Source organism: Pholis gunnellus, assembly GCF_910591455.1.
Source record: "Pholis gunnellus genome assembly, chromosome: 1".
Classification (NCBI taxonomy): Eukaryota; Metazoa; Chordata; class Actinopteri; order Perciformes; family Pholidae; genus Pholis; species Pholis gunnellus.
The window spans coordinates 22,860,063-22,915,683 of record NC_136528.1 but is presented as its reverse complement, the minus strand read 5'-3'; the positions used below and the strand labels follow the sequence as shown (position 1 = coordinate 22,915,683).

The window sequence follows — 55,621 nt, the reverse complement described above, 5'->3', positions numbered from 1 at the left end:
TTGTAAAGTAACAGCACTAAGCTGGCATTCAGACTGAAAACAGCCCGTGTTAAAACAATACAAGGAGCTGCGTTAATGAGGAAGTGTTGTTTAAGGCACTGGTGAGACAATAGGATCTGGGAAGTCCAGCTTGAGTAACAGATCTGTGGATTTTAAGGCCTCTCAGATGTCAAAACACAGAAGATGCACAGAGGTTTATAACACTGCGAGACTTTATGGAAAGTTGCCATTGCGGCAACTATTTTATTTTAACTCTTTCACTGTGATGATTACTTAAGCACAGATGTGCTTTGAGCTAAATGCTAACATGAGTACCAATGCTAACATGCTGATGTTTGTTCTTGTCCACATTAGGTGTGTCTGTAAGCAAGCTCACATGAACTAATTAGCATATCCCAATGTGCAGCTGAGGCTGATGAGAGTTTTGCAGTTTTGCAGGTCATAAAGCAAAGCATTGGACAAATTGAAATTTTGACGGCATTAAATGGAAAGTGAATACATCACCAGATGGATTACAATTCATTCTGAAGGGAACAAGAATTTCTGTATCAAAATTTCATGGAAAACCGTCAAATATTTGAGACATTTCACTCAAAAACACAAATGTCAACCTCATGGTGGCGCAAGAGAAAAAGTCAGGAAAAGTCCACAAAGTCCTTAGGATTCATTGCATGAGGGCAACAAATGTCTGTACAAAGTTTCATGGCAATCCATCCAAAAGCTCTTGAGATATTCCATTCTGTACCAAAGAGGTAAACCGACAGAGCTATTAGCATGTCTAATAAAAATCTTATCTCTAACAAAGACGTTATCTTGAGTAGAATATAAGCACACCTGGAGGGCAGACGTTTGGGACACAGACGGGCAGCATCACAGCTGGCTTCTATAGCTCATTTATCTGAATACCACCTGTGTTTTGTGTCTGTAGCTCACTATTGCAGATCATCATTACAAGTTCAAGTTTGTCAGAATGTTAGTAGGGCAAAGACGTACATGCGGTAATGTATGTCAGTGAATTCTGGGCTCAGCTTGTGTGAGATGAATGTGAAGATGTTCTAGACAGAGAGTTCTGACTGGACGTAGTGAAAAGGGTCTTTTGTAAACACTTTATCAGCAGACGTGGGACAGAGACAAGGTGTAATGTAGAGGGGGCTGCCTTCCAAGTTTGAGGCTGGTTTACAGGTTGACCAGCAGGGCATGAGAGCGTCTGTCTCTGACAAAACATCCAGGTGCAATATTCACACCTCTGTTACAGAATGGCTCTGTAGGGAAGGGAAGGCAAAGGTCAGCTACTGGCCTAGCTCTCACACACTAGCAGCCTTTATCCTCCTGCAGAGCTGAGGGTCCATGTCTTTAAACACACCACAGATACACACTGGTGCAAACACACACAAGCTTTTTCTATTCCACCTCATTTACTTTGCACAACCTTTAAGTAAGATTTGCTTCGGTGGTATTTCACAGCCTTTAATTGTGTCTTCGTAATAAAACCAAACATCTTCACAGTCAAACCAGCAGTTAGGGGGAAACCGCTAAAATTACAAACCAGGCTACATGAAAAATGTGTTTAAAATGATGGATCTGAGCTGAAGCACTGGCTTAAATATGTACTGTTCGTACGTAAGATGACACAATGATTGATGATTCAGTAGTACGTCGCCTTCAACAAACACTGCAGTCTCCAGAGAATGAAACGAAAGCTCATCTTGTTGTCTGGTAAACAACTAACTTCACAACTAGTTAACAAAATTCTGTTTCTTTACATGACAGGCGCTCATGTTTACTCTGGTAAAGCAGCAAATCTGTCACTAAATGTTGTTACTTTATCACCTGCAGGCTTGTGCATTCTGCTGTTGTCTTCAAAGCCTGTTCAGTAGCTACTCTCTGTGGCAATTGTTTGAAAAACCCCAAAAAGCTATTCATAAAACATCATTAATAACTTCAAGTGGATGTCCAACGGCACTGCTGGTAGCTGTAGCTTTCTCCATCAGCTTTGACTCAATGATCTGGAGTCTTAGGTGTCAGTTTGTAGGATTGTAACAGCGTAAAAGAGGCCATGTAAAACTAGTGGATGAATAAAAGGTATTGAATGGACACAACTGCAAAGTTGAGGTGTAGGTTTCAGCTATAGTGGTGCTCTCACCCCGTGGCTTTCCTTCAGCTGCTTCCAGACTAAATAAACCTCATATCAACACAGGATGGAAAGGTCTGTCGCCTGCTGCACCCTGAGCAGTGGAGTATTATTGTACTCCAGCTCCAGTAAAACACAATAAAGTACAATTCTGGCACCAAAAAAATAATATTTCTCATTGATTGTTTTAGTGTGTGGAAAATGAAATAAACATTGATCTCCTCTGAACAGTCGGTTCATTGAGGGAGTTCTGACTACCGAGACCATGTTCAGACATCATGAACATGTTGGATTCATTTCTGTGTTGATAGACTGAGCGCTTAAGAGATAACTCATTTTTAAAACTCACGTTCCAACACATGCTCTCTTCTGAATACATGGCAATTTCTTTTTTCTTAAACAGATTATTCTAGAAAAAGTGAACTGCAAAAAACAAAAAAAAGAAAGAAAAGAAACCATTCAGTAAACTTTAAAATGTATAGATTTGACATTAAATTATGCAAAAACAACAAGAACTAACTTTATGTGACTTTATTTTTTTATAATTTTTAATATTAATATATTTATATTTAAATCTGAAACTGCTGTGTTATCCACAGATAAATACATTTGACATTAGGCTGAAACAAAAACGTTAAATTAGAGCAGCTGACCAACTTTCAAACACTATCAACATAACGTTTGAAACGTTGAAATAAAAAAGAATTAGTGAGAGAGATACAGTTTCATAACCATGTTTACCATCATCATCGGTATAATCTAATGTGCAACAATCATAACATTACTTTTTTAACTGTAATACAAATTAAAACATACACAGTATGCAAAAATATACTTACTACTCGCTAACAGTAACAGCAGGATTCTTCAGAAGGTTTCCTTTTTCATAAAAGTTCCCTTGTATCTCGTCCGCTGCAGTTTTCCTCTCACACACGTGCACACATCACTTTCAGCCAGATGTTCATCTCCCTTAGGTTCGCCACATGTAAGCAGGCAACACTGTAACAAGGTGGAGGCTGCCGTCACTTCTAAAACACACTCTGCTGTGCACGTCTGCAAGTACGTGGTGTCAACTTACAAGGTAGACTACTGAAGACACGTTAGAGTGAACAAAAGAACCATCACATCGTTTGTTTGGTTTTAGAAGAAAACTTTATCCCCAGTATTATAAGCAAACTATGAGTCTGATTCTAGGGAAAAAAAAACATTGTCCCAAATTGAAGTTTATTGGTATGTTGTTTTTTTTTTTGCTGATGTCTGTCAACAGCTAACAGGAAGTAAACTTGGTTTACATGGCAACGCAGATCCAATTAAGCGGTCCATAGGAACAATAATTACAAGCAGTAGCCTACATCAAAACACATATGTACTTTTTTTGTTAAACACTCTCTTTGTAATGTGTGATGTCTCTCTCCAGATCTCTGGCTGTGTTTGATGGTGCTTTAATTGTTAAGAGTTTACAGTTTTTTTTAAAGGAACATTATATAGCCTAATCTGAAGTGTAATACTTTTGGCTCACTTTTTAAATATAGGGGTGAGGTGCACCACTTTAAATAGGTTTAAAAGGTTTTGTGTTGCATTATGTTGTTGTTTTTCTACAAAGTCCTACAAAATACACTTTCATTTAACAAATTAAAAATAGAAGGTAGTAATATTTTAATTCCATTAAGTTTCATGTCACGCATTAAACAAATGAGACCAGTAAAACTTTACTTGGGAACTATTTGTTCTTGAGATTGAAGAGTCAAAAGAGGCAATGTCCATCGTTTCACCATTCATCGAAAACAGACTCCTCCAACAGGCTAGAGTGAAAGTAAATCACAATACAAGTTTTCTTTTTATTATTATTATCTAATTACTTGTGTCTATAGTTGTTGTTAATGTGTTTGAATATGTTCACAGAATTTGCTAGATTAGGGAAATAAAATAGGAGCTTAAAAAGCACATCCATTAATCACTTTCAGGAATTACTTTTAATCTGAAGGCCCCTGTTTACCAAACATTCTCTCTTCTGACTGAACTCTCAACAGACCTTTACAAAGAGACAAAAACACACTTGTCACATATAAGAACCCTACTTGTGCCCCCTACAGGCTGTGCAGCTACTTACAGATAAACAAAACAAAAAGTTCCATAAAGTTATGATGTGGAAAGAACTCTGATGGTAGGATCTCTGAAATTATTCTGATGGGGAGGGGATGCAGCAGCATGCATCGTTGACTGCGGCTACATCTCCATTGATGACACTACCATCGGATGGAGCCAAAGAAAGACATTTTCAAATCTTTAACATAGTGGCTTAACATTTCAAGCTCTGCAGACTGTTATATTTATAGTTACTGTGCCAATTAGGCTACACAAATAGGTTACATACTCTGTGCATCTCAAGCCCCAGTGGCATTCTCAGTAATAACTGAAATTAATTGTACCACTATTGATTGCACAGCTGGTTATGCACAGATGCTTTATGTAGAGTCATAACAGCCGAAGTTACAGCTTTCTTTCAGATTCAGAAATATACACACAGTATTGGATCATTTCTGACATTTATCTTAAAAATATGCTTATTTGTAAACTAATGTACTTGAACAGACTGCATTCCTTCCAAATAGAGAGCAACTCACTTTCAAATCGATCTTGTTATAATATCGTATTGAGATAAAATGGCTCATTATCAATATTAAAAAATAATATCTCTTGAGCTATTTCTTGCTCATGAACATTTTGATTATTACTGGGATTATATTACACTTCCACAAAAGGATAGTTTTTTTTGTAGTTTTTTTAATAGCATTGAAAGCAGCACTGTGTGTGTGTGTGTGTGTGTGTGTGTGTGTGTGTGTGTGTGTGTGTGTGTGTGTGTTGTGTAGTCCCATGTGTGGCTGCTGGTTCATTTGCAGCCCTCTCCCCAGGGATTACGCCTTTGTGTCACTACATCTATCAGACCCTCCCCTCTTCCTCCATCAGTGCACTTCACTGCTGCCCTCATGCTTATTTGCACTGGTTAGCATTCATTCATGCTATTGTGGATAGTGTGTGTGTGTGTGTGTGTGTGTGTGTGTGTGTGTACAGAAGCTTCTGAAACAGTGAGTGCTCAACTGGGTGAATCACATCCCGTCTCTGTTACAGAGGCAGTTTGCCTTTGAGCAGGTATGGTTTAGCGGACATACTGATGATGTTTTAAAGACCCGTTAAACCAATTTAATAATGACTCAGAAGCACCTACAGAGTTAATAAATAGTCGCTCAGCATCTGGAACACAGCCTGGACTGTAAAAGGAAGCCAGATAACATAGTCGGGTACACAGTTCACAAGGCTGTAATATAAATACTTTTAATAGCATAGTTATTTGTTGTAGCCAAAGCCTAATAGAGCGCTGTTTCTCTGCACTCATACTGAAAATAGTCCCCAACAAACGTCCCCTAGGCACTCGGAGAGCACAGGCCTCTACCAAGACCAATTGCCACCAACATTGTATGGGTTCTTCCTTGGCCCATGCTACACCCTTTTCCATAAGCCTGTTGACAAAGAAACCAGCAAACCAAATCAAAACTGTTATATTTGACAGTGGTAACCTCTGTTTGACAAATGTTTCTTTTCATTAGATTCCTTAGAATATCCTTTGCCTCATCCATTAATGCAAAAGTTTGACATTTAGGAAATACGCTGAGGAAATAAATGTTACATTTTTTTTACCTTTAGACAGAGCCAGGCTAGCCGCTTCCCCCTGTTTCAGCCTGAGGCTAAGCTGAACAGCTGCTGGCTGCAGCTTCATATGAAACACACAGACATGAGAGTGGTATCAATCTCCTTACCTAACTCTCAGCAAGAAAGTGATTAAGTGTACTTACCAAAATGTCAATTTAAGGAATCAACAGTCTTTGGGTTGTGTGTTTTAAAGCCCTCTATTTTGCTAAACACCACAGTTGTATTTCCAATGAAAACCAATCTTATAACTCGGCCCTGCTTGTTAAATACATGCTGACATGAGTTCTATGTACTTTAACAGGAGGTCTGTCTGGCAGTGAGAAAATGATTAAATTAAAACAATGTCTCAGCTACACGATGTGCATCAGCACACACATGACAGATGGCATCTCAGGTTGCCAAGACAACTGAACCTTAATCCGTCTCCCTCTTCTCCCCTCTGCAATGGTGGCGGTGGTGGTGTTGGGGGTCGATAATTCAGCGCAGGGCACCATGTGCTGTGCACCACTCAAATTGGTCCCCTGGGTCAAGAGGACCCGGGGCCCATCAGATGGGGACACACTTATTAGGGACTCACAAGTGTTTTATCATTCTGTCAGATTAAAGCAGATCTCATTGTGAGTTGGAATGAGCTGCGTTCATGTAATTGATTATTCATTTTCTTGTGGTGATGTTTGCCAGATATGTGCATGCATCCATTCTTATGTTCAGGTTTCAAATACACTGTTGTTGCCTCTTAGAAAAAAGTGTAACCTTATTGTGAACTTATAGCACATGTTGATTTTCACTTTGACAGTTCTTCAACTGGACTTTCAGCACAGATGTGAACATTTTAGAGCATTTTTCATGTGATAGTCCTTGATTTATGCTTATATTTAAACTGGAATTCCACCGGTTTTACAAAGATCGGGTTACTAATCATGGAGGACTACCCAGCCAGTGAAAACAGCTGATAGTATCATCTGTAGTGATCTAGTGATTTTGGAGGTTGACTTTTACTAAGAATTGACCTTTGCTGCATAAAGTTTCACCATTTCTTTTGTGTGTCTTTCAATTCCACCAACTTGGACATGCATTACTGGACTTTCACACTGGGAAGTTAGACTGGATTTCGGTTAACCTTTTTCACTTTATTTAAGTGGAAATCACTTCTATTTGTATCACTGAACAAATCAGAGATGTGGGTGGTGATTTAGTCTGCGAACTAGACTTTTCCTTTACATGGCACTTATCTCATGAAACCACGTTGACTCTTTTCAACAAAAACATTCACATTTTTGTAAATTATTTGCAAAACCGTCAGTAACAGTCTTTCAAGAAATGCATTTTAAATGCATTCAAAGCTGGAAATAGAGTTCCTTGAAATTTCGCTGTACTTTGTATCTTATCAAATATTCTCCCATCATCATATTATGGAGTGTGAGGAAATACTCCACCCTTCCTATTTTCATCTCAAAGGAATTTATTGTGATTTATATCATGCCATCACATTGTCTTAATTACCACTGGTTATCCCTATAGAGCATCAGAAACCTTTCTCTCTGTCCGCCTGTCGGTGGGTGTGTGGCTGTGAGGCATTCATATAAATGACTAATAAATAATTATGTCAGCCAGTCGTGCACATGACAAATGCATACTGGTTACCTCGACTGAGGCTGGCAGACCAGGGGGTCAGTAGCTGCAGGGCAGACCTTTACTTTAATTAAACTACCTGTCACACTGAGCGTCTGGATGTGGAGCCAGTCTGGAATCAGGTCCAGGAAATGACTGTACTTTACCTTCAAGTCTACAGCAGCAATGTGGGAATAAATACACATACAAACTGATGTATTTATGCAAATGTTTTGTATTTTAGCAGTTCTCTACACTATATAAAACACAAGAACATGCACTATCCTGATACAGCTAAATGGTTTCTAGGGAGTGTAAAGAAATGGCCACCAGAGGGCAGCATGGCAACTCAATCAAAAGCCCTTGATGCTCGACTAAAAAGGAAAAAAAGGGGAGCCATCTTTACTTTTAATGGAGTGGGGAGCATCCATTGTGTAGTGTTATCATGTATCTGCTTTTAAGTTTAAAAAAAAGAGGAAGAAGGAAAAATCAATCCAACATTATTCAGGTCTTTCACTTCATCCTAAGACTGCAAACAGCAAATGGAAAGATCTTTGATGGGAACCAAAGAGGGATACCTGCAATTAAAAGTGCATTTCAGTACCTGATTTCAGTACCTGTATGCCTATGCAGCTCCATGGTTACTCGACAAAAGCTTAATGCACTTTAAAACCTTCTGTCAGACGTGGAGAGGGTTCGGCTCCACGACTGCAGCCTCGCTGTCATCCGTCTCCCTGTCACTGCGATTCCAATCACCGGGATTTTAACAAGATTACTGGGAGCGAGTGGAAGCAATGGAGTACCAGTGTAATGTAATTATCAAGTGATGGAGTGCCTGAAACAGCTGTATTATCACTGGCCAGTCGCTTAACCCCTGTCAACACGTGAAGGATCACACCCTCACTCCCTGTGTGGTTATGAACAAAGGTTTATCAGCATATTTAAGGATACTTGTGGGTTAATGTTTTCATTCATTTGCAACACGAACAACAGAAGGATGGTGGGTGAAAGTCTGTCTTTGTGTCTATATCTCTGTGTGAAAAAAATAATGAAAAAAGAAGAAATATGAATGTACTGCACTGTGGAGAGAACCTTAACCTTGAGACACACACACACACTCACTCACACGTACACACACACGTATGCACCGCTACGCACACACACTCTTCAGACTCACTCTTTCAGCATCAAACTCATCGAACAAGAGTGTGTGGGGTTGCGTCTGTCTAACACCCGCGTGTGTGACGCGCCTGACCTCATGTTCCCCACATTTCTCTCTTTTGCCACTTCCTTTTTACACAAGTATCCCAGTCTCCATAGCAACTCATCTCAGTTTTAGAAACATGGACAAAAGACACAGTGGGAGAAAAAAAAGAAAAAAAATAGGCAAGGACATACACAAATACATGTTGACGCACATTAATGAACACAACTGCACACACTGATGCAGAGGCACACACATATTACTACCACACCTTTCACCACTGAGAAAGGATTGAAAACACAGGAATAATGTCTTAGATTTGAAGTTTCATTGAATGTTATGATTTCATTAATTTAATTTCCTTTGTCACAGATGGATCTAATACCAACATCACAGAGCCACTCCAGCCTGAAAACCCCTTAATGAAATGACTGCTTCCGTATCTATCATCAGACGTCATGCTTGTGGACAAAATGAACTTCTACGATCTCTTCCCCCTTCTGCCTATGGCTCTATTTATTCAGGTATACTTGCAGACAGTGGTGGGGAAAGTATTGAGATAATTTACTCAACCAATTAAGCATTGCACTCCTGTTAGACATTTGCGAGTCTGCAGCATAGCAAGAGATATTGTCTTTTTTATTCCGCACAATCTTCTTCCATGTCCAAACCTGGCAAGAGATTTGGTTGTGTCATGCTAGAAGCGGCTAATGTAGCCTCAAGCAGAGTTGAGCGGGACAGAGGTCTGATAAGCTCACTTCTTTCTAACTACTACTAGCTTCATTTTACAACTTGTAGTCTTCAGCCCTAAATGACGCTGACTCAAGTGACCTCACTTTATCAGAATTCGCGCAGCTCCGTCTGGAGTCGCCAAAGGCTCTATACAACTCCTTATCACATGTGCAGTAGTACTGTAGATGTGATTACAGACTTTAATGTGTAAAGTCTGCCGCCTATAAGAGGAGACACCAAATGCAGAATCACTTCATCACAAGTAAAAGCCCTGTGGTTACTCAAGTAAAAGTTTAGAAGTACTGGCAACAATACAGTACATACTTAAAGTATCAAAGGTTACGGTCTGTGTTTGTCTTCATGGCATCATGTGGTTCTGGAGAGAAGAAGACAAGAACTCAAGATTATAGTGTTAAACCATTTATTCCATGTTTATTCACTGCATGTAAGCGCTAATTGGGGGGGCTTCAAGTAAAATGTTCCCCTCTAGTGTTGAAGTTTAAGTTGATTGCTCATTTTGCCTGCTTTATAAACTGTTGGATAGACCACCCAAGTATTTTAATTCATACAAAAATCCCTCTGAAATGAGTCAAGAAGTAGTATATAGTAGCGTCAAATGTAAATACTCAAAGTTCCTCAAAGCTGTACAGTGCTTGAGTAAATGTAGCTTGTGTGAGTTGTTGTGCTTGACCGACTTGTTGAAGCCCCTGAAACAAAGACTTTGCATGTGTTTACGTTTGTTTGTGTGTGTGCGTGTGTGTGTGTGTGTGTGTGTGTGTGTGTGTGTGTGTGTGTGTAAGTGGTTTAAAACTCTCCGTTTGAGCAGAAGGGAGAAAGACTGACAGATGGACAGAGAGAGCGAGGGAATGAAGAAAAACCTTGGCCCTCTGCGGAGCAGTGGATTGACAGATGTACTGTGTGTGTACACGTTTATTGTGCAGCAGTGGTCAGGGCGGTGTGAAGGGAACACCATTAGAATCAGCTTGTTTGTTAAGTCAGGAGGGAAGGTGCAAAGGAGAGTTTGAAAATAAACTGTGTTTGATACGTTGATCATGGCAGCTCACTGACTGGAGAGCCAAATCTGCTAGGGTTTTGAGTGGATATACAGTCTTTTAGAGGTTACAGCGTTGTGCAGCGTCTGTGCACTTGTGTGTGTCGGAAAAAAAACTTTTCAGAGATGGACAGCGGCAGATCGGTTTGTGACTCATCCGATATACCATTCAGTTGTAGCATCTCTGCAGTGTCTGAGTCACCATGCAGCAGTGACAGAGGGAGGAAGAGGGAGGGAGAGAGAGCAAAAAGAAAAGAGCAGATAACAAAGGAAGCTGATATGAAAGAAAGATCATGGCATTATCTGATCCTTTTCATCTGACTCTTTTTTGTAGCCTTCACTTAGCTTCAGTCTGTCAAAGGCGTTATCTAGTCGTACGAGTGATATTGTCTCAATCTAGAGCTTACAGGAGGTGCAGCTTGGTGGTTGTTTTAAAATCTAACAGAATTATCAACATCTGGCTGAAATAATACTGACAATTCTCTAACAATCAATCATATATGACTTTGAAAAATGTGACCATTTAGCATTTCTTTTAAATATTTATAGAAGTCGGAAAATATGTCTGTGTATGTATGATTGTGTGGAGACAGTGAGACAAATAGAGGGTGCATGACAGTTAGATATTGAAGTGTAATGCATATAATGCAAAGGAAAAGAAATTCAACTGGATTTATTGGTTAATTTTGCTGTACTTTGCCACACTAATAAAAGACACTATTAAATAACAATAACATTTATACTGTATGTCTTGATAATTTTACCAGTTATGATATAAAACTAATTCCAAAGCAAATGTCAGAGACATGTGTCCCCTGTGTGTTTTATGCTATTTGTTTATTGTCTGTCCACTCTCTCACACACACTCATCCCAAGGTGTCTTCTCTCTCAGGCTCGGCTCTTAAAGGCACCGCACATCAATATTGTATAACCGCAATGACACCAAACAAATTCCATTTGCTCAATGCAAACATTAAGTTCTCATTTAAAATGGCTGTTAAAAGAGTTAAAAGGGTTAAATGAGCGACTGCTTGAATTCAGCTTCTTTTATTTTCAATCGAGGTGCTTTAGTGTGTGTTTGATGTGTTTGGTAATTGCTTGCAATTGCACAGCAATTTCCAACCCTAATGGGTAAATTGCAAGGTGTAAAAAGGGGCTTGTTATTGTGCCATTCACATTGGAAATTACGGCAAATGGTTTAACATAAACATGACAAAAGGACTGTTTTTAAGATTGTTTAACGTGTTTTTTTTTGTCAAGGTTGCTTTTATCTAACATAAGTGAGTCCAAGTTTTCGAAGTTTGATTCATCTTGTTCAGCTCTGGCAGGGAGGAGTGTGTGCTGAGCCGTCTCTCTAAATGCAGAACAAAGGGGCAGACGGTGATAGCATCCTCCTCGTGTTATCCCTCCGCTTTGAGAACTCTATCAGATGTGTCACATCACTGTACCTAATGAAATCAGATGGAAACGTATTGTCCATCAAATCAATAAAGCATCAAAGGATTAGAAATGCTGCAACAATGTCGTCAAAAAGCCACACAAAAGCAATAACTAAAGGTTAATGTAATGATGACTGTGTTATTTTAGATGCTCATAAAAGACAACATTGCTTGCATCAAGTTGGATGTTTCCTCCAGTTCAATTAGACATGAAAGCCCTCCCCCAATCTCTCACTTTTTAATGAGATTTGGAGTGTGTGTGTCACCCCACTGTGAAGCCATCGGTGACAGGCAAGAGGACAAAAGGAGGCCTGATGCTTGGGTTTAGGGAAATACCCCCCTCCTAACCAGACACACACACACACACACACACACACACACACACACACCGCTAGCTCCCATCTGGTGATGGGCATAAAGAGGTGAGCCTGAATAAGGAGCTATTGGCATACACAAATGCATGTCCATGCACACAGACACACACACGTACACACACTTCAATCCAGGTGCCTTAGCTGCATTAAATGCCTCCCTCCCCTTCCTCCCCATGTTCCTAATGTTCTTATCATCAATCTAGCATCAACATGTGCTGCAAAACTCTGCTTTATGGTTTTTGTCTTCATCCAAATATCTAACTATCAAACAGACATTTTTGCTCCAGAAGAGAAAATAAAGCAAAAGTAATTTGTGTTTGTGTACAAACCAAAAATAATCCAATAAATACATGAAAAGGTCAATTTATAACAGGTTGTTTTTTTCTTAGAGCTTCACTGAAAGACAGACCTGTGAATGTACCAAGAAAGTGCCTCATTAGCACAATTCTTCCCTGCACCCCTCCAAGATATCAAATAGATGTTTTACTCTGAATAATGGAGGAATTTGTGTTCAAATCCTTGATGTATTTCGGGACAGTGTGCTGGAGATTCATCCTCTTCAAGGAAAACTGTTATTTGTATTTCTTTTTCTGTCTATTTCCTCTTGGAATCGCTCCATTTTAAAACTGGTACAGCATTGAAGGTGGAAAAAAAGAGAAGACAAAGAAGAAAGATTATTATTGTGTCTGCATGTGAACTGTACAAATTTCTATGTCTATCTTAGCTCAAGTCACACAATCTTGCATCATACAGAGAAGTGTCTTTCTGTGCATGTGTGTGTGATCTTGAAGAAGGCCTGATGAAGGAGAGTTTCTGACTTTGTAATATTGGAGTGCCTCGCCCCAGAGGCTCCCCCTCGACAAGTCGATGACGCACTTCCTGACAAGGTGGTAGGAGGATGCGTATGAGGAGCGTGGGGGGGGGGGGGGGCTGATGGCGAGGACCAGCTAAATATATACCAGCTGTGGTGATGGTGCTAAAGGCTTCCAATCATGCTTCCGGACTCGTACAGGAGGAGGATCCTGCTGCTGTATCCTGAGCCAACCGGCGCCGATCCAGAGCCTGTTGTGGGTGGGGTGGGGGGGGGGGGGTCGTTACCCAGCATTCTTGTAGAAGTGCGACGTATAGATCAGGTTCATTTAAGGTCTTGAATGCCATGATACCATGCTGTATTCTGCATATCTATGTACGGCACGGTGAACACGCCCACGGCTCGTGGGACGCCGTGATCCTTCATTAGAGCACCATGTACAGCTCACGTGTGGATGTATGTGACTGCAGAAAGCAGGAGAGGCTGCATGAAGTTACCCAAAACAAATGTATTTCTCTGTTTGCAGTTATTTTAATGAAGCAACTCCCCGAAATGCTAATGCGTGACTCAGAAAATGTTCAATAATGTATGCGGTTTGGAAAAAGACAGAGTGATGCAGCAGTAAATGCTTTATTTATGATACTATGAGGAGAACAATTCCTATCATTAATTCAGTCATAACTGATGTTACGTCTCCTGCTTGATCTTAAGTCGATGTCCTATCTAAAGATATATACTTTCTCATTATCCTGTGAATCGCACAGAGGTGCTGGAGGCACATTGTGCAAATCAGGATCTTATTTACGAGCAGCATAGGCTCTCTGGGGCCCGAGCACAACATGAGCATAGCCCCCGAGTCATTAAAGAGTGATTTTGGCATCCACTTCCACTCCTCTCACACACACCCCCCCCCCCGCTCCCTTGAGACTGTAGCAGCACCTGCCCCCCTCCCACATTTGAACAGCCATTTAAGATGCTGAACATATGCACACGCATTCTCTCAATTTAGCATCCATGCTGTCAGATGCACACGCCCACATGCTATATTTATATACATGATGCAAATGAAAGGTTTAGAACATTTAAAGAGTTGCCGGATGACGTGTTTCTGCACATAGACTTGCATCAATTACGCAGATACAGAGGCTGATGTTACCTTGACTTTTAATTTTTTTATTTACCTTTTCTGTGGGGAAGTGGCAGGTTTTGTGAAATAGGCGCATTGATTGTCACAAAGGGTTATGGGTCACCTCCCTCACTTGCACCGGGACGGGATGACGGTTCTGGCTGGTTGACTGTGAGAAAATACCATTTAGGGGTGACTGGTGACGCGTTTATTGAGCCTGTCAAATTAACAAAAGCAATGGACTGAGCCGGGACAAGAGTCACAATAACACACACACACACACACACACACACACACACACAAACACATGGACAGAGAGCATGCTTTTAATATCCCCTGATCCAGAAGTTGTGCATCAATCACACGCTGATCTCTGTGTCACCTTGGGCTTTTCAGAGCTCCTGCGGAGTTGTTTGACGTCAGTGATGTTAGGAGACAGAATGTGGTCTGAATTTCACTTCACTAATATGGCTCTTCACAGTGCAGGAACCCATACAAAATGACTTTAAAACTAGGCATGGAGGTTAAACTACATAGGAAGGAGATGATCAGGTACACAGGTACTCTTCATAAACTTTAAAGGGGATAGTTTAGCAGGGTTGGACTATTTCTCGTGTTGTATGTGGCTGTCATTAATCTATTTATTTCATCTTTCTTCATCATTCATTTTGTATAACTATTAACATTTGATTAATTGGTCTTTAAAATGTTTCATGTTTATGTTTATGTAAAGAATATATATTTCTCAGGTTTTACATATTTCTCTTGTCCCAATAAACATATGTATAGCAATGCATGTGACTTCAGTGGAGAACTCATTGACCTAAAAGTAACACACAAATGATGTATCTCTACTCAGGCTCAGGTGTACTGTTTTGCTTTGTTGTACAGTAATTCCTCTGAAGCTCATCTGTGACAACTGTGTGCTGAAGTTTTGTTGGAGGATGTGGGGATCAACTCCTAAATCAAAATAACACCTCCAAATAGCTCGATAAGTGCTCCTCCTCCCTCTCGTCTCCATTAAGAGGTTAGAACAGTCGATAGGTGCAGCAGAACACTGGGGACCGACCCCATTGATTTCACCGACGGGGAAGGAGGGCAGCCATTAACTGAGGACTCCATGTGGCCTTAGTGGAGCAGCTACACGACTGAAAACACGACTGTCAGGGTTTCACCCACCGAAGATCATTCCTTCAACATCGGTATATTAATGTTACTGTGTCTTGCAGTGAGTAAGAAAAAAATGTTTATGGTATGTTGTGAATGTCTGTCTTGTTACAGTATATAAAATTGTCACAATGTCTGCCTCAGTTGTGTTTATTCTTGCCCATTCTGCCTCTCCGTCCCTGCTTTCAGCCACATTTCCACATTCTCAGGTCCGCTTCATTGCATATTAATCTGCTTGTCCACGAGATCAGGCTTTTCCACCCTCCCCAGTCACCTGACCACATCCAGTCACTTCCTCCCGTAGTAATCCCCGCCCACCTGCTCACCTGCTCCCCATTTACCGCGTTAGTCTGGCAGTATATATACCGGCCCTTTTTTTGCCTAGTTTGTGTCCACTCTCGTTTTTCCCAGCCTTTGTTTCCACCTGATCCACAATCTGACCTGTCTCACTGAAACCTCACAGAGCCTTTCCTCAACATTAAATCCCTTATATATAAACAGATTACATCCACTGTGGTTTTGAACACTGTTTGACTGGTGGGGCTCTGTAGATGTTGAGATATCCTCATGAAAGACACTGAACTTCCTCCTTCTTCTTCTTCTGGGGAAGTCCATAAACCAACAGAGATGACTGCGTTAGTTTGACTGTAGACTAATTCATGTTCGGCCAAGTATCTCAATATCTGCTGTAAAGAGAGACAGCTTTCAGGTTTTCATTTTACCACAATGATGGCAGTTGGATCCCCCGTTCCTAGTCTTTGCATGACCAAGTGTCCTTGAGCGAGACACTGACCCCAGGTAGCTCCCGCAGCGGTTCAGTCCCACTGCTCCTACTGCATTGGATGGCTTAAATGCAAAGGTCAAATGCCAGTCATGTGTCGTTTAAATATTATCAGCATCCATAAATATTGATTATGTCTTTTTCCGTTATTGTGCATTGGTTGTTGCAATTTTAACAACTTGAGTTATGAGCAACATGTGAATACGTAATGGAAAGTGTAGCAATGGTCAAGCTAAGAAATAGCATAATTGCCTTTTATATGTTCTTCAACACCGTCTGACTTTTTTTCATTACTTATTCTCCCTTGTTGCCAACACAAATACTCCGGACACACACAGTTTTGTTTTGTTTGTTTTTTATCAAAAATGATATAGAGTATTTCAGTTCGACACCAACAAACCTCTCAATTTACACAGCAACAGAAGGCATAGAATCACACTGTAACTTCAGAGGCACAGAAAAGGGAAACTTTTAACTACTTCAGGTTGCACATTTGTCATTTTTGAAAATGTACAATCGCCTGTTTAGATTTCATCCATAATGTCGATGAATTTTGTGACAATGAAATCAGCTGGAGAGAGGAGGTGCACATGGTTAAGTTGGGCAACGAGGGTCCAGCCACTGGATGAAGAACATTAATCAAACTAAAAAGTGAGGAGAGAGAGGGGTAGGGGCGTAGGGGGGGGGGGGGGGGGGGGGGGGGACCACAGCACACACCAAAACAAAAACAGAAACATGAAGAAGAAGAGCGTCCGCCTCTCAGACGGAGCTCTTTTTATCATTCTCATCTGGTGAGCAGCCCTGTCACAAACTCTTCTTTGTTGTAAAAGACGTTTGTGTTGGACTCTATAACTATATTTTTCATACATATATTTCTGTTTTTTTCTGTTTATTTATTTATTTTCTACATTTGTTATCACAAAAAAACACGACTCTTTAACAAATGCATAAAAAACGGTTACATAATGACTGTTCATGACGTTTTGACCAGAACTGTTACTATGGATTTATTGCTTTGTACACTGAGTAATGTTTTGGTGCCACCTGCACGCTGTGGGTCCAAATGCCGGAACGTCGCTGCTGATGGTCTGTACTCCCTTAAAAAATATTTGACTTCCAGCTAAAACCCAGCTCTGCTCTTCACCTTTGGTTGATCGTGCAAAGAAATTGAAGCATCAGTAACAGTTTCTGAGACAAATACAAATAAGTTTGAAAGAAAAGGAAACATAAAAAAGGACACACCACAAATTGCACTTTGTTCCATGCATAAATACACATCCACACACATCTATATTGTGAAGTGCTGACTTAGGGTCTCCACAGACAAATGAAACAAAAGTTTCCCCCATCAGACTTTTTCAGTGTAAGTGCAGAATGAGGACAAAACACATTCTGGAGTGTGTTTTGCTCTTCAGGAGCCTAAAACACTTTTCATTACCAGACTCCCATAAGACACATCATTATTACATTATTCATCTCACACCTATTCTGTTATAGAAATCTTCTGTTTTGGTGAAGTTTATGCAAAGTATACATGTATGTAAACATTGAAATACTTGTTTAGGAATGTTTACTTCTATAATGTCATTTGACATTTCAAACTCGTCTCCCTTTAGCTTTAAAGTGAAATGAAAACATATTTTCTTCTCACTTTGAAGGATGTGATCCTACATGAACATTCAGTCTTTTTGCTTAAGTTAGGACAGTTTTAATTATTTCACATCATAGATTCATTTTGATTGTTGCTTTTTACTTATAATATTTGATGGCATGGATAAATACTTGGTTTTAACATTAAAATGACTCTTTTATCCATTTGATCATATAAATATATTCCATATAATTTTAATTATTCATTTTTGTCTTCTTCTCATTAAACATTATTAGGTTTGCTGCTCTAATAAAGTAAGACTCTCATACTGATATTGATTCATCTGTACTTTCCTAAACTCTTTGCATTGCACAAACCCTTCATACGGTTGCATATGACTGTTAATCTATAAATGTAATCTATTAATTTCTATACATCTTTACTCTGTAGTTATCTCTGTTATACAGTATATGTTTTAGTTAAGACAAATCGTTCAACAATGCATCGGTGCAACTAGACTTTTAACAGTTATGGTAAGTATAGTAATGACAATGGCTTTACTCCTGCACTACACTGCTGAGATGTGACGGATTAAAATTGCTAAAATCAAAATGCTCATCTGCAGAGATGATTCATCACATGTAGCAAACATTAGACAGACGTTTTTTTTTTTTTAACCTTATATGAAAGTGCAACCAAACGGTCATCACAAGTCATTATGCCACTCAAATCTCTACACAAGCTCACTTACATGTTAAGGACTTTTACACACAGAAGCCGGTGATAAGAAAACAAAAATCATCATTTAGTGCCCAAAAAAGACACACTACTACTCTGAGTGCAGAGAGATACAATACAATCTATATCAACAGAGGGTCTAGTTTCTGTTCACCACGCTGTGGAGTGACATATCTACACACTGTAATGGCTGGCTTGTAGGACATTGTACTGTCACAGTTAAGTTGATAAATAAGGAGTCGGCACTCTGATGGGCAGCTCCTATTTAACTCTACTGGCTTCAGTGTGGTCAGGAGGCCTCGGCTGATGTTCACATTTACACACAATTGCACTCCGAATGAATATATCTATTATCAATATGCATAATAATACATTTACAGACTGCCAATTTGATATGTGATACACATCTATTGATCCAATATCTTTGAATTTTGTACACACTTTAGCAATTTTTAAATTAAGTTGATATATTTGGGGGATTTTGGGGGATTTTTTAACGTGTGCAATCGATACAACAACGGATTTTTTTTTGGACTAAACTGATGCACACTCAGGAAAATAAGTCTACTCATGTGTCGGTGAATGTGTGTTTGGGTCTAGGAGTAGCCCTCATCCTGCCTGTATCCGTAGCCTCCCGCCTGCGCTTCTTCCTGGACATACTCCTCTGTCTTCTCCCAGCCTGAGGCCCAGCCTCCGTTCACCTGCGTGGTTGCACCGTACGATTTAGCCGGACCCCCTAAGGCCCCGTAACTTTGAGTGATGTCGCCCGTCTCTTCTGCCAGCTCGTCCTCGTCTATGAAGCCACACTTCTCCTCGCTGGTCAGTTCTGGGTCGGCCCACGGCTGTTTTTCTCCCGATGCAAAGATCCCATAGAAGATCACACCCCCATAATGCACCATGGAGGCGATCAGGAACACAGACTGCCACTCCTCTCGAGTCTGAAGAGGGAAGCAAACCCCAAAACATTTTTTATGTACATCCTATTGTGAAAATAACTAAAGCCAACAATGAAAAGATCTCACTTACAAGTATTGTCTGTGTGTGCAAGAGACATTGTTGTCTGATATTAAAAACACATTGTTCCTTACCACCAACATGGTACACACCACCCTGCTGCTGCAAGTTCTCATTAGCTCTCAAATGTGTGTTAATTTGCAGCTGAAATAGTCCTCAACAAATGTACAATTTAATTATTTTTGAGAAATGTGTGTTTTCTGAATCTGTAATATTTCCATTTAATAAGCTGGTGCAGTCATGAATAAAACATCGAGTCTTGGGTTTCTATACATGTCCCCATGTGACCATCATGTAATGTACATAAACCTACTTTCATATATTTACTGTCCAGGTACCACTAATCAAGGATTATTAGAGGAGCGGGGCTCTCACTCAAGTAACACATCTGTCCTATTAATTGAATCATAATGTTTTCTGTGTACTATCAGTATACCATGTCACAAAATCATTACGTCTGCATTTGATAGCAATGATGTCTTATCTTATGAAGACATGTTTTAAATAGAGTCTCTACAGTATTAATTTCATTACAACTGTGTTTTACTATACCGGCATTCATATTCTGTTTATACTTCAGCCAGCTTTTATGGAAGCTTCACAGGAAGAGTTATACTTGTATATACTACATTGATAAACATTTAGACGCGCTTACAGCTGCATTATAGTTTGTTACAGACAATTCATTAATTACTGTATTTACTGAAACACTAAATAGGGGGACTTTAAGTGTTGCTGACTTACCTACAGTAGGTCTTTAAGACCGTTGACTTATTGCACACATATAATGAGTGGATCTTTATTAGTGCCATTTTTGGTGACTATAAATGGAGAAGCTCTTACCTTGTTCTTTGTCATAGTACCAACAATTATTGGGCACACCATCCCAGACAGGGTACCCACACCATTAGAGATTCCCATTAGGATACTGGCGTAGCGCGGTGCGATGTCCAGGTGATTGACATTAAACCCTGATGCAGCAAAAAAAAAGCAACACATTACATTTTAATATTGTTGGTATATTTTACCTTTTTTCAATTATGACAAGGCCAGACAACCAGATTAAAATACCAAATTTAGGCAAACCACTGTGACAGTACGTATCAAAACAGAAGCTGGACACAGTTTTAGATGAAAGTAGCCCAAATGGTGACCATCTTCTTGCAGAAATAGGCAGTAACTCGCCACACATTCTCCTCCTCCCCCACAGTGACTGGCTGAATGAGTAAGTGTCCTCGCGATCTGCCTCACACTGCCTGCCTGGCAAATCCCCCGAGACAGCTAGCACTGAATTATTAAACACTCCAGGAGAGAGCTCGAGAACAACTGGCAAGAAACTGATTTTGCACACAGTCACAGACCTGCGCATCAACATGAAAAGATCTGTTGAATGAGTGGTTGAAGAATACTGAAATAATGTCTGTAATCTGATGACTTGGGGAAGTCTGTAGCTACACAGCTTGTATTGATGAAGCTCAGTGCTGGTGTTGTTGGTGTGTTTAAAAGAGAACACTCAATTCTACTGCATTTTCAACATCATATTGTCAAATCACAGCAAACATACCGATGCTTGGGATGGTAACACAATTGTTTTGTATTTCAAATACATTTCAACAATGTTTGTTTTACTCTTTTATAATCCCTACACTCATACTTCAGCTGCATGTGAAAGAGTCTGGAAAGGACCAACTATCTTACCGTCGAAGTAACTCTAATTTAGGTATAATGTTCCGCACTTCTACATGCTCTCAGTTGGCTAACCCTAACCTCTTCAAATGTGACTTCCAGCCTCATTGACCCTTCTTTTGTGAAAGCTACACACATTAGACCCAGTAAAACACCACACACTTTTTATATGTAGTATGTCATACACTAAATTCTACCTAAATTACATTCTGATTGTGCAGAAAGTATGTTTTACTTGTACTAACCTGATATAGCAAATCCACTGAAGCCAACTGCCAGTACCAGGAAGGAGATGGCCATCCCTTTGCTGTGGGAATATCCCACCACCAGCAGCAATGTAGCCTCCATGCCAAATCCTAACAGAGATAGACAGCAGGTCACACACACACACACACACACACGCACGCACACACACACAGAAACACACAAAGCCCACGGGCTGTTGGGCATGGTGGTGCCAATTGAATTAATCATGATACATGGTCTGCACTCAATTACCCAAGCGACAGATATAAAAATCAATGCACAGTCACAATCAGCGAGTATTGAACAAAAAAAATATATAAACACAACCATCTCTCTGGCAGTGAAGAGCAACAAAAATAAGAGCAGTATGGATCTAACACCGTTAAGTAACACCCTGTATCTGAGCAGAGAGAGGTGTGGAAAATGATATTTCATCCTCAGTTCAGACTTCTCACCTCCACAGTTCATGATTTTCCTGACAGTGGTAGTCGTTAGGATGTTCCTGCTGCGTAGGTAGTCGGCCAGCTGGCCGCCGATGGGCACGATGATGGTCATCACCAAATGTGGCAGTGCGGACAGCATGCCGACCTACAACCACAAGCAGAAAATCAACCAATACAGGCAGCATGATACATTCATGATGCCTTTTTGAAGGAATACAACATAGTTCAGCTTCAACAGGGACATTCACCACACATGTCCACCACACATGACAGACAGAATATGGTCCCAAATAATTATGGCTCATGAGCTTTTTTTAAATAAAAAAACAAAACATTGTTTTTTTACTTCTGTAAATCGTGGCAAATAGCGTCGTGGGATTGTTGCCATGGACACTACTTTTTTGTTTCATTGTCTGAATTTTGAGGGCACTATAGTGAATACATTTCACATTAGTGAGATTACAGGTTGTTAATGACTTAATTAACTATAACTAGAGATGTTTTCCCCCAAACTTTAACTTTGATGGTTGCTTTTTTATCATAAATATTTATTGTTATGATGTGAAATTAAGTTTTTAGGGGTTTTAAGAGATCATGTAACCTGATGTTACATTGATTGTTTGTTTCAATATGAATCACTTGTTCTATGGCTACTTATTTATTTATGCTATTGCAGGTGGCCCGTATCGTTTTACCTGTAAAAATCAGCAGCGTCAAATGATTTGTGATAGCAGTTACTTACTATCTTGTTATCCTTTATGAACCACAACTGCCTTGTTATGTAATGTGTCAGTTCATGACATAGGACCACAGGCCACCAGTAGCTGACATTGATTTTGATAATGAATCATTCCAAGAGCAAAGTGTCACATGCTCAGCTCTAAAAAGTTTGGCACTAGTGTTGAGGGATTATTTCCAGTGCATTTGAATCTATAATTTATCGATCACTCAATACATGATCCACGTTTGTCACCATGTCCACTGACTTGTATTGTAAGCTGACCTTGCTTATCTCAAAGCCAAAGACTTCCTCAAAGTATGCAGGCTGGCTGATCAGCAGCAGGTAAAACGTCCAGCTCCTGCAGAAGTTGGCCACAATGATTGCATAGACGGGCATAGAGGTGAAGAACTTCTTCCAGGGGGTCTTGAATTTCTGAAATAGATTATCAAAAAAGGATTGAATTTTACATAAATGCGTTTGATAGCGTCTCCCTGACAAAAAGACAAAAGGTGATGAAAATGGCTGATGGAATTTAAGTATAGTACTTCCAGTACCCTGTACAACAAAAAGGGTTGAGAACAAAGAGGGCTGGGTGGATTAAATGATATTCATTGTCCAGATTGTTACCTCGCCAGCACCCGATAGGTTGACGCTCTCTCCAATGCTCTCCTCTATGTAGCAGCGTTCCTCATGAGTGATGGTAGGATGTTCAGCAGGGCTCTCATAAGACACAAGGACCCAGAACACATACCAAAAGATGCCGAAGCATCCTGCACATGACAGATAGAAAACGTGTCAGAACTTTAGATCATTACAGACAAAGTACTGCAGCCAATTTTGACCTCAGCTGTAGGTACACACACAGAGTAGTTGGCAGTCTGATCTTTCCAGAACGCCTGAGAGAATAAAACCCAGACACGAGAGCTCACTGTATCCAGTCCAGTGAGAAACATGGAGGGGGGGGGTTATATATTGACACACCAAAACATTGGGGGGAGGAAATCAATACGCAGTCTGCCTGGCTAAATCCATTTGACTTTCACTGAGTGTCAAACTCTCAAGGTTTTAACCAGCCTCTGACAACACACGCCTTTATACACATATTTATATTTACTTTATTGTATTAATGAATGAATTTGACATCTCATATTTACTCGTGCAACGATACACACATATCACATGCATCATCGATCCATCTTACCATAGACATAGAACACAGAGGACCAGCCTGAATACTGAACCAGGATCCCAGCCAGAGGCATCGCTATCACAGCACCAGCATAAGAGCCTGACAGACGGCGAGACAAGGGAGTCAAGTCAGACTTCTTCACCACTACGGTAATAACACATCATTTCTTCACCTAATTTATTAATGCCAATAGGAGAAACTGAGAAATTAGTGTTTACCACAGAATGAGAGGGTGGCCAGTCGACTCCTCTCCAGCGGAGGAGCCCACTTACTCCAGATGCCATGACATGCCGGGTAGGTCACTCCCTAAACACACCACACAGAGACAGTCTGTGTTCATTCATGGTAGGAAACAGAAGAATGGAACTCCAGCTGTTCTTCAGCTTATCATGTCAGCACTTCTGATACACACAGTTTATTTTGGAAATGTATGTATTTAATGAGAGTGGTCAATGCGTCATGTCGGCCATTTTTGGCATTTGGTTAAAATAAATATACGGGTTTGTACAATAAACAAATAACAGGAAGCATTCATGTTTGATTGAAGTGGTTTCAAAAGCCTTATATAAATAGAAACACAACCATTTTACCCATCATGTTCAAACATTATCAAGAAATTGTTATGCTTCACAGAAATTGTATTTCTGGATTATTTGAGTTTAGGAATTACTAGCAGTCTAAGAGGCAAAATCCTTTTACATATGAACATGAATCAACAGATTCTGATATAATAACTAATACTAATTAACATTTTCACCCTTGTAATTAACATGAACAAATTGCTACAGCGGACCTGATGAGCTGTTCATGGAGCGAAGCAGCCCTGCAGCTATTAAATGTTCATCAGACGCTAATCTGAACAAACTGAGCTGACGTGAAATGCAATCTGCACTTTCTTAGGAGAGCAGTGCAGTGCGCTACTATTACATTTGTTTTTATTTATTCTCCACAAAACTGTTCAAACCTATAGCCTTCAATAAAGATGTGCTGTAACATGCTTTATGATGCTAGGCTACTGGTGAGATAATTATCCACCATTAAGCATTTGATATCTGTCTAAAAACATTGAAATGATATTAAAAACTCTCATCCAGACATTCCACTGCCCTAAAATATGATCCCATTTCTACAAATGATGACCCCCAACAACATAATTTTTACATTATGTCTGTCATATTTGTGTAACAATTTCAGTATCAGCTTTCTGTGTTTTGCTCTATAACCGATACATTTTATCAACACCAACTACACAGCAGGCAGATATCTGGGTGTCATATTTCACTATACGAGGACCGATGTATTTTTGCCTATCAGCCTTTTCATTTGCATCTCCCAGGACTGCTGTTGTGTTTCCCCGATACAAAGTGTGACAGCAAAACAGGAAGCTGGACTATCCCACAAACACTCGGTATGTAGAGGACTGGATCAATACAGCTCTCACATTTCCTCTGGTTGAATATCCAGTGTTACAGTCTTTCCTTTGCTTTCTCATGGAGTAACATTTGCAGGAAGCCCTTTGTGTACGTGTATTATTGCAAATCCTCAGCTATTGATTAACAGAAACTCCATCACACATGTGTAACCTTTATGTTCTATTATTAGTGAGAATGTTTTCAAGGCTGATTTTTACTTGTGAATCCATTCACGATTTGTATTAAAGGGCAGACATATTAAAAATGTTGTAATACACCTTTAGATGTTAACAAGGTCTTACCTCCACCAGCCCTTGTAATATCCTGACAAAGATGACACACCCATAGTGGACTCGGGCAGCCGAGGGAATGAACATGTTGAGGGTCGAGGTTAGCACAATGGCTGCACCAAATACCCTGAAAATTATAAGATGTATTTTAAATGTAGCATTTCATATGTATCATAATGATTTCAACTGAACTGAATGAATGGCATTGCCATGTTAGCTCTGTGGTGACAAGGAGCAAAGCATTGAAATATCACATGATGAAATATGCCTTTATGTTTTTAAGGAAGCTATTAGCACATTATTCATAATGAATAGCCATGGCAAATGATCAACTAATATATTCTACATGAAAGGTCATTAAAAGTCTCTTTGTCTTCCAGTCATTGTGGAGACAGAAATATCTGTCGCATGTAAAAACCTCTCTAGAGTAAAGCCTAATCATTTATTACGAATCGATGTTCGTTTGTTGTGTCCTCGGTTCGGATTGGCACGCGCTCCTCTGACATCAGAAAAATAAATATTTCAAGGAGCAACGCCCCGTTAACAGTCGCGTAACAGATGCGCACGTGTCGCCTAGCAACCGTGTTCTATTCGGTAGGCCTACGGTTTAAAGAAAAGTGTTTTTCATAAAGAATCGCATTTGATTTTAATTTTACATTGACATAGATGCAAACAGAAGATTTACTGATCACTGATTATTTTATTTTTTTTACAACATTTGCGTATAATGACTCTCTTAATTTTCTGAGAAGATGAGGCTGTCTGTGGTTATTATAAAAGCAGGGAGGGCCAGGCCATCAATAAACACAGAGCTATTTCTCATTTCTGTCACGTTTTACCGCCCCTCTCACCTGCACGCGGGGGGCAAGTCCTAATCCGGTTGAGACTACTGTTGGGCACGAGACCAATTGATTCGATCACATCCTCGTGTCAATCAACAGGACAAGGAACCGACTACCAGGGTGCAGGGAAATACAAATGTAATACAAAAACGAGCGATAGGCCACATTAATATGAAGTTATAGCAGGTAGATTTGTAAGACATACTGGCCCCTTTTTCAGAATTAGTGTCTGTCAATATTAGGCTATTGTTTGCCTTTTAATGTATAGACCCAAACGTTCATAAATATAGCGTGCTCAAGATTTAGGCATCTAAGCAGAACCATTTTGCCTTCATGATGGTTTTACCAAATGGTATAGATTGTGCATATCAACATTCAATTGCTAAAAACGTGCATCTTCGTATTAATATTGTAGCATATAGTGTTTGTAATAAATATGATGACGCATCGGCAGTGCTCATGTGAATTAAGGGCCTTGGGCGACAAGACAGGGTCTGGTCTCCATTCCCTGAGAGAGCGACGGATTAGACCCGGCTCCCCCCAGGGAGCTCATTAACAGGTGGCAGAAAGCCCTGACACCGGGAGCTGCAGGCCTGCCAGCCCGGTGCCTCCCTGCAGCTCCGCATCACTTCAGAGCAGCTGACTGTCTGGCTGCTGCCTTTATGTGGTGAGACTCCGCCTGTAGCTGTGAATTCTTTAACCAATTCATAATTCAGGCAAGACGCCATTTTTTCCCCGTGTCTGGCCTTGGCTGTCTTTTTTTATTATCTGAATTTATTCCAGTCCATGTGTTCATTTTCGTTCCCTCCTTATTTTAGAAATAACAGACAATACAAAAAATGAGAGTGAGACGAAGAGAGAGTCCGACCAACTGTTCAGTCATTTTGATTAATTGGCAAGAAATGGTAATAAAAAAATATATAATCTGAAAAATGACTGTCACTGTGTTGTATTATTGGTATATCCCCAGGAGGACTGCCCTACCTGTTTGCTGCTAGCCTGGAGCATATGTATCCTCCCGGGATTTGTGTAACGATGTAGCCCCAGAAGAATGATCCGTGAATCAGTCCCACCGTCTCTGGATCCCAGTTGAACTTGGCTTTCTGGGAGATAATATGGAAAAACAAAACCAGTGGAAAAAACAACAACAATGACGTTGCATTTTGTTGAATGACCTCTGTTGAAAATGTTTAGTCTCGAAACAAACGAAACACGTTTATTCTCTGAATGGATTGATCTCAAGCCAGGCCTGTTCATTAAAGACCTGCACCGGGTTATTTCAATCAGATTAAATTGACCTGTGCACCAAAACCATGCATGCGTCCTGCACTGTGAAAGAAAACAATTGACAATCTGCGCGGAACTAAAGAGTTGTGTGTGAGATGTAGACAATTCGGTTATTATTTGGCCTAAAAGCCAAAAATACAAAATATTATTCTAAATATCTATAGACTTTGTGTATTCTGTTATTGAGACATATTGTTGTAGATGTATAGCTTATGTGTCTTTTTACTCATTTGCCTTTTATGCAAATAAATGCTGTCGAGAAACTGTGAGTTTAGAATAATGTCAACTGATGTTCCATGATTTCCATACATAGGCCTACAGACTACTTTTAAAATAGTCTTGATACTTTAAAAATTGCATCACATAGTCTGTTTCCCAATATGTATTATGCATACTGTAGGCCTATGTCATATGCTATAAACGCTAGTTGACATTATAAAACACGGGCAGCATCTTTATGGCGAATTAACGATTGGGGCATGCATTCAAATATCTCAAGCCTTTAAAAGGTTTTCTATACCGACAAATACCCACTTAAATTGTGTACAAACTCATCAGCCAATGAATATTGGGGGCTATTTAAGTGATTTTATTGCTGAATAGTCCTATAGGCCCTACATATAGCGTAGCTATATCATGTGTGGAGGAATTCATTTTCCTTTTCCTGTCCTTTATTTTCTTGATTAAATACAAGTCAAGTGTCTTGTGTCTCGAGGCATGCGGTCTACGTTGCCTGTGAGTCAGGAGCGCTCGCTGCCGTTGCCACACCTCTTTGATGATGATTTTGCCGTTCTCGTGGACGGTGCTGTTGTTGACCATGCCCACTATGGCCACGCCCAGGTTACACCGGATACCGAAGGAGATGCAGAAGCCCAGGCCGCTCATGATGGCGATGATGTAGCGGCGGGGCAGACCGAAGCAGCTGCAGTCGCACAGCGGGGGTTTCTTCTCCACGGCCTCCCGGGGCCGCCCATCCTCTGTCAGCTCGATCACCTCCCCGGTTTTCTGTTTCCTCTCGATCACCCTGCAACAGCCAGGTGAGGACAGTTATCAGTGTCCCCTGATCGTACGAGATGATGCACCCCCTACAAAAATCTATCCTGTAATGGGAAATAATTCTGAGGAGGCCCGTTTCTATTTCCACTTGTGAGAATACTTGATAATAGTATATAGTTGGATGGTTTGTGTGCCTATCTGAGAGTTTTTTTTTTGTCATGTCAGGGAAGAAAATTCAGGGGGCAGTTCTTCCTGCATCAACCTGACAAAAGCAGCTGTACGGATGGAGAGGAATCCATAGTGTAGTTCATTCTGTCACACTTTAAGGAGCGTCAAATCTGTGAGCTTCAAGTCAGAGGACAAAGATACGAACAACGAATTAAAATCAAAACATGTCTTCTGTATTTGCACATAGGAAAATATAACGAATGGAAAAAAGAGACTTGGCCCGCAGAGCTGAGACCAGGCGAACATGTCCCTGACTGTACCGCATTGCAGCAGCCCGCTCACTTTCACACTCATTAGCATTCACGGGACCGAGCAGCAGCTCCAGCCTCCAGACACACACGTCTGTGGGCATTCCTCAAAGTCCTTCTTTTTTTTTCTCTCCGTGAAAGTCACATTTATCGGCCACACGTATTTTGTCCAAAAATCAGGACCCAAAAATGATAAAAGCCCAAACATTTAAATGCGTGTGTCTGCAAAAGGATAAAATGCAACAGAAGTAAGCTAATTAATGAAAAGGAATCGAATGAAATGCAAATCGTTGTAGGCTGCGACTTGCAGTGAAATCAAAGGCCTTGGAAAAACATAGAGGAACTGAGCTTTTCTGAAAGGTCATTGAAACCATAATTCTGCAGCACATCAATTTATTTGCATGCAATTTTACTGTATTTCTAACTTAGATTGTAAAGAATGAAGATAAAAGAATACGCCAGCTATGCAGAAACGAGCAAGATGTCTTAAACAAACCCCATTTATCCAGTCGGTTGAAATGGCCAAAGTGTTTCTTTGTTATTATTATTTGAAACACATGCTGCAGGTTTATCATTATGCATGCGTCACTGGTTTTAAAAGATGATAAGAAATGCAATAGAAATTATGAATGAATCCCTCAAAATTCGCGCGTCGCCTGCACTTCGTGTTTAACATGTCTGTCCGCTAATGAGATACACGTACAGGCCCCTGCATCAGGACGAACTGACTGCGTGCACGCTCTCATTCAGTGGCATCTAAGTACACCCAAACCCCCTGCCATCAGCGCACACAGACACACACACACGCACACACACACGCACACACACACACACACACACACACACACACACACACACACACACACACACACACACACACACACATACACACACACACACACACACACACACACACACAAACACACATTTGATTGCATAATTTTCCTCTCACTTCTAGAGGCGTGACTAGAGATCTCTGCAAGTTGTAAAACAATTGTGGGTGACCTGCACACCTACACACCACCCTGACTCGTGTCTGGAGAAAAACAAGCATGCAAATAATCACATTTTAACTCGAGGAAATTGGCGCGCGCCAATCCAGATGAAAAAAAAAACAAAGCCTGTCCTTACCTGTACATTTGACCCAGGGTCTTCCCCGCAAATTCCTTCACCCCCGCCGCCGCTCTCGTCTTCACTGACTCCATATCCAGTTTCTATGTATAGGCCTATTTCTCACTATTATTTTACTGCTTAATCGTCATGTTACGGCGCAGGATGGCCGACTGCTGCGGCTACAAGGAAAACAACAAACGAAGTTGTGATAAATCTGAGTCCAGGGAGGCGACTATCCAAAAGACGAGTCTAATTTTCACAATGAAAGCGCGAAAGCGAGTAAAGAGGAGGAATCAAACGACCTGTGCGCCTTCTTCCACCACCATACCACCTCCTGTCTCGCGTACAGTAGTCGCGCCAAGTGCCATCACGACGGAAAACGAAAAGGAGTGAAATTGTTAGCCAGCGTCGTGGATCTGTTATGGATTTGTCCGGAACAAAAAAAAAAAAGAGAGAGAGAGAGAAAGAGAGAGAATTAACGGAAAAATAAAAGATCTCAAAGTTTAAAAAGCAGAAGTGGGTGTTTGGAGTAGCTTCAATAAATCAAAGAGGGAGTGAGACTGTATCGTGTCTCCTGTGGAGCGCGCAGGTTCATCTGACGTCGTGTTCAGCACCGAGGTCAGCGACAGCAGCTCCGCGTACAACATCTGGCCAGTTGCTCAGTACAAATTAAGGCCAGAATCAAGATATACCATCCTAATGCATATACATTTATATGTATGAGTCTGTTTTATATCAGTCATTTCATAAAACAACGGAGGGGAAGAGGAGAAAATGTTTCCATAGTTCAATCGCTCGCTTCATGTCGCAGCATAAATTATGTGACATGTAATAGGCTACAACTTTAGATATTGAGATTATATATCTTTATTTTGTGTTTTTATGCTTAAATGTATATATATATATATATATATATATATATATATATATATATATATATATATATTTATATAAAAAAAACAAGGACAGTCCACCCCATTTATGAAAGCTGCAGCTCTCCTGGGGGCGGTGCTATGGAAACCAAATGAGTAGGAGTGGATTTCCCCCCAACAAGCTCCTCTGCTCATCGTAGGAATCCATCAATAATTTAAGCCAATTTTCATCCCCCCCGACAACCACATCTTCCCACCGAAACATGCACACAATTTTGGAAGCATTTTTTCTTGTATATAAATTTTATAAGATTTCAAGGATATGTCATCTGATAGTTGCAGACCAAATTACTAGTAATGCACACTACTACTACTACTACTACTACTACTACTAACAATAATAATAATAATGATTACAATCATACACATTATAATACAAACTATAACAATAATTATGATAATAATAAACAAATAATAATTCTAAGATCTTAGATGTGCGATTAGAGGACAAAAGAGAAAGGAGAAAAGCGATCAGTGTCTTTCTTGTCATTTGTTGGTATTGGACACCATCTGGTGGTTACACGTGACACTGCATCTTGCTCTAATACTGTTAATATCCTTTGCTAAATCATATTTTATATATTATTATTTTGTTTTTTATAAAGTCACTCTCCATGCAAAACTATGTTATTGTTGCTTCTCTTGGATGTTTGAGCTTCACTGTGCATAATGACTTGTGTGAAGCAGAGTTTGACTGGAAGTTTGTTTTCGTGTTCACTTGCTGAAGGGAGGAAGTTTGTGTGCGCTCATCTTAAATCTCAGTTTAACACTTGTAATTATAAGGTATCAAAACTAATTTGAAAGCCAATCGTGGTCCAAGATGCAATTGACACAAGTTTTGGAAATACTAAGAGTGGACTTTACACAGACGAGGGAGACATCTTGTGTCCAGTAGTGAAATTAACAATATTTACATATTCATAGATTCTGAATTTGTCAATGAGATAATGGAGGATTTTTATTTGTGAAAAAAAACTCAGAGAGCTATTATATAAATTTTAATTGTGTTTTTCCACATCTTAAAACATTGGGGGAAGTTCCGCTGTATAAGTCTTATTTAAGTCATATTTAATTTTGTATCTGCTTTTATGTTGTGTGCAAAAAAAACAACTTACACCATAACTAGTTATTTCTTTATTTTTTTGTGAATACTAACAGCTTTCCTGCATTTTTCTACAATCGACAGTGAATTTAGAATAGAACTGACAAAGATATTTACAGCAATTCATGCAAGAAAAATGCTACTTTGCAATGACTAGCAGCAGCAACATGTTTTATGAAACATGTTTAGAATTCAGAGAGGCAACTTTGTCAATACAAAATCATACAAAAACAAGTAAGCACAGAGGTTTAAGGCATTTGTTGGTCGGGAAATACATCATACGTGTTGCAGGAACACGCTCTGCAGACGTCTGACATCTGCATACTTTATCAACAAGTGACGCCCAACAAACGAGCAGATGTTTAATCCTGAGATGTGAGTTGTTCAGGTTTAGCTTTTGACTGTCAAATATAATTAGCTGATATCTGAAATCACAACTGCATCATTTACAGTAAAGTACAAAGAGGTTTCAATATAAACACAGAAACCCCTTAACACATGTTAAGCTAAAGAGGATAAAAAGTGATCCTGTATCTAAAAAATGACTTATTTACTGTAAATAAATATAATAACTGGGTTTTTTTTACCTCTGGTCCCTTGACAAAAAGCCATTTATAAAATGTACTTGGAGAACTGTCTGAACTAACACTGCTCAATAGTCGTTATGAGTCAATGAATAGTGCAAAATAAGAAATCAGGTGTTGCAAATAAATTGATAATAACTCCAAATACAAAAGCTTCAGGCCACAAAGCAGATCAATCAGGTAATTGCACTGCACAACCCATTTACATAGATGATATATTATTTATATTAACAGGAACACTTGGTAAAGAGAGTATGAACCAGTTACTAAAAGTCCCTCACTGAAATCATCACTCACATGTATCCCAACCAGGGCCCTTCTCCTTTCTGTCTATCTCTGTTATGGCGGTTATAATGGTTTATGCCTAGTACGTGGAGACAACAATAATGTGAAATCTGAAAACAGAAATATTTTCCATTTATTATCCATGTGTAACACAAGGAGGAGTAAAGTCGACACATGGTCAACCTCAACTCACGCACATAAACTGACTGTAAAGAGATTTTCTTTGTGGAGTCTTTTCTCTTGGTAGAAATCTTCTAATTGGTCCCGCAGCAAGTTGGAAATACATTTGGAAGATGAGATGCACGAGCCTGCAGCTGCTGTCACCATGTTACTAAGACAGGGTGGACTGATACCCACACTTCTGATTGTTACAGTATCACTGCAGTATGATGGAGGTACTTGGTTTTCAAATGCACAGACTTTAAGAGACTTTTTCTCAACTACCTCTCATAACAATCTCATAGCCCAGCTATAGATTAGTGGAACTTAACATTATGTAGCTACAATTTAAAAAAAATAAAGTTGTAAGTCTACATTAATAGTTAAATGACAGAAAAAGGATATGTGATGTGTAAGATATATCTCTAAAATGATATGAATTTTTTAAACAGAAACATTTTTAAAACTGACACATATTTTCTTTTCTAAACAGTCGGGTCCTTGATCTTGTATTCTAATCAGAAGAATCACATGCAGAACATTGAATCAATGATATCACAGCCAACTCTTTAAAGGGTAATTACACCTAATGTCACATATTCAACACCACAAGCTTTAACTCTATCGGCACATACAGAGATTATTATTTTTTCAGTCAGAAGACATTACACGGGGAATGATAAAGGCTGCACTTACAATCTTTTTGCTCTTTGCTGTTATTTCCCCACTAAAGATATGGCACAGGAATGTTGTATCCGCACAAAAAACTGATTTTAAGCAAAGTAAAATGTTGCATCCTAATATAGGAGTCCATTCAGCAATAAAAGATAATAGCATTTTCAACCCAAAGACAGAAGCCCTTGTATATGGATGCTCTCAGTCCGTTTGTGGCTCGAAGCTTGAGCCTACAGGCACTCAGACAACACTTCATGCTTGTCTGTCATCAAGGACATTTCTGACTGCGGCTCTGTGATGAAACTGGCACTCAGCTGGAGTTTGACCTTCTGCACCTCGTAGTTATGCAGGTCCTCTTGAATCAGGTAGCGTTCTCGTTTAAACCGCGCCTTCACGCCTGAAGGGACGTCGGGGATCATCCACGCCACGAAGAACTTCACCACAAACACAACGTGCTGCAGAGCGAGAATAATCATATGGTCAAGATATCATCCTTTAATTCTGTGCATTTATTCTTTGAGCAAGGAGTGGGAAGAAGCGTTGATGTCTTACCTCCATGATAATAATGAAGGCCATTTTGGCTGCCAGGATGTGCCAGAACTGCATGGTGTGAGTGTACTCCTTCTGGTGGCCTGGAGGGTAACGGTAGTCACGATATCTGTACAAAACGATGTCATACAGTCAGTAATGCTTCATCAATGTAATTAAGACACAACATGTGCTGATACCAGCACACATCAGCTATAGAAACGTTCCAGAACACTCACACAACGTAAACACTTATTCTTGAATTAAAGCAAAATGTATTCAGATGATACTTCTTTAACAATGACTAATTGTAGCCACTCAGGGGCAGTACAACAAGCTGTAAACACAACACTGACATATCATAACCCTATAAAGTTGATATGGCTAACATGTATGGCTAACTATTTTCTTTTTAACTCAGTTTTTTTCGCCACTTTTTCGCCTGAGGCAAATATCTGGCTCTCTAGCATGTAAATGCTCCACTACATTTACCAGCTAGTCTCTAAATGTGTCTGTCTGTTTGTTCACCATAGTGTACAGAGTGTTTATCAGATCGTTCTTTGCTGGAAACAGCTGCCTGTTGCGGCTGGAAATGATGCTATTCGATTTGAACAGTTGTTAATATAAAAATGAATGATTAGTGCAACTTTAAAGCTCCTCAACAAATGTCAAAGCTGAATGCATAAGTTGAATCCAGAGGCACAACAAGCTCTTCAAGCTCTAATACCTGCAGGTAGCGGTGGAGTTATCAAACCAGTCGTCTCGGTCCTCGGGCATGTTGCGCTCAGGTATCTGAGAGATGTTGTATATTGACAGGCTGTTGTTAACGTATCCCCTCATGCTGTCATCTTTACCGTAGGCATACAGGAAGACCATACGGGGGATCATGTCGGAGGTGAACGCCATTATGAAAGCCTGAGACAGAAGAAAGCACAAAAGGTTTTCAATTAAATGTTTGAGTCTGCAGTGAAATTGCTGCAAATAAATATTATGTCCTTCTGACAGCCTGTTAAATGTTTATCATAAATGCAAATACAGAAACAAGCACAGATTAGACAAATAAACATATTCCTGCACTACACATATAACACTCACGTTGGTAACAACAGACAAAATGGCCACTGCGTTGAGGATTTCCTGCCACGCTCCGATGTTTCGGGCCTTGGACGCTACTGGTCTCCTGAACTGGGTGGTGAACTTCCAGGCGTCCACCCTGATCTCCAGGATGTTGTTGAACAGAGCCAGCAGCGGAGCCAAAGGGAAAGAGGCCACAAACAATGTGATGAAACCAAACTGGACCACTGAAAAGAGAGAGAGAGCAGACAGAGAGACTTAGTGATAGTTAGTGGGAGTGGAAGACAATAAATGTAATAGAGGGATAGAAGACAAGACAACATCCATATATCGTACAGCAATTCATCTTGCTCTCCTGTCCAGATATGATCTTTGTATTGCAAACAAGCTGAGTGAAGTATCTCACCCATCTCCAAGTACTCATAAAACAATCCCAGCTGGCTGAAGTTCAGCAGGACGTGGTCCTGCTCCCAACGGCTGTAATGGTTCTCAGGATGGTGCCGTCCCTTTCTGCTACTCCACCAGTTACGCATCAACCTGTCAAGAAGAAGAATCAGATGTCAAATTGCGGAGATCTGATGTCGAGACTTTCACAAAGCCAACAAGTCATTTACAGAGAGACGTTCCATGATCATCACAGTGACGACAGTATTTATAGCTGCGGTCCTATAGTCTTTTTTTAAAGTTTGCGCACACAATGTGATGTGATGTGAACAAGTTATTTAAAAGTATGCATAAAAGTTTGCAACTACTATTAACTTTCGGGTTACCATTTGTTTTAGGCATACATGTACCTGATGTACTGTGATTTGTTGCTTTTGACAAGTACTGACAGTGTATAACACTCTGGACTGAGTTTGGCTGATAATGTCTTCTTCTAAACTTTGAAGCTTTTTCGTGTCAATACGTAAATGTAAATCTTCCGCGTCAGCATATAACTGATCATGGTCAGTCGTGATCTTTATAATTATTGTGTTTGTGGGGTGGAGAAGCCAAACGTTCATTGTGTGACATTCAAAAGTAGAAAATTAAACGTTATCAACTGAGTTCTCTCCATTTTGAAGAGCATGTGAGCATCTGAAGCAAGCTGCAGAGTAGGAAATTAAATCTACTTGATGATCATTTGTGCACACAACACAATAATCTTTTAAATCCACAAAATGCAAATTGCAATTAAAGATCTTAATTGAAAATTATTCTTTTGTTATGGTGGCTTATTGAGATGAATAAGTAAGAGGTGAAAGACTGGGTGGACTCACGGCAGCAGAGCTTCCTGAATGTTCCCCCAGAGTTGTTTTCCTGACATTACAATCACCAGCTGTGTGGTCAGCTCAATCAGACAGCCTCCAGGGTCACACTATGACAGCAAGACATTTTTAGTTTACATAACATACTTTCATTTGATGCACTTCCTGTTGGCAGCACCAGATTATGAAGCTGTCCTCATTGGTAGAATTGTGGGAAAATGTTACAGCGTGAACCTTCCCTCTTCTATGAGGATGTTTACTTAAAAGAAATACATAACTTCAATCATCATTGTATAAAGGGCAAGAAAACTCACCTCCTCATTCCTCAGTTTGCTCCATTTGCCAAACATATATGTGTAGTCACCAGGAAAACCAACAAATTTTCCCTTGAAGAAGGCCACGTAGAAGCACGATGAGTAGTAGTTGACAAACTGGAAGAGGAACATCTTCATGGTCAGCCTGTTCTCATACTCAACGTGGGTCTTTGGGATTTCTGCAGGAAGCAAACACCAGATAGTATATCAGTGTAAGATGTTCATAGTGTCAAAGATGACTCTATTGTCCTGAAACCTCTTTACCCATATCAGTGATCCAAACGGCCACCCTCTCATAGAAAAAGTTGAGGATCATGATGATGACAAAGTTGATGCAGGAGGCGGTGACAGACGTTGCTAGCTGTGGAGTGATGAATCTGCCCACCAACTGGATCTTCCTCATGGGGTCTTTGATGATACTTGCAAAGGCAGCATACACAGCCAGCCTGTATGCTATGACTCCGATAATACAGGCCACTATCAGAGAAATCTGTGGGAGCACACACGTGTAAAGCTGAGTATGTGACGATGCTGGTAAAAAAGACTCACTAGGTATTGTTGTAAAAAGCCTACATGTGCATACACAAACACACAGGACTGAGATAAATATTCAGTTACCCAGAATATAACAGTGGCAGCCGAGAGGCAGAAGCGGGCACACTTGCTGGTGGCAGGAAGATACGGCTCCATTTCCTGAAACATTATTATAATTTATTCTTTAAGAAGTGTAGCAACGATGCAATTTTTGCAAACCACAGAGTACATAATATTTGTTGTGTTTATTTCCACGTTTCGAAGCACCTGCGTGATCTTGTTGAGTCTCTTGTTAATGCATCGGATCTCAAACTCAGGCCGGATTTGAAGCTGCTGCTGTTCCTCCTCAAAGTCCACCAAGTCCCACTCGTACTCCAGCCGGGCTTGACGCCGCTTCCAGAACTCCAAAAACAGAGTTACTGCCAAGTAGACAGGAAAGGAAGCAAAAAGTTGTAAAATCTTAGCTTGGAATTCATCTTTCACAAAATGTTGTTGTACGATGAGAAGTCTGATGCTGTGCAGGTGTGTCCATCCATTTTTTTGGGCAGATCTTTTATGACCTGAATAATGTTACACTGACTGAAAACAGACAATGCCTGTGTTGGGTTTTAGGCGTGTAATGTGTTTCAGCTGTGCTACAACACTTCTTGGCTTGCTGCTCATGAGGCCAGCTTTTTATTTTGGCACTATTGGCCTTCATTGCACTGGACGTGCTTTCTGACTGCTTCGTACATAACAGCATAATTGTGCTGGCGTCTTGTTTTGGGCTCAAGCAGTACAGATTAAGGTTTATGCTTCGGTGTGAAAAGGCTTTAATTGTGAAAATCTGTCTCACAGGAGGGGGAATAAACTGGGTCTCCAACACAGGTTAAACGCAGTAAGAGCAGCATCGACTGACACTTACCCCAAATCCCCATGAATATGGCAAAGAAAACCGTTCCCTCGTTGTCAAACAGATGGGATTGCTGGAAGAGAGATTATGAAAAAAATAAGTTCCTCAGAGACGTGCAGGGCACGAACATGGTGACGTACTGCTGACACAGCAGGATACAATTAACTGCAGATATTGGAAGACGTCTCACACACTTATGTGATTAATAGAAAATTATAGATGGTAATATGTGCTTTTTGGTTTTACAATGGTGTCTAATGAACATATGAAGTGTGATGTTTTACCCAGGACGAGAGACATGTAGAGTTGAGCTTCCAGAAAGGACACTTTTTATCACAAAGCGGACACATCACAATACTACCTCCGATACTGGCGTCACATATTTCATGGCTAAAAGGAGAAAACAAAGAGACTTGAACAAATTATAACAATTACAACAATCTACCATCTAATTTTGAACAGGCCATCATTTTATTGGAATATAAAAGTCTATCTATCAATCTTTAAGGCATAAGAGTTTATATATGATATGGCCAAAAATATGTGGATACCTCTGTCTGCATACTTTTGGTTTGAGGCTGCTTTTCCAAGTTGGTGGTGGACGCTTCAGTTCCAATAAATCTTAATGCAACAGCATACAATGTTGTTCAAAGGAATACTTATCCCCCAAAATGACCATTTGTATAAGATTTTTAATTGCAACACATGCATCTCTGCTAAAACCTTACTATCTAAAACACTTGTGCACGTGTTTGGGATCTAGTGAGCGTACGACTGGATAAATGTGACTTGGATTATACTGCACAAATCTTGATATACCTTTGATGCAGTTCAATGTGCATTTACATCAAAAACGTTCTGTTTTTTGATTGTTCGATCACCAACAAAGTTTCCTTCACACATTCAAGGTAACTCAGGAGCTCCATAAAGACACAAAAACAAGTTTGATGTGAAAGAATGTGACTGGCTTGCACAGAGCCCTGACTTCAAGCCCGTCAAACACCTTTCAGATGAACTAGAATGCAGACTGTGAGCCCGTCCTTATAGTCTAACATCAGTGGACCTTATTAAAGCTCTTGTGGCTGAATGGGAGCAAACATGCAGCTAGGTTCCACAGTTGTGTGGAAAGTCTTTCCAAAAGAGAGGAGGCAGTTAAAGCAGCAGATTAAAGTTTGTTAAATGGTCAAAATTGACATTTGGGTGTATTTGGATGTCCATATATTTTGGGCCATTTGGTTTTCAGCTCCCTGACACCCTCTGGTGGTACAAACCTTGACATGTTGTCATCATAACTGAGCACTCCATAGATGAAACATATAAGGCCCATCATGGCTGCAAAGAACAGCATCTCAGTGTAGAAGCCCAGCCAGGCAAAGTAGATCCCAATCTTCTCCCCATAGTACTTCCTACAACCAAAACAGCATGTTTAACTTTCTGGTTTAAAGAAAGTTTTCACTGAACACGCTTCAGTAATATTTGTTCTTGTGTGAAAACAAAGGGTGACAGCATTCACATGTTGCTTGTTTACCTGATGAGGTTGAGAGGCTGCTCTTTGTAAAAGCAGAGAAACCTGGCCCAGTGCTTGTACAAGTTGTGGCGCTCACTCTCACACTCAGCGTTTCTTGCCCTTTTCCAGTATGGACACTGAAAGGAAAAGAAACAATGCAAAATGGGGCTGTTGAGCAAAAGAACCTTTTTTTTAAATTAAAGAAAAAAGTTCTCTGCAAAAAAGAGACTGAGCGTGTTTCTGAAAATGTTGAATTATGCCTTATATTCCTTCTCTTGATATGAAAATTTAGAACAGTTTCATCAAATATTTATATATATATATATATATATATATATAAATCACATTATGCTGAAGCCATGCTGATTTAAATATAATTGCTCTGGAACTGGGAAATAGACAAAGATATACATGATACATATACAAATATTCTTGAAATAAAAGTCCTGCATTCAATGTTTTGCAAACCAATTTACTACTACCACATTTGTACAGTAGCAGTAGTCGTGGTAGTAGTAAAAATAGCATTACTCCTTCTACAGAACTGCTCCTGTCTGCGTGTTTAATTATCATGTGTTAAATATATGAAGCAATTTAATGTTGTAGGAAGCTTTACTTTTAAGTACTTAATATGGAATTGGGTTACTTATACTTATATGCATAACATCATAAATCTTGCATGTTGAGTATTAACCTAGATTAATATAGTAGCTGGTCACAGTTTTCTCCCAGTGTAATGAAGTAGAAGTAAAACGGCTCATGAAATGGAAGCGCTAAAGTAGATAACCATCGATATGTTTGACCTCTACATGTTTATGTCCTTTCTTCCCTGTGTCTTACATCATGTAATGGAAAGGCTGTTGTATACGTCCCATTGCTGAGCAGTCGCTTGATTCCCGTCTTGTCTCTCTCTTTCTGACCCTCTTTGTAGTACGGTCGACGAGACAGGATGTAGTACACCTTACAGCAAGGACAAGGTTTAGCAAGAGATTAAAGGATTTGGATTTGTAGAAACTTCTTAGCCAAATGCATTTTGCACTTTCCTTCATTGTTGAGCAAGCACGTTCTAACACGGTGGAGTAAATGCTAAAACAACTCCCCAAGGGTCAGTCTGTACAGAATATCTGTGAGAGTAAAACTGATTAATTATTCATGAATACTACAATCTTAGACCCAGGAGATATTTATGGTGTAAAAAAAGTGTATTCTGATTTTAGAAAAAGAATTACTCACAATTCTGTTTCTCGTGGAAGGCGGGAAGAAAGTATCTTTGTCAGTGATAAGGAAGAAGTCGGTCTTGTTCTTGTCGAAGGGGTAGGTGAAGTAGTCAGGTTGTGGACGCATAATGTGTTCTGGCAAGCGGAAAGGATGTGAGAGCCACTCCAGTGGGACATCCTGACCGTGGGGGACATCACTGGTTTTGAAGGGAACTTTGATCTTTAAGATCTCAGCATATCTGGCCAGTACATTCCACGGCGCATGAATCTTCAAGAAATATGTCTTTTGGTCTTTGGAGTCCTGATACGAGGAGAGATGGAGGAGAGGAAAACACACATATTATTTTATACATCATTTCCTTCAAGTACTTGGATGAATGGCAGTATAACGTGAGCAATCCCTTTAAGACTTTTCCTGGAGAATGGGGTGTGCCTCAGCAAACTATCCACTAGGTGGTGCAGGTACTCTGTGGTTTAATTTCTTACCGCTTTGTCCTCCGTTTCCAGCTCCAGTCCTTCCTTCTCAAGGTTGGCCTCAAAGGCCCTCCGCCTCTCCTGTGGATAAACACACACACACCACAGGCATGAGAGCCACTCGCACTCTTAAAGTCTTTGCATGTTGTTTACCTTCATATATACGAAATTTCTGCAAAAACATGCTTTCATAAAGATACTGTTATAACTTCCAAATTGAGAGTAAACTTAATAAAAATATGGCAAACACAAGCTTTAAACTGCAATTAAACGGGGGAAAAAATCAAATAAATAAATAACTTTCCAGCAAATTGATTAAAAGCAATGCAACAGACTACTTGAGGTTAGTCTGTATCCTTGAGGTTGAAAAGGTAAGCCTTAAAATGTATCTTTCTTTCTTCTTAAAGAAATTGTCAGCATTTGAATGTCGGCTGTTTAAGCAATTCCTCCGTTTTGATCCATGTAAACAAAGTGCTTCCTTTTCAGAGATACAAACTAAATGTTTCTACTTATGAGCTCAGTGTGATCTTTGGCACTGTGCTTGTTCTGTGCAGCTTTCAGGTGTGAATGGGAAATCTCCCTGCATAAATAAAGGTTGAAAATGTGACGCTTAGATTGAGGAGGACCAAGAGAGAAGGATTCAGAATGCTGTTTGATGATGATGATGTAGCCATAACATGCTTCAAAATAGGACGATTTTGAATAGTCCTTTGCCTTACATGCATGTAGGTGGATAGCTTGCAGCGAGCAAAACACACTTCAAATAAAGGTTAAAGACAATTAGTTGCCCTTTACTGGACGCAACTGAAGTGTAAAGGACAACAAATTCAAGCCAAGTGATTACAAATAAGAAAACATTGAGATTCCATGAATGAAAATAAATTAGTACAGTGAACTGTCAAATGCCAATGCTAGGAATAAACAGTATATCACATGTGAAAGAAGAATACAGTAATTAATCTAATAAACATAAGCAAAAGTCCACAAAAGTAAACAATTGGCAAGACAGTATTTCTAGCAATAGTTACTTAAAATTAGGGATGTCCCAATCAAGTTATTTTAATCATGATCCAAGTCCTTTAATATCAGGTATCTGCAAATACCATAATTATTATAATTGATTGGTAAATGTTGATTAAATATGTACCCGATACATTGAAATAACAGGTGTAGGCCCACCTTATTTTTTTACAAGCTAATTGAAACAAATACTGAGAGCCACAAATGTTGTGTCTCGATGCAAAATGTATAACCTGAATCCCATTTCCTCTTCGCAGTACCACGTATTCTCGTTCTGGAGATAAAAATTGCGTAACGTCAACAGTGTCACAGTTAGTCACAGGCCACGCTGTAAAATGCTGAGTAGTCAACTGACGACAACTTGTCACCTTTCTGTTCCACTTACCTGTTTCTTTTCTCCATCTTTGTCATCTACATAAGACAACACAAAGTCTATCCTCCGAACTCCGTCCCTGAAGAACACGGTGTCTTTGTTTGGTTGTAACTTGTCAGTCTGAAGGAGAAACAAACAAACAAAATGTAACGTTCAGCTTTCTCACAGAGTAGGAAGTGAAAGCTAGCAGACATGCAATACTGGAACAACAGATACTGACACAGCAAGACATTATATCATAATCTTTAAGAGAGACATGAAGGGCTCAGACTTTAACACTGATAGATATACAGTATTATATATATAGAGAAGCAAATTGTGTCCCAGAAATATACATGTAATTTAGGTTATAGGCTACGGACTCCAGGGACTGGTTGTATTGAAAAGTATTTAAAGAGAATGTTGTTTCCTTTGGAGAAAAGTATAGAGGAATGCCACAATGACTGCAGAAAAACCACATAGAACAGGAAACTTTGGACACAGTACAATCACAGTCTGTCATTATACAAAAGCAGTTGATGGTGGAGGAGAGGGCATGCTCTGCATGTTCTTCATCAACTTTTGTATTTCACTCATTGTCTTACTCCAAATTAGTTTTTTGACATTAATAACATTAATGGTCATTCTTTAACAACACTCTTAATACGGATACAAGATTAAGTGATCTATGGTTTGTGATATACTGTAATCAGTGTCTACAATATACAGTATGTGTCTTTGTATGTGTATGTGTTAATATGTATTTCATAACCTTTAAATAACCTGGAAAAATAATCGACTTAAAACTTTCAGTCAACACAGTTGAATGGACCGATTCTACCTATGTTTAATTCTTGTGCAGCTTTACCTTTACCATACATTTTCATTTATGAAAACGGTGAAAGAAAATGTAACCTGTGTTTGTAGAAAGAATATAATATTTTTTTAATTCGAACTGAGTTTTTTTGACGACAAAAATCTACTGATGTATACAGTACGTCAAACTTGATTGGAAATGTGAAAGCTCATGTATTCTGAACAATGTTGGTTTGTTTATTCATATTCATGCTTCACTTTAACATGACATTGAAAGAAAATCCACTTTCAATTTTCCAGTCAGATATGAAGTCAGTGTTTGCAGTTCAGAGAAGACGGCGTGGAGTAGCCAGTGTGTTCAGCTGTTTACTGAGCCCCACCCAGCTTGTTTATCAGAACCTCACATCCACTAAAAGACCTACAGGGTCGTGACTGCCGCCCGTTGTTATTTAATCATGCTCTGACCTAATGAGGACATTGAAAAAAAGAAGTTTGATAGATTACCACTGACCCAATCATGCACTGGATCCGAGAGTCATACATCACAGAAACATATTATAATCAGTGATATGAATTAAGATTGATAAACCATCTGCTTGTCGTCCTCACTGTATCACTGAACAAACACAACAGACATAAGCAGCGACCGTTTATTTCTGTCTCGCCGAGGAGAAATGAGAGAAGCTTTTAGAGACACAGAGGTCTTGTGACTCAGCGATGAGAGTGGTGAGTTGACAGGTCAGTCGTCTAATCCTATGAAATGACACAAACATAAATATTTACATAAACAGCCTTAAAAGAAAACAACTTACTTGGAGATAAAACAAAAGCCACCTCCGCCACCTCTTTTGGGTAATATATATTCACTTTCTTGTGAAAGAAGAAGAGTTTAGTACCAGTCTTATACAGTAAATACAAAGCTACAGCTCGCAACCAAATAGCTTAGCTTAGCACAAAGACGGGAAACAGGTTGAGCTCTTGTCGTTGACACGAAGTTGCAAGGCAACCAGTGGAGAAACAGGAAGTCAATGTGCCTCAAAAGTTAGCCAGCGGTTACCCCGCACAAATAATTGGCATCTTTACACATTTTTGTACAAATTAAATTAACAAGAATTAACAAGATATAACAATTTATTTGGTGAGCTTTACAGGTGTTGGTATGCTAATGTGTTTATCTTCAGATAGAGCCAGAACAGCTTCTTCCTCGTTTCCAGTCTTTATGCTAAGCTAAGCTAGCCAGCTTTATATGTACCGTATAGACTTGTAGAGGGTGGTATCGATCTAACTCGTTTTTTCCCATAATGTCAAACTTCTTCCTTCCCATTTGAGAGTCTGTTGAAACACCCACAGATACGGTGGAGCTTACCTCTGTATGTCCAGGCAGTGTTGTGCTTTCAGGCAATGAATTGACATCATTTCCACCGTTTTCATCTGCAAAAGAAAGAAGATATTTGTATATATATTTATTTAATTAAATGGGTGGTTGTGGCCAAAAGGTGAGAGAAATGGGCTTGTGACCAGAAGATTATTAATTCAACCCCCGTCCAGTGGAAAAATAATTATTGTTGTTTATGTTAGTCATTATATAATATGTTATAATGAAACTCGATCGTTACCAAAGATTGGACAGTGCAACAGTCCAACGACGACTTAAAGATGTCAGTAATATGTTCAGTGAGTTTGATTGTCATGTTACATATTTTTCTTCTGAACACTTGCATGTGTCTTATACATTTTTTTTGTTATTTTCCATTGTGCATGTATATCGTTGCCTTCAGTTTGAAGGTGTGTGTAGCTTATACACTCGTACAGAATCAAATACCAGAGACCCAGAGACTAAAGGCTGGTCAAACTAAACTGTAACAATGTGTTTTCTTTTTAAAAAAGTTTCAGTCATCCGTTGCATCTTCCTGCTTACGTGTGCCTACACCCAGCAAGGGAAAACAATTACTACAAAAACAATGTCATTGTTAGAATTTCATCATTATGTGCTTGTTTAAGGGTCCAAGTTAGCCTGACAGTATCAACCCTTCAGCAATAGAGAGGGTATTCTTCTCTACTGTGACACCCACATCCAGTAATTTAGCTAAGCTGGGTTAGGCTCTGTTTATATCCATGCAGGATACGTGGTATGCAGCATAATACTAAGGTTCACTCAAAACCAAACTTTCCCTTTAAGAGACATGAGCCGGACAATAATCATTATGGAGGCACAGGCATCTCAGACAAACTCAATTTAACAAGGGCCAAATAAAAATCCTACAGTCTCTTGGCAACATGAGCAGAGGAGCTGAGAGAGGGATGAGAATCACAAAGGCAGCAGCACACACACGCTCTCCACTTCCTCTCTTGTAAAATGACACACAACATTCCTGCAGTGCCTCTCTCTCCCTCCACACTGGCAGAGAGAATGTGCTCATGTAGCACTGCTCTGCTCGCTGCCTGCTCCCCTATTATTCCTGGATGGTGGGAAAGCGGCACTTCCTGTGGGGGAGGCATTGATGCATCATCGAGGGGGAGAGCCCCAAGGTTGGAGGTTGGCGTGCCAGAAGTCTTACCTCCCCTCAAATGAAACACATTCAGCACACAAAGGAGCCTTCTCTGATTAGACTCAATGATATTACAGACAGCAGTGCGAGCCAATGAGAAAGGGACTGCGGTGGCTCCATGTGGAAGCTCAATGATAAGGCTGGAGAGTCATAGGAAGGAAGGAAAATGTGCCATCAGAATCCCTGAGGAGTACAAAGGGCACATGACACAGTGGGATATCTTCCAGTGGGCTTGTGGGAAGCATTGTTGACTATGCAGCCAATATTTTATTTAATCTTAGCAGCTTTGTTTTCTCTTTCCTTTTTTTGACTTTTTCTGGTCTCACTCCAACTGTGCACAGCCAGTTATCAGAGCCTGACTTGAGCAAACAGAAGTAAGGGGCCAGCAGTGTGTAATACACGCCCACCGAGAGACAAATAAATGGAGAAAGGGCTCACACAGAGTAGGCTGCCTTTTGTAGAGCTGAGCAACAGCGTTGGACTTAAATGCGCATAAACGTTCAAATAACTATTCAAATCACACAGTCATTGATTCGTGGAAAATGACCTTGCTAACTGTGGCTTTTGTGGGCACAAATGAACTAAATTACAACTAAATTACAACCAATTCTCTTCTAACACACTTTTCATAAAACCCAATTACCCCTCAGCTGATGTATATATACAGTAGCTGAGATATTCTTCTATCAACATGTCCACCAGCTGAATGACAATTTAGTGAAAAATATGCCAGTAACCTCTTGTGAGCTCTAAATCAAGAGACACTTTTAACCACAACCTAAGAGGGAACTAGAATCCCAAATGGTCAGCTGCTGCAGAGCATTGCTCACTGATATGGAAGCCATAAGCTAATGCCAAACAAAGCCAAAGAAGATGTATCTATTTCTCTTTGATTTTGATTTGGTGTCTTAGTAGAGATGTTTTACATCCTTTTATATGGATTCCAACTCATAAAATCTTATGAATGAGATGGACAGTGATTCTTTGAACTTCTGTAAAGAAGGGGGACTCACAAGAGGCAGGTTATAGAAAGAATGGTCCAAATTGAAGCAGCAGAGGCTGAGATAAGCTGACTGATATAGGTCAAGCTTCACCCTCAGGTCAGGCCTTAAAGAAATCAGTGGCCAGTATATAAGGATAAGAGGTCACTCGTATCAATATATTAGTTTTCAGAGGCATGTGCTGATCATGCAGAGAGAAAAGGGCTCTGTAAGTAAATCCACTATTCCCCAGCCGAATCATGCCGAATCCTAATTCACAACAACCTGATGAAGTCTCCATTGCTGATGACGGTGATTGCCTCTGAACAAAAAATCCACCTCTCATGCGTAGCCCCCAGGGGTGATGCACATTTAGTTCTCCACAGTTTCATTTGACATGGCAGCATGTGTAACTGGCAGGAGAGAGTGGCCCTCCTTCAGTGAATCCCAAAGTGAGTCATCAAAACAAATGTTATGAAAGGGAACCTGCATCTCTAAATGTGAACCGACATACGGGATCTAGTATCTGTCTGACGGCTGTGAGATAATATCTCAGCCACCCACACACACACACACACAAGCACAATACATAATGCATATTAGTTTATATCAAGAAACTAAGATAAACTTACAATTTAGTTCCGATACTTGGTGGGCTGTAAGCACATGTTCACCAGCAGTGGTGGAAGGTAATAAAGTAGTTTACTGAAGTACTCAAGGATGCTACTGAGTTACTTGTACTTTACTTGAATACTTCCATTTTTTATACTTCTACTCCACTACAAATCCATAATTTACTTTAAAGATCAAAGTTGTACATATACAATATGACCCACTTACAAAATATAGTATATTAAACTACACCTTAGTACATCAGTAATACAAATCAAACAATATGGGCTGATTAAGCACTCGAACAGGGGCCATTCTGTTGCCTAATGAATCATTTTACTCAAACTACAAATGCAAATACTTTTGTATTTCTGCTTAAGCTTGCTTGAAGCTAAACTTGTTATTGAGTATTTGTATTGTGTGGTGTGGCTATCTTTACTTAAGTTAAAGGAAATCAATAAATCTTTGTCACATGTATAGTAGGAGTGGGCGATGTGGATACAATTCTCTGTAATGGTATATGTAACCTTGTATTGTGATATATAACTATAATGTTCTTTTTTCTGGGAAGTCAATTACTGTAAGTAACTTTTTACAGACAAAATAACCAGACAGGACTGTGTATATATATATATATATATATATATATATATATATATATATATATATACAGGACACAGCCATGAACACAGGACACAGCAACCTTAGCTACTAGGAGCCAGGCTCAGAAGCTGAGATGGAGGCTGAAAGAGCACACAGACACGCAGACATCTGGTTCTGATCAGCAGACAAACCGGAAAGCGGTGCAAAATGAACAGAACGGAAACAGAAGGATGCTCCATTATTGAGGAATGTACGGCATGATGAAAGAGCGAGTGGATTAAAAGAGAGATTGGAGAGGTGATGATGAGAGGACGGACAGACAGGCGTCACATAAAGCCTATGATCTGCCCGTACCTGAGTGCAGGTTAATCCTGAATGCGGTCAACACTGCAAGGCCATCTTTAAAGGACAGACAGATAGACACAGGTTAGTGTTAAACTGTAGGTTCGGAGAGGTGAATATTCATGAATGCAAAGTGCTGAGACGGTCTGAATGACTGCAGATCCATCAAAGAGCCTCCCAGTGGAAGACAATAAACAACATAAAAGCTCAGCAGAACATTTCATCTCTTGTGGCGATCAGACCGAGGCTTCCATCTGTGGCACAGCATCTGAATAAACAGTGATGATAACCTGAAAATGACGCGATGGGTAATAACAAAAACAATTTTTTTTTTACTATGACTCAAGCAGGCTGTGTGGGTGTCTCCTCACTGAAAAAAAGCACCATTAACCTTTCTTGTGTAGCTCTCCCACGAGGGTGCCACTCAGCTAAAACGCCCTGCTTACTCCTTTCAAACAGATACACCTCAGATCAATGTTTTGCTTTGCTCTTCAACAAGTGCAGACTAACTAACCGCAACTCTGCATTGTGACGACATGAACCTTTTCTCAAGGGAAGTGATACAAACATGTCACAGATTGCCCTACAACTTCCCTTTAAGCATGAGTTTTGTTAGTGCCAGGTGGATAGCGTGCGGATGTATATGAAATATTGATATTGCAGGTTAGTACTCTGGTCTATGGGTCACAGTCAAAGTAATCCACTATACACAGTCTCAGACAAGCTGAGTGCCTGTCTCGATGATTAACAATTAGGCAAATGGACATATGAAATGGTACAGCACAAGATTGAAATATTACATTTCATACCAAAACTTTTGAGTGATAGAGTCCTGATAGTCTAGCAGGCGTGGTGCGTACAACGATACAGTGAAACCACAACATCCTGAGCTCAAACCGGGTCTAGGTCTGCTACGACAAGACATCCTCTATCTCTCTCTCCACATTTCCTGTCAAGTCAGCTAACATACAAAAGGAATGATCCTTAAACTACTCCAGTCAAATGTGAATCTTGCTGTTAGATTATAATACAAACTAATGGCACATATACACCCTATGAATCGTGACAGTAGGGAGTGAAAAATATTGACAAAGTAACAAAAATATCCTCTTTTCTATTTTAGTATAGTGTGTTTGAAGTGTGAGTTGGGTCTTTGTGTTTGCATCAGACTCGTGATGAGAAACACAAATTTCCTTTCTTCATCATCAGGATATTATCGTCCCAAAGGGGAGATTACCTGACAATCCCCGGAAAGCTTGAGAAGTGCAACAACACCACAAACTCTTATACAAGAGGTCATGTGCAGCGCTGATAGGATAACGTATTATCTACATAAGACACAACATAACATAAACATACTTTAAAAAATATGCCACGGAGTACTTGTCAACACAGATGAGGACACAGAAAATTGCTCTCTTGCTTGCATGACATGCAACCTTTGGCCTGATTGTTTTGATGTGATGATGATGAAAATGTGTGAGGTGGCAACAGGGCAAGTAAGTATGCTTGTTTCTGTACTATCAATTGCTTTATAATCCTGTTATTGATATTTATTAAGACATATTGTACTATATGACAAATATAGTTCCCACAGGCGCAACTGTTCTATTAACAGCTCATAAAACATACTTAAATGGCCCAAGGGAGTGTTTGTTTTCCCTCATCTTAATATACTCAAAGGCCAGGCAAATGGGCCAAGGCATAAGGGAGTCATGTGGAAGCCATGCTCTAAACTTAGACCACGACATTTGATTTTAATCTAAAAAACCCAAAGCTTGAAAAAGATCATTGGGATCTCAGACAAAATAGCCGAAACAATGTCTCTACTGTAGTTGTCCTCTAGTTTGTTGAGAGGAAGTCTTGGTTGCTTTCCTTGTCTTATTTATTATCGTGCCTCCATCAAAGGGGGTAATTCAATTACGAAGCCTGTTTCCATAGCAACTCTTTGGCTCTGTTTCACCTCTGACTGGGAAATGACTTCATCTGACATGGCTGCAGAGAGCGGAGTGAGATCACCTTCATGATCACCTTTAAATATAAGCAGTTACTATTAGGAGCACTTAGTTATGATTTATTGGCTAACTGTTCCTGATAGATGACAAAAGAACTGTCAACCCGCTACAGATAAGCTTTGAGTCCAATTAAAAGGAATAACTGAAAACAGATGACACCAAGTACCTGCAGTGTCATTGTATGTAATGTGACAGTACATCGTCCAGCAGTGTTCAGTAGTAGGACGTCAGTCATGACTGTCTGTATATCAGTGTTTGGACAGCTGTGAACGAGGTAATGCACTCATAATATATGGTATATATACCGAGGTGAGGACAGACCCCTTCTTCTTTCACATGTGGCTGAAGGTCTGCCATGATAAGAGCCTGAACAAAGCCTTTGCAGAGCAAGAGGAGTCTATTAACCTGCTGCTAACCCTTGATAAACAGGCACGTGTCTTCATTAACAATTTGCTGATTAACACAATAAAGAGTGTGGGATTGATGAATGGAAAAGGTCTTATTTGGATATCATTATGTTCCTTCAACACATGTTGATTCAATGTGAATGCTGATAAATTATTTTCAATTCCCTTGAGGATCTTTCAGCGACGCAGTGTTGAAATGTTACTGATTTCATCCAGCTGTTAGACGGTAGACGGTTATCATTCAAGTGAGGTACAGGTTGTTTTTTTTCCTTTAATAACAGTTAAGCTGACACCTTTTTATCATGTAAAAATATCTTTTAAAAAAACTCTAAAATAAATACTGAGTTGCATTTCTAAATGAAGTCATCAAGCGAACACAATAATAGTTTCAAGTGGTTGTTTTTTGTGCCTTTGTTACAGTAACCAGTACACTCAAAGCGGATAATAAAACATGTAAGAAGCTTGACATTACTTGAATTATTTCCCTATATGGCAGACAATCAGTATATTCTGATCACTTTCATAACAGTGATGTAGCTACATCTTAATGTATCAATTGTTTATAAAGTTCCTTTTAATAATGCTTAAATGGGCATTTGGACTTATTCTGTAATTGATCGTCTATTAAGACAAGAAATTATTCAAAAAACAGTTACATTTCAGGAGTAAAGGCTAGTCTCTCATTCTCTGAGCCAGCTTCAGTAAAACGCTGTACTGCTCTTATCACGAGCGCACCAGACAAGTTTCTGTTGGAAACCATAATGACTCCTGACATGGCACATTTACTGGACATCAACAGACATCGGTGCTTCAGCTACTGACATTTTGAACATGATGAGAGTTTACTTCTGTACATTTAAATATGGAGTTCAAAATGTCAATGAGAGGATACAACAGGTTAAAATAGAAATGTTAGTCCCTTAGAGAAGAGACATGGATGATATAAACAGGGATTCAGGACATGAAATGAAGGTGTTAGCACATCTTCTCAAAGCCACTATTGTATAACTGTACATAAGACTATTTCCTCTGAGGTAAAACAAGCTTTTGGATTCCTGCATGGTCAATTAGAACTTTTAAGTGAGCCTCACATTTTGCTAAAATATGTATCAGTCTTTAACCACAAGTGGTCTTCTCTGTTTGTCGACACTCAATTATCTTTCCATTTAACTGTAGATGTATGATGTATTTTTGCTTATGTAAGTGCAAACTCTTGGTTTTCCTCGTTTTGACAGATCTGTTGCACACAAATGTCATCTTCACTAACTGTCATGCTGTTGGAGCTATGAGAGACATAATGCAGCACTTAACAGACCACAGCCCTCCAATACCAGGACATATGGAGCTTCATGGAAGTGGAAACTATTTATCTTAACTAATTGTCTGTCCTCAGAGATTACTCTACAACAAATAATATCTTATTCCATCACATTTATGAAAGTGGCTTGCTGTTTAGAAAAGAGTCAGTTAAGCCTGACTATCTCAGAGGAAGCCATCCAATTAGATATGGATTTGTTTACTATACATACTTCATCACTTCTGATCATGTTGCCCGTTTGTCAACGTAAATGAATTTACAATGAAAAAACATGGAGATGAAGATGTTTCTTGGGCTGGGATATTGCCTGAAATCTGCCTTTGAGAATGACCGCCCAGTTTTAAGGGTCATTCATGCGATGCAAAGCAACAAAAAAGACTAAATACCCACACAAATACCAAGCATTTCTGTTTCTGATCTATTTTCCTGCATGGCTTGTCATGGGATCGCTGTTATCTTCCTGTAAAATCTCTCACAAATCAGCTACAATAAACTCTTCTGTGTGCAGAAATGTGTTTTTTTGAATGGTGGGTTTATCGTTCTGCAATACTTCACTGGGATTTGACAGATGACTCCAATGAATCTCTCCCTCTTTCTGTTCATGCATGATGTATTTGCACACAGCCTCAGTCACAAGAACAGGTGCCAAACTGACACCAAATACACAGATGTAAGAAATATGAACAGCATACCTTAAAAAAGTAATTTAATTGAGCTGTGCCAAGTAACACAAGTATGTAATTGCCACTCAGATGTTAAACTGACATGCTTTGCTACATGACATGAGAGTAGCCCATATTCGTCAAGGGTTTATTTTAATTACATTATCAGTTCTTTAGGATAAGGATCATCCCACCCAAGGGTCATGTGATGATAAGGATTATTTATTCTAACACCAGGCTAGTGCGTGTCTTTGCCAGAGTCTAGCCATGGCTACTACAGTACAAGCATTAGAAGTAAGACAGCCTTTTGGACATATATTAAACATGTGACATAAGATACAAACCTCCTCGTGGCTAGCTGTTGAAGGTTAATGAGTGCATCTGTATTTAATTACCTCCAGTCTGTGAATCCGTCGCGCTCTGCAGCTCGATCAAAGTTTCATCCTTCGCCTTTCCCGTTATTCGTCTCATAGCGGCCAACGGTGTTATTCTAAAGGCTTCACCTTCTCTCACAAGTGGGGAAAGGCAGTGAGAGGATGAGCGTCGATGACGACATCGGCTGATCAAACAATGAAATCAATGAGTCCGATTCAGATTATTGGAATATGAATCATATCTAAATTATGACCGATTCTCACAGAAACTGTACCCTGCTGGGCTCCCTGGCGCTACCCGAGAAGACTAGGCACTCATAAAGGGGAGGGACACGTTTTTTTATTTTTTTTCCGTCGGCAAAATGGTGTGTGTGCATGTGTGTATGTGAGCGAGAGAGAGAGAGGGAGAGAATGAGAGAGAGAGAGAGAGAGAAAGAGAGAGAGAAAAGGAGAGAGGGAGAGAAGGAGAGAGAGAAAGAAGGAGAAGGGGGGGGGGGGAGAGAGGGGGAGGGAGAGAGAGAGGGAGAGAGAGAGAGGGGGAGAGGGAGAGAGAGAGAGAGAGAGAGGGAGCTAGAGAGGAAAGTAAAGAATGTTTAAACCTATTTAGCATATATAGAAAGAAAAGCATGTGAGTTGTTAATCTTGTTGATGTGGTACGGGTAAAACCGCAGCAGGAGGTCGCCTGAGATCTTTAAATAAAAAAAGGAAAAGTCATACACGAGGAGCTGGCAGTGAGTCTTCTATAGCTGGACGACATCTTGTGGCTATTTCCAATATTGCACACATGCATTTAACATAATAGTTAAATAGCCCACTGTGTGCCAGGAAAGTAAACTATATAATTTTATCATTTTCACAAAGGGAAATTGGTATGTGACACTTTGTAGATTATAAATGAGTTGCCAGGTTTTGAAACATCTTTCATGTTGGTGTTTATCTTTTCCTCCTCGAGTTTTTGTCTTTTTGGCTGAGCAAGTAAAACAGTTAGTAAAGACACAACCGCAGGGAGAAACCGCCAAATTAAAATGTATAGTTTATTACCCTTTAAGATGATGTATTCATATTTATACCGGCAGACGTCAAGACTTATTGAAAAGTGAGAAGCTGATGAGCATTAATGACTTAACTATTAATGACTAATCACCAAGGGATTGTTCACAACCTGGCAACCTAAATTGTCCCCATATCAATGGCTAGGCTTAAGTGATAAAAAAAAAAGCATAGATGATTTATCAACCAATAAAGACATTAGTTACAAGTCCCTTTATGAATTGTGGCCTTTTGAGAAAGTGGTATAGAGAATGAAGTATCTTATCTTGCAGCTTTCTAGGTGTTCACCTGGGTAACAAGGTGTGGGAATCGTTTTGTCTCTCCTAAAGTAAAGGGTGATGGTTGCATGAGCCTCAGAGTATGCGACAGTCGACAACGACTACATCACAAACTGAAGCCTCAAAAATGGATCAATGAACTTATTAAATCATGGTATAGCGTTATTGTGTTTTATTCCATATATTAACATATATACATTTATCTTATTATATCTATTTCATGTTTGTTGCACTGCAATTCAACATTTCCGATTATATTCCTTTCTTTTAAAAATCACCATTATCCCCATCAGCATAATCTTTCTCTCAGAACAGCTTTGGGTTTGCACAGACCAGCTCAACAACTCACAAACCACACTGTACCAATAACCAGAGGTTAATGGGACGCTTGGCCTTTCTGGTTTGAAATTGCTCATTCAGCAGATTAAACAAATACCAATGATGGCCTTAATTGGTGTACACTGTCTTCAACTAAAAGCACAGCAGCTGTTTTTCAGCTGATACTGGAGCTCTCTTCACGACTTAATGGAGGCCCTGCAA

The 55,621-nt window shown here is 39.7% G+C and overlaps 2 protein-coding genes across 2 annotated transcripts; both read right to left on the bottom strand.

Annotated features, from left to right (window-relative positions):
• Positions 1-19,060: 19,060 nt before the first annotated feature.
• Positions 19,061-30,271, bottom strand: slc17a6b (solute carrier family 17 member 6b; the record flags this gene model as incomplete). Its single annotated transcript, XM_079157255.1, has 12 exons — positions 19,061-19,402; positions 20,322-20,449; positions 21,410-21,520; positions 21,866-21,998; positions 22,857-23,006; positions 23,202-23,344; positions 23,776-23,862; positions 23,982-24,069; positions 25,478-25,592; positions 27,292-27,410; positions 28,363-28,618; positions 30,198-30,271. The coding sequence occupies 12 exons, from the start codon at positions 30,269-30,271 to the stop codon at positions 19,061-19,063; spliced, it is 1,746 nt and encodes a 581-aa protein (XP_079013381.1).
• Positions 30,272-32,253: 1,982 nt separating this feature from the next.
• ano5b (anoctamin 5b) lies at positions 32,254-53,971 on the bottom strand. Its single transcript, XM_079163554.1, has 20 exons — positions 53,775-53,971; positions 45,258-45,322; positions 43,109-43,216; positions 41,716-41,784; positions 41,246-41,530; positions 40,853-40,972; positions 40,034-40,149; positions 39,777-39,911; positions 38,790-38,895; positions 38,518-38,578; positions 37,881-38,032; positions 37,698-37,772; positions 37,344-37,569; positions 37,080-37,258; positions 36,778-36,875; positions 35,925-36,055; positions 35,540-35,745; positions 35,172-35,359; positions 34,469-34,574; positions 32,254-34,371 (listed from the first exon to the last, which is right to left on the bottom strand). The coding sequence occupies exons 1-20, from the start codon at positions 53,848-53,850 to the stop codon at positions 34,147-34,149; spliced, it is 2,727 nt and encodes a 908-aa protein (XP_079019680.1). The 5' UTR covers positions 53,851-53,971; the 3' UTR covers positions 32,254-34,146.
• Positions 53,972-55,621: the final 1,650 nt, after the last annotated feature.

What these genes read in the sequence shown, in the direction of transcription:
- ano5b (XM_079163554.1), bottom strand. Translation starts at nt 53,850, where the DNA reads ATGAGACGAATAACGGGAAAGGCGAAGGATGAAACTTTGATCGAGCTG. An exon ending in CATATTCATGGGGATTTGGG is followed by an intron (nt 38,033 to 38,517) that starts GTAAGTGTCAGT and finishes TCTACTTGGCAG; the next exon opens with TAACTCTGTTTTTGGAGTTC. An exon ending in TTATGAGTACTTGGAGATGG is followed by an intron (nt 35,746 to 35,924) that starts GTGAGATACTTC and finishes CTCTCTTTTCAG; the next exon opens with TGGTCCAGTTTGGTTTCATC.